The sequence below is a fragment of the Leptosomus discolor genome, chromosome Z (genome assembly GCF_034619465.1).
Source record: "Leptosomus discolor isolate bLepDis1 chromosome Z, bLepDis1.hap2, whole genome shotgun sequence".
In the NCBI taxonomy this organism is placed as follows: Eukaryota; Metazoa; Chordata; class Aves; order Leptosomiformes; family Leptosomidae; genus Leptosomus; species Leptosomus discolor.
In genome coordinates this window covers 78,831,111-78,903,199 of record NC_141419.1, presented here as the reverse complement: position 1 = coordinate 78,903,199, position 72,089 = coordinate 78,831,111, and the positions used below count along the sequence as shown (strand labels likewise).

Here is a 72,089-nt window from a genome sequence, read left to right as displayed (position 1 = left end):
CTTACATCCTCACCCTTGGAATTATGTTAATTATTCCCAGTGTATGATCTTCTACGCAAAATTTGTAGGCAGCATTGCTTTACTGCTGAAACTTCTGAAAAACAGGTTTTAGTTGAAATGTTAACAGCTTTTCTAGTATCTAAAGCTACATTATTACTACTTAAACAGAGCACAGAACAAAGCTGAAGATTGGCCACAAAATTATTTTGGATCACTAGAGACAAACGTACCTTTAAACTTTGAACACAGAAAGAGGAAATTGAAGGACCATCCCAAAGGACAGCTACAATGCAGATTTGAAAATTAATTACATACAGCTTTTCATAAACAAACTATTCTTTAAACGCTTTATAGTAGTACACAAACTACCGTCCTGCACGAGTTTCTTCAAAGGCCAATTACGAAAACAATATCAAAGTTAGAACTACATAAGGTACCAAGGCAAGTTGAAAGAAAACTGTTGTTCTTTAAATAACTTGTCTATTCATATTCATAGAGAACAAAGTTTGATTTAGTCCTCCATGTAAATTTACAGTTAGGCCCTCAACTCTCAGGAAGACATGATGTTAATGCCAAGAATCTCAATCATTCTTGGCATATACAGTCTTTGTATATCACATACTTATTGCCCCTCCCCACTGAAAAAACATAATGCCATCTCTCTACAATATTAGATACACAACCATAACTACTGCACACTATGATGACTGAAACCAAGCTGAGATTATAGCCTCCTAACAAAATTTTTCTCATTACCACATCACAGTAAAACAGAAATATAAATTATTCCAGAATACACAGTTGCTCTAAAACTTTCAGAAGTTTAAAAGCAAAAGGGGAAGAAAAAAGATGACAAGAAGAACACAAACAAAGGGAGAAAATGCTGGAGCCTGGAGAACACTCCATAGCAGCACAACTACATGCTTGTTTGCCCTGTTATTCTACTCTCTCCTCTGCATCAATTACCAGCTACTGTCAAAGAGAGGACATAAGCCTGGAGTGACCGAGTACAGCTGTTCTTACGCTCCAAAGGCAGTAAGAGGCCGGAGGATAAGCCTTTCTCAGATTCACAACATTGGCTATGTTGATATACAAGTCAAATTAATACTTGCCAGAATATCAAGTATGAATTTCAGTGGTGAGTATGAGTTTATTTTAATGGCTTATAAAATTATCTTCAATTCCTCAAACTCATTTTCTTCTTTTTTTGCCACCAATTCTAGAAACAGAAATTCAGAACAGCTACAATTTTTAATTGCTTTAACAAAAGATACACTGTGACTGCTTCACATCATGCAACTATATTTTGGTGAGCGCATCAGGCAAATCTCTTTTCAAAACTACTAAAAAGAATTCTGATCATGTATTTCTCTGAATATTATCAAACTGATAAGCAAGTTAATAATAATATCACTGACATTAAAAGATCAGTGAAAGGGAGAAATATGATCATACCTAAGGATATTTTCCCAATTAACATACTGATTCTTCTCTGCATAATTTTAATTTGTTCAAGAACCCAAAAACGTAAACGTTGTCCAGTTAAATGGCCCTTACTGATAAACTCCAAGCTATCAAGACGTTGCCACTGTCCCCAGAAATACTCCGTTACACACAGCGTCATGTAAGAAGAAAATGCCTCGTAACATTAGCAGATGTAGGATCACCTGGTTTGCCAATGAAGACATGAAGGGCAATTTGGTAAGACATGGAAAGAGCAAATTAGTAAGGTCTTTAAATTCAAGCATTAATAAATGTACACAACTAGAAACTGCAAGTAATTCACAAAGAGCACTAACCGCAGCAGAAAACCTTTAAACTGTGGCAATGTGCAATGTGACAACTACCCCACTTAAAATGCTCTAACCAGGATATTTCAAAATAGCCCACAGACTGGTAATGTTTGGGAACTCCGGTCCCCTGTACTCATGACAGAACAGGTCTCATCCATCTGTGGCTGTGACTATTCAAGACTTTTACTCTTTTTCCTGAAAACATCATTTTCAGAGAAGGGACAGGAAGCATCGTATTTATAAGTTTCACAACAAGATCTAAGTACAATTCTTTAAACACAGAAGACACCTTTTCCGTTGGTCAATTTCAACTTCGAAATATCCATCCCACTGAAGTAACAGGCTAACCCAAAAAACTGAGCTCGAAACACCACATTTATGAAAACAGCAAGATTTTTTCCATTTCTTTTTTTGTATTTCATGAAAAAAACAAAAACAAAAACAAACAAACCAGTAAGTCTACCCATGAGAATCACATATGGTTTGAGTAAAGGAGGAGATGAACACATTCTAAACTCTCTAGACACAAGGTTGCTAAAGCTGAATTCTGACTTCACTGATGCTCAGAAGGTAACAAAGGAAAAAGATTACTTACAGATTTAATAGTTTTTTTTTCATGGACAGTAATTTTTAGGCAACAGCTGTTCTTGATAGTCCTATATTTTTATGCAGCAATTATTTTTAGAAATATATATTTTTATTTATAGTCTGTGTACACGTCAAGCAGGAAACCGATCTTTTATGCAACTTTGGAAAAAAAACAAAAAACAAAAACCAAAATCCCTGTATTGTTCACCATGCATCTCTACATGAAGAGATTAATGAAATTAGTCTTTCTTACTCTTATAATTATTATATTTTTCCATAACTCAAGGCCATATTATTTTACTTTAAATACCTTAACTCTATGCACAAGCACCTCCTACTAATCATTCTGTAGTCTTAAATCAACAGCTGTAGTTCATTTCTCAACAAGTAAGATTCACGCACATGGGGTCTAGAGATGTACCTCTTTCATTTTAGCCAAACAAGTGCCAACCGACAACAGCCATTTCAAATACAGGTGAGTAACTGTCCTAGCTCGCCTTTACCATTTTGCCATCCTTTTGGTCTTAGACTCACCAGGTTACTCAAAGTATCACTAATAAGCAGCATGAAATTTTGTTAACTACCCATTTTTCTAACTGAAAGGGAATTTGAACTGTTTGTGCTTTTCATTTTGGCTCAGACAATTAAGCATGTTTAATTTCTACAAAATAAATAAATAAGTATTTTTAGAAGTAGCTTTCTGAAATGTTCCAGGAGCATCTACCTGAATAAATGGTCAGACATAGCCAAAACCACAGCAGTAAATAGCACCTGGACTAAAACAAGCTTAGAGAAGTCTAGATAGTGAAGAGCAAAAGCAGTAAATTTAGAAAAAAGATCTCCCCTTTTAGGAAAACTTTCATAAAGGCTCTGTCACTCAGACTAATTTATTAATGAACAATGTTGATTCCAAGAATATTGCTGTTCAGGTAGAATTTGGGAGAAGAGACTTCCTCATAGTATTTAGTTACCCAAATCTGTTCAGGCCACCACTGAGATGCACCTTGCTACACTCTGATGAATATAACAGAAGCATAAGAACATGAGTCCTACAGAGCTTTCAGGTATGTGCTAACAGAAAAATACAGTCACATAACTAAGAAAATACAACTGTAAATAGGGTTTTTTGGGGTTTGAGGTTGGGTTTTTTTAATTGGGTTTTGTGTTGTTTTTTCAACTTCATTTTCTCACTCATGCATCTTTACCAATGTTCCTCCTCTGCACCAGATGCAAGGATTTGGTGAATACACTTCACTAATCATGCTCTGAAGTTTTGCTAACTCCTACTTTTTTCCTGATGAATTCTACCCAAGCTTTCCATTATCACAACAGACGGTTGGCAAAGGAAACAAAGTAATTTCCACAGTATACACTAATAAACTACCACTACAGATTTCTAAACTAAAGCAAATCACATTTATTGTGAAAGTTACGACTGCTCCAGTTAAAACAATTCATCAAGCATCAGCCAGCACCTGTGTAGTAGCATTATGGCACCTTCCCTTCTGTATGAGAACTCATCACAGGAGTGCTGCTCAGTGTGCAAATTCACCTACACTATGGCATAAGCATCCGCCTACCTGTATGCAGTTAAAAACACTTCCAATGAAAAGCAAACCTCTTATTTTATCTAATCTTTTGTGTAGTTATCAAAGCCTCAAGTCACATGCTTATGTCTTAGTTATAAGAAGCCACCTAGTTTTAAGGCAGATGATTCCTGTCATTTATTATTCTAAAGAAAAATTGCAGGCAGGATTCTCATCTAATATGAAAGATAAAAAGCTTATCTGATTTTTCAGTACATTTCCCCAAACTAGTCAGCCATCACTTCAACATCAATTCTCAAGCCATCCTGTAACCCTCTTGAACACAGCTCTTTCCTGTGGTGTTTGTGTTGTATCCAGTGTTTATGGCTAAAACCAGTTGGAAAAAAGCAGTTTTTCACCACAATTGACTATTTCACTTCTTCCCACTTTAAAGCAAAAAACTCTACCTGATGTTGAGCATCTCCTTTATGTAATTTAGGGGAAAACTTCCAAGATTGCTTGTAATTGGAAAAGAATGTATGAAGGTCATGAGATTGGGCAAATAATGATGCATTTCTTTCTGGGAAGGCTATCCTGGACACAGCTTCCTTATTTACTGTAATTATGATGAGGGGTGTGTTTCCTTACACAGCATCTATACTTGATAGGCTCTGACAAAAAAAAAATAATCTTGAAACTAAGTACTGCATTAATCTCAAAGATGGGTGGGGTGGAGGGGAGGGAAGGAAAAAACTGAAGAACATTTACAACAAAGACTAAAACATTCACATCAAGAAGATAGAAACTAGAGATTTTGGTAATTCAACAGTTTCTAAGATTCAAATGACTGGGGCAGGGAGGCAGGGAACAGAACACTATAATACTAAAATGTTGTGGAAACACAGCATTGGTTAAATACCTAAGAGCTAGTTATACTGATCCAAATCGCACAACAATCTCTTTCATCAAATATAAACAGAAACCACAAGATATTAGAGCAGTCATTTTATTCTCTGCTCTTCAGAAGAAGTGCAGACATTTGTTGATCAATCTGAACCACTGCAGCAAAAACATAAAGAACTCACTCACAAGAACAAATCTAGAGATGCCGTACACAAAAACTTTAAAGACAGATATGAACACAGATCTTGAAAGATATGGATGGCAGTGCCCAGCTCCTAGAGATACCTTAACAGTAGGTAAGCAAGTCATAAATTTTGTCATAAGGTTTTAAAGTTGTCTTTTGTTAAGATTTTTCCTTCATTAAAAAAGTTGTTCATGTTTTCGATAAACAAAAAGTGAAAATATTGTAAGCACACACCATTTAAGTTCTGAGAAGTCTTAAGACTGTAAAAGCTGTAATACCTTAGGAAGCAAGGCCAAAGGCACACAAGTATTATTAATCTAACCAGGCCAATGCACTATACAATTCCAAACAACGGTCAACTAAAGTACAAGTGCAGACAGGAAAGCTAAACATACGGCTTAATTTTGGACAGCATATGCTCAGCACCTCTAAATCTCTACTTTTAAACCTTCCAAAAGGTTTATGTTGCCCAAAAAGTTAGCAGGCCACCATTATTGATCACCTCCCCTTTGGTCTCCCTACATAAAAAAGCCCCATTATACAAGAAAAATGCAGTAGAAAATTTCTCAGACAGCAAGAGAAGTAAGATGCCTCTCCAGCTGTTGAAATTTCAAGTTGCCCCCTTGGTATCTCAAAAGATCTGAAAAAATATGTTCCTAATTACCTTCTTGCTCCTATTACAGCTTCTGTTACAGATTCACAAACAAGGGAGCAAAAAAACAGCTACTGCCCTATGTGATTGGCTCTAACGTAAGATCCCGCTATAGTTACCCATCACAATGATGGCATACTGCAGCGCAAGGGTGAAAGGTGCCCAAACATTCTGCGTATTTGGGTATTCTTAGAATACTGTTTCTAGAGTGCGATGGAGCCCCACTTATCTGTATTTTCAAGCCACACCTGGTACTGCAAAAGTGCACCAAGAACTTAAAGGCTTTCTGTAGCAGTCTTGCCATCACTGTAGAAGAACTGCCTTTGAGCCATCAAGAAAGTATACACCAGCTACCATCTCTGCACTGGTTCTGCATTGCCTCGCTGCAAGCACTCCAATAGGGTTTTTTTTCCCCTTCCCCCACTACTTAAACTCTCAGTATCAGACAGGTGCACAGCATCCCTCCCTGCTTCTTCCATACCAATGGAAGAAGGTGGTAACGGCATTGTCATCAAATCTCAAGCTGAATTTGAAACAAAATTCATCCAGCCTTCTTTGACTATCCCGCAAATAACCCTTAAAAATGCCCGACATTTTTGTGGGCTGTGAACTGCAAATAGCATCCTGAGATGTTTGCCCTGCATGCAATGCATTATGATTTGCCATGTGGGCACATGGAATCAAATACAACACGGTTTAAAGTGGTGCAAGTGCAGTAAGAAACAGTTCAAATCTCATGAAGTACAAGAAAGTTTTATTTTTACCTACTCGATAGAAGGCAATGATAGACAATGGAGGCAAAAAAGGAAAAGCTATTTTTTTCAGGTAATACTAGCCAATTTTGTGAAACTTGCTCTCAGTAAGAAAAAAAAGGCAGTTTTCTCAGCTACTTTATTCATATCTGTCTTGTGTTGTAGTTTGAAGACCCAGCATTTACAGAATAGAATTGTATGTACAAGAAAAGCTGCTAAATCAAAGTAGTATCTTGTAACGCGCATTTATGAATAATAAATTAAAGTACTGATGTTGGAGATAGGTACACTTTGGTTAATTAAAGAGTACAGTATCAGAAATGAAGACTGTTACCCTCAAAAAGGAGGAAATGAAGACATACAGACATGAACAGCACTTGACCATCAGCACCCTTATATCTCTCCAAAGCTTCAGTAAACAAACAAGCTCTGAAAAGTTCCTAATAGCCATGGCAGGCTCACAGCTACAGAAATCCAAGAAAACTGGGATCCCTTGAAGGAAGGATATTTAAAGAAGCCTGACTACAGACCAGGTGCGGCGAGACACAGCTCTCAACTAGGCAAGTTCTAAACTACTTAGGCCTTCACAACTCAAAGGCAACAGCTGAAACTCCAAGAAAGGAAAAGGTGTTGGTCACCCAACCGGAGAAAGCAATTCAGTTACAGAGGTGCGCAAAGAACATAGCAGCAAACGAAGCACGGATTACACAAGCCTTTTACAGTGCCCAGAGCTTTGAGAGGTATATAAGCTTCTGTAATTCAGCTTGGAATATCTGTAAACCAGTCAGAAGCGAAGATTAATTATGCTACACGCATATAATACTTGCACTGTGGTTACATACACAATCATCACTGGACTCAATGCAAGAACTCCTATCAAATGCACTAACCTGGCTGATAACTCCAATTGTCCTTCCTGGCCTTAAGAAGTTACAAGCTTGATTTCAGTAGTCTAATTAAACCAATCTGCCTCATCCCATTGCTAATTCCTTCCAGACGACTGCAATGGGAGTTGCACTGGTGGCAAGTCTGTCCTTTTCCTTTTCTGTTCTATTCTGAGCAGGTAATATAACACAAGGCCAAAACCTGAGTACTCTGAATCCTAATTATTAATTGCAATTATGTAATCAACAGATGACACTACATATGACCTTAAGTAGACAAAAGCAAGGAGCCTAACTTGTATCTGCACAGTTTTTTGTTATTATACCAACATTATGCTCAACAATATTTGTGCTGGGGACAATTTTCCCAGTTGATCACCCTTTCAGTAAACTGTTTTTCTTAAGAAAGCTACTGTGCCAAAAGCAGCTTAAGCTGAATTGTTTTAAAAGAGGGGGTACATCTAGGGCTGAGAGGCCCAGGAAGCTTAAAAAAAAAAAAAAAACAACAACCACCAACTGACCAACCCCCAGAAACAGCAAACCAGACTTTGTATTATCATCTTTAACCAGGCTAATCTTGTACATAGAGAGTTCACACACACATACGCACACAATGCACCCTCATAGAAAATGCCTTTCATAAAGATCATTATGTATCATTTCTAAAAAGTCAGAGCACCAAGAAGCTCTGAAGAGCAAAACCCTATGATACCAGTCATGGCAAAAATACATAACAGAAAAACATGGTATGTTCTGGGAAAACACAGACAACTCTCAAACTACAGCAGCAGAGAAAAAGAGCAAACAAAAAGCACGTAGAGAAAGGTAGCTCAGCTTTACGAGCAGCAAAGCACTCCTCGAGCTCTACTGCACAAAGAGTCAGGAAGAAGTAGGACCCAAAGCAGCACAAACAGGGCTAACACCCTCCTCACTTCTATTATTAGTTCTGAAATACTTAATAACAGCACTGGCCTCTTGCACGGAAAGAGTGTAATTAGGATACAGTCCACAGGTATGGACTAGTGAAGGTCTGACTTGTATGCCAAGTCATGTCTGTCAAGCCATCACTCATAGGAACCTGTTTAAAACAAGGTAATACCAACAGAATTCCACGTCTGTAATAGAGGCCGCTGTAACCAGAAGCATACGGCTGAGGCATTGTTTATGGTGATTCGCTGCTTTGTCCAAATCAGACATTTCACACTAATCAACACAAAGTTCAGTTGTCCAGGGAAACAAAAAACATTTGAATATTCTTTTAAGTCACTGAAAACGTGAGCCCTGTGGAAAACTATGTGATCCGCTCACTACAGTGAATCAAAACAGTGTATTATTAGTACAGAGTCAGAGTATCAATTTAAAATACTTAAGCAATTAGTTTATATGACTACTGTAACAGCTGGAAAAACAAACATTCATTGTGTTCAGTGTGGAAATCAAGTTATCATCTAGCTTTGTTAACATCTTGCTGAGATTTCTTAACTTTTCTCTTTAAAATGAAGTTAATACCTACCATGGATAGCTATACAATTACTGATCAGTCAGCTGTAGTTTCTCCGACAAAAACACGAAACCCTCGCTCTTTTTGGTGAGGGGTTCACAACTAAATTTAAAGCAGCTTCATATTCAACTGCAATCACCACCACAATAGTTTGGTGGTTTTTGTTGGGTTTTTTTGTTTGTTTTTTTTTTAAAAAAAAACAGGGGCTATATTCAGTCACAGTGCAAAACATCTTTCTTTCATTGTATCAAAAGGTTTTTTGCATCTTACTCAAGAGCCTCTTTTACAATACATGTGAAGTAGTTATATTGCTGCTACTACAAGTCTCATGGGATCACTAGGTGGCTAAAAACACCTCATAGCAAAAATCAATATCATAATGATAGTTGCCTATCAAATTCCAAGTGAAAGATTTCAAACAGACCACATCTAAAAATTACCACTCCAGCATTTAAATTTCGTGTATTGCTCTTTCACATCAAGACACTTCAGTACGCTACACAGCACAAAAATTTATTAAACTCATTCACTAAAACCCTGATTCAGTAAATTACACAAACAGATAACACTGCTTAGAGTAACAACTGTGTCACGTGTTTGAACTGTTAAGGTCTTTTTAAGGTCCCACATTTTGTTGCCTAGTTTTAATTTAAAGACAGTGTCTCACCAACACAACCATGTCCACTTGGGGATAGGGTGGCAGGAGACTAAGAATCTGTTTCTTTAAACTGAAAAAACCTCAATGCTTTTCCTGGGAACTAAAATACACTTATAAATATGACATGTATACACAGAGATAACTTCCAGCCCATGGTAAAACTGCTTAAAAAAAACCCCTGCACACAGACCTTACCGGGGGAAAAAAATAATTAAGAGGTGGAATTGTTCAGACAGCCTCTTACTAAGCTGAAGAGTTTATTGATGCTGCTAATATTTATACTTCCTTTACATTTCATAGTCCACTTTCATCTCACTGATTCTGTCACTTCCCTGCCTACTTCCGCATGAAACAGATTTATCAGGATAGCAGCAGTCCTGGATCTCCTGAAGCAGAACTGTTACCCTACAAGCATGAACTTTATCCCCTCGTCCACACCAATATCTTCTGCCTTAGGGAAGATCATTGCTTCTAGTGGGCCAGTTTGTTTTCTGCATTTTAATGGGCTCTTTGGGGAAGTCCAACTCTCACCTTAGCCCTCAGCAAGGCAAGATGAACTACACATTCAGGTAGCGAACGAGTTTGAATTTGTCTGAGACGAAATTAGTTAGTGTGCAGCAGATGTTATTGTTACTTCCTTCCTCTTATCCCGCCCCATACATCTGAGAGCAGTGGAGGATGTTTGGAGCAATTTAACAAGTAAACTGGAGATGAGTGCCTTCTGGTCTCACAAGAAGCTCACGGCAAGCACCGCGGCCAGCCAGCCTAGGACAGGCAAGGATACAGGACAAGGGATGGAGGCAGGACCGGCCGCCGCCGCCGAGGTGCTCCCCAGAGGCGTACGGTCCCGCAGCGACGGCCGGAGGGAGGCCCGGCGGTGAGGCCGAGGGGCGCGGCGCGGGCAGCCCCACTGCGGGACGGACACTGTCAACAGCCCCGTCTACAAGCAACAAGCTCCTCTGAAAACAATCCCAGAAGGGCCCGAGGAGCCTCAGCCCACACGCAGGGGCGCCCACCGCCCGCGGCCAGGGGGAAGCCTGTCCTATGGCCCCGGCACGGCGGTGCTCGAAGTGCCCCGCAGTCGGCTGGGGCTGAGGAGAGGCTTCCACCTACGGGCAGCTCCGCTCACTACAGGTCGCCGGGCAGCCCACCGGCGGCGAGCACCGGCGCCCCGTTTCCTCTCCGCCTGCCCCCCGCCCCCCACCCCCCTCCGCCGCCCACCGAGCCCCCGCGGCCGCCCCGCAGCACCAGGCCGCCGGCGGCTTCCCCCCACCCCGCCGCGGGTGCGCAGCGAGCGGCAGGCGGCGACCCCGCCCCGCCGGCCCCCGGCCCGTACCTCGGCTGAGATCGAGGGGAACGTTCTCTTCGCCGCTGTCGTTCCGACCTGCGGGGACAGGGGGAAGAAAAGCGTTAAGCTGGCGGGGAGGAAAAAGCCGGAGGAGAAGAAGGGTAGGAAAGGAACGGAGGGGGCGGCTGGGCCCCGGGGTGGTGCGAGAGCCGGCGGGGGGACTGCCTGCGGCCGCGGCCTGCCCGGGGCCCCTTACCTCGGATGCGGAGGTGCCTCAACGAGCGGGCGCGGAGACTCACCGCCATGTTTACGGCCCCGCAGTCACAACACCGGAAACCTCGCCCGCTCTCGCGAGGAGAAGACCGCGGAGCCGCCGCCGCGGCCGGCACCCCTCCCCTCCTCTTCCCTTCCCTCTCTCCGCCCTGTTGCCGCGGCGCCGGCGGGAGGAGCGCGGGGGCGGGTGAGGCGGGGCGCGAGAGGCTGAGCGGCTGTGGCTTGGCTGCGGCGTCTCTGCCTCGTCGGAGGGGTGCTCTATGGCTCCGAGGAGGGGGCTTAAGTATTAGAGGGCAGGTGAGGGCTGCCGCTCCCTCAGCCTACCCGGCGCGGTGGCAGAGGGTTCCGCCTGCCTGGGCGGACGACGCCTGGGTTCAGTTTCCCGCCGTTCGGGGCGGCGGGGTGGGCGCCCGGGTGTCTTCCAGCCCGCCGCGCCGCCCCGAGCCGCGGGAAGCGCGACGGAGGGGAAAGCACCGGTCTCCCGGGAGCCGCGTCCGCCGCCGGCGCTCGCCGCGGGCTGCGTCCTCAGGCGCCTCAGCCCCGAGAGGCCAAAGCCGAGGGGAAAGGAGGGTGGCGGGTGCGAGGGGCGTCTGAGGGGGCCTCCCGCTGCGCCAGACAACGCGGCGAAGTGCCTCCTTCTCCTGAGGGGCTTGCCCTGCTGGGAAGTGGCTTCCTACGTAACTGCTCCGTCACCACATCTGAAGGGTTTGGTCTGTGAAGCGAAATTACCTTTTTTTTTCTTTTTTCTTTCTTTTTTTTTTTTTTTCTTTTTCTTTTTCTCTTTTGGTTTTGTTTTTGTGCGGTTTGGCTGCCTGGTATCCCTGCTCGAGCGGCCCGTGCCCGGCGGCGGTGATCAAGCCGCGGCGCTCGCGCGGAGGCAGCATGGCCGCGGGGTTTGCGCGCCGGGAGCTGGGGCGCGCGCCGCCTTCTCGTCTGTTCGGTAACCCACGGAAAGAACTGTTTTCGTTGCTCTCGTCGTTTACGCGCAGTGGGTCTCTCTGCAGTCTCAAGCGTTGATCCATTTCTTACCCAGATATTTGTAAGACTTGTCTAATAAAACAAGTGTGTGTACGTACACGTATACGTGTGTATTAAATACCCTTGGTGTCCCGCTGCAGGAAACGGTGTGCTTGCGTGCGCTTGCTGATGTCCTTCTTATGCAAAAGTTAAAGTAAGCAGGTAACACCTTACATCATGCCCTGACACTTCAGGCAGCTGTAGACAAGGCAAGTTCTTGCACCCACCGAATTCTCAGGAACAAAACCAGCAAATAATAATGGAATTGCAGTGTAGAAGTAGCCAGCAGTATAAAAATAGCTTTGCGAGCTCAGGTAATTTTTTTCCTATTTTGTAGTCAATCTTTCCTCCACTCTGATTTTTCCCTCCTCTCTTGAGGTACTTCAGTTCAGATGCTGCATCACTCATAAAAGTCTGGTTTAATTAAGTATTCATGAGCTTTGTTTCGTCTAAAATATAGTAAAATAGCTTTTACACTGATTGGTGCATTCCTAAAACATTGATACTGATTTAGGAGATTAAAAATTATTATTTATAAAGCCAGAGTAGAAAAACTTGCTGGCATATCAGTTCATGATGCACTACAAGAATCTTGTTTTAGTAAGATTCTGTCAGGTATATTTAATTTAAAATACCATTTTCGACAACTTTCTTGTTTTGATTTTCACTTATTAAATACAAAGCTAATACTCTTTAGGAACACCAGGTTCTCAAAAGTTCTAAACAATAAAATCTCATCCCTGACACAGAATCCTGTGTATCGAACTTCCTTAAATAGTTTCCTCAATATGCCTCTGGGCTGTCCTTTAAAAATTCATATCCAGGGAACCTTGACATCCTGAAAACGCCAAATGAACTGCTGCTTGTGTTAGAAGTGTTGTGTCCTGTTTACTACTTATTCTGCTGAGACACAAGCTTTGAAGCACCACTAAGCACTGGCCCACTATTAAACTTCTGGATTGGATCTGAACTGGTTGTAATCTGCATGTGAAGTGCTTTGGACCCTCATGCTAAATGTTAGTGCTATACAGCACTTACTTCTTCCCTTACAGATGCAAAATCAGAGAGACACGATATATCTTAAAAGAACCACAATGTCTTCTTCCAACAAGGGAGAAAAAGAAAGGAGTAATTTTTGAACTCCAGAGCGTTCTTTTGCAGCTTTGTTCCTGCAAACACCCTTTGATAATCAAAATATTTCACTTAAGTCATGGGACTCCAGTTTTCTCTTTTTTTTCCCCCCCTTGGTTATATTCAAGTTATGCAGACAAAATTGAGGTTGTCTCTGATAATGACACACAAAATAATACCATAATATCAGTTATAAATGGCAACCCACAAGGCTGCGATGAAGATACTTTGAGCTATAATTAGTATTTGCCGAAACTGGACAGGTGGGATATTAGATTTTTAAGTTTTTGTTATGGTGAAATGGAAAATAGTGAGTATGCATTAGTCTTAACTAGCAGTGCCATTTGGATATGTGGGAGCTCCCCACAGAAAAAAAAAAAAAAAAAAGCATGTTGCAGGGTGTGTCTGACCCTTAAAGTGTCATGGTCATTGCTAGTATGAGAAGTCCTCTCCCTGTGATGGTAGAGAACATTTTGGGATCTGTTTTTGGAGCTTTTTCCTGTTAAACGTGGGGAAAGAATCACAAAAGCTTAATTAAAAAATGAAAGAAGTTCCTTACCTATCAAATTTTCTACACATTTGCATCAGCCACTGTTGCTCCTGAGTATGCAGGAGGGGAGAACCGTGGAAGGGAAAAACAAAAAAGCTATTTTGTCCATTTGGAGGGGGAAATTAATACCAAAGAGAAAACGAACTTTTTCACTGGTCTGATGGCTTATCTGTGTCACGAATTACAGTTGATCCAGTGTAAAGCAGCCTCTGCAATTTATTATTTTTGCCCTTCAGTCTCTAAATTACAATAAATCAAATCTCTATAAACCAAATTAAAGATGTTTGGATGGCCAAATGGAGAATCAGACTAGTTCAAATTTACTTCTTAGTTTATAATTTTATGTGACTATAACTTTTCTGCATAGACAGGTAAATCACCTAAAGCTGGGGACACAGTGTGAAAGCAGAGTTTCCTGTCAGCTGCTGCCGTACTTCCTCTCCCACCTGCGAAGTGTGATATACAAGAACGTAACCACAAACCTCCAGTGTCACCTGGAGGTTTGCAGAGGCAGGTTAATCTTGAAACTGCTTTAAAATATCTCTACACGTTTGGTGGTGGATAAAGGTGTCTAAAGCTAGAGCTATGTTTTTGCACATACATGCAAAGGACTCATGAAGAAACTGCTTTGTTCCATCCTTTTCCAATCAGAAGGTTGTCCCTTTTGCCACCTCACTTGTGGGTTTTTGCCAGTGACAGCCTTTTTATACACCAAATAGGGATTTGTAATATGCTGTAGAGGATACTACTATGTGAATTATAAATCTTCAAGATTTAAAATGTAGTATGAAGATAGAAGAGAAGAGCTTTCCACTTGTTTGGGGTCAAATGAAGAAATATGGGTATGAGGGACAAGCTAGGACCACAGTCTTAACTGGCTTAAATTGTTTAAACTCCACGGAAGTGAGTAAGGATGTGCAATTTACACGTCCTGCAGCCTGCTGTTCATATACATGTAGAAGGAGAAAAAACAAAAGTCAAGCTGTGTGGGTAAGTTACCCTACTGAATTCAGCTGACCCACAGTGATTTGTAGTTGTTGAGCATTTTATCTTATCCAGATGTATTTGTAACACTTCCTTAACCTGCAATATCATAAAATTGGCTGTAAATAGATGATAAGTCCTGAATGACGGTGGGACAAACAGGAAGGGGAGAAATTCTAGTGAGAGATCAAAAGGTTAAAAAACCACTTTACTTCTTGTGCTATCTCTGTATTGTTAACAAGAATTTTTGTAATCAGTCTATTTGTTCTATCTTTTTCTTTACATGAAGTCCATCAAACTGCTTTGGAGAGGATAAGACATGAGCTCTGTTTTCTGCAGCCAAGAAATATTGGCAACAGAGGTATGAAAAACAGAAGGTATAAAGAAACTATTGCTGATTGAATGAAGTCTCTCAGAAGTTGATCAGTGGCCAAATATGATAGGTGAACAGGTCTGCACCAAAGATGACCAGCTATTGCTTTGCCCCTTTGATATTGCAAGAATCGCTTGACCTGGTTTTTCTGTGTAAAAAAATCTGACTGTAAAAGTGTCTGGCTCAGTAGCAGCTCAGAGTCTGGTCAAGAACAGGTGCTGGTGGGTGGTTAGTTTGGAAGTTCTGCAGTTTGAGACAATCAAATCCAGCTCATCAGCACATTTTTAACAGGTGGACAAATGCATAATACCAAGTTAAGTTATTGGCGGCTGTGCCCCACCAGTGGTCCCTCTGAAGTGACACACAGGTACTAGAGCAGAGCTGCATAATGCCTGGCCCGTTGGCAGCCACGCACTTGTACTCTCAGACCTGCGAGTGCTACACAGTGGGTGTGAAGCGGTAACAGTCTGCATGCCGCATCTCCGTCCAGTGATACAGAGCAGTCTGTGGGAGGATGCAGCTGCAGCTCAGGGCTTGTCTGCCTGTTGTGCAATGGAAGGTGCTAGGATCTGCTAGGGAGAGGGTTGTGCTGCAAGACTTAACAGGCTGAGCCTTGCGAGGATGAAGGAAAGGAAACGAGGGGACAAAGGTGACCCTACTAGCTGCATCTTAATCTACATAAATCAAAGTCCTTTAATGAGTTGTTCTTGAGATTTGTGTTCTGGGTCTCTAGTACAGCAATGAGAAGAAATAGGAAAGGTCCTTCTTCCTGCGTGTAAAATCAACTGCCTCCTGGGAACAGAGTCTCTTTGCCCTGGACCCTGCCAGAGGATCTGAGAAAATGTGAATGTGGTCAGAGCTTGTTTGAAAACCTGGCAAAGTCTGGGATATCGGGAAGGACGAAGGACTTGAAACACAAGTACAATGTGAAAGCATGGGTATTGCGTTTTACACACATCTGTTCCATTGGAAATCCATCTGGCTGAAGGGGATGCTTGGGGAGGGCTCTGGTGACATGGAGATCCTTTAATACAGGCTGGGCCATCTTTGGACAGCCTTGCACTGGTCCTGAGCCAAAATGTCTGGTTGGGCCAATGTGAAAGCAAAGACCATCAAGGTCCAGTGCCCAGGGATGTTCCCTGTCACTGTTTTAAGTGGCTAGTGTGGATGCAACTATATCCTATCCTATCCTATCCTATCCTATCCTATCCTATCCTATCCTATCCTATCCTATCCTATCCTATCCTAGAATGGTTTGGGTTGGAAGGGACATCAAAGATCATCTAGTTCCAACCCCTGTGCCATGTCAGGGACACCTTCCACTAGACCAGGTTGCTCACGGCTCCATCCAACCTGGTCTCGAACACTTCCAGGGATGGAGCATCAACAACTTTCTTAGGCAACCTGTTCCAATGTCTCACCACCCTCAGGGTGAAGACCTTCTTCCTCATATCTAGTCTAAACCTCCCCTCTCCCAGCTTCCAACCATTACCCCTCGTCCAATCACTGCAGGCCCTTGTAAAAAAGTCCCTGTCCTGCCTTCTTGTAGGGCCCCTTCAGGTGCTGGAAGGCCGCTAGAAGGTCTCCCCGGAGCCTTCTCTTTTCCAGGCTGAACAAGCCCAACTCTCTCAGCCTGTCCTCATAGGAAAGGTGTTCCAACCCTCTGACCATCTTGGTAGCCCTCCTGCACTCGCTCCAGCAGCTCCATGTCTTTCTTGTGTTGGGGACTTCAGAGCTGGACACACTATTCCAGGTGGGATCTTACCAGAGCAGAGTAGAAGGGCAGAATCACCTCCCTTGACCTGCTGGCCACACTTCTCTTGATGCAGCCGAGGATACGGTTGGCTTTCTGCGCTGCAAGCACACATTGCTGCCTCGTGTCCAGCTTTTCATCCACCAGCACGCCCAAGTCCTTCTCCGCAGGGCTGCTCTCGATCCACTCATCACCCAGCCAGTGTCTGTGCTTGGGATTGCCTCGACCCAGGTGCAGGACCTTGTACTTGGCCTTGTTGAACTTCATGAGGTTGGCCTGGGCCCACCTCTCCAGCCTGCCAAGGTCCCTCTGGATGGCATCCCTGCTCTCCAATGTGTCGACCTCACCACACAACTTGGTGTCCTCAGCAAACTTGCTGAGGGTGCACTTGATCCCACTGTGCATGTTGCTGACAAAGATGATAAATAGCACCAGTCCCAGTACCGATCCCTGAGGAACACCGCTTGTCACTGGTCTCCGCTCAGACACCGAGCCATTGATCGCAACTCTTTGAGTGCCACCTTCCAGCCAATTTCTTATCCACCGAGTGATCCATCCATCAAATCCGTGTCTTTCCAATTTGGAGACCAGGATGTTGTGCAAGACAGCATTGAAGGCTTTGCACCAGTCCAGATAGATGACATCAGCTGCTCTTCCCTTGTCAATTGATGCTGTAACTCCATCATAAAAGACCACCAGATTTGTCAGGCAGGTTTTTTCCCTTGGTGAAGCCATGTTGGTTGCCACCAATCACCTCCACATTTTCCATGTGCCATAGCAGAGCCTTCAGGAGAATCTGCTCCATGATCTTGCCAGGTGCAGGGCTGAGACTGACTGGCCTGTAGTTGCCTGGGTCTTCCTTTTTTCCCCTTTTTGAAAATGGGGGTTATGTTTCCCCTTTACCGGTCAGTGGGCACTTCACCAGACTTAGTTTTTTGATTTGTCCCTTGTGGTCTCATGTTCACCAAACAGCTTGGAGAAAAAGCGAGGCGTAATTTGCAGTTTGCTCCCCAGGGAGGCTGTTTCCACTGGATTTGCTTTTTTGGGTGTGATTGCTCTCCTGGCTGATGTTGTATATTCCCAGTATATGGGAAAGGCTATACTAGCCTTTTCAAATACAACCCAATGGGTGTATTTCTACGTATCTGGTTATGGAAAAGGAGTTCTATAGATAGTAGTTTAAGTATCAGAAATACAGTTTGCAAAAGCAACATGTTTTGGCTAAAGAAAAAGAAATTCCTAACAAAATTTTCAGCCTTTTTTTTTTTTTTTTTATTCCCCCGGAATTGCGCTGATTTTGGAAAACAGCATAATCTAAGTTAATTTGTGCATGTGCATATAGTACCCTTAAATCCAGCTAGAAAGAAAGGCTATTAATAAAAATCTGAATTTATTGCAGCTGGGTAAAATGTTAATATTTCTTCAGTACCCAGTAATGGAAGAAATTAAAAAATGAACATATAGTGCATAGCAGAAAATTATGCCAGAGTAGCAGTAAGTATCGTAGTAAAGCAACAACAACCAGCTGCAAAATAACAGAATGCTGAGTGATGCAACAGGTCTTCCTGGTTAAGTGAGCAAGTTGCTAACTAGATTGTTAATTAGTGCCACCTCGCATTTAGGCATCCATTCATGTAAGATTTTTCACAGCGTTCTGCACTGCATAATCCTATTGAAGCTGTGAAAAGCAACAGGTGTTGAGTTTGGGTATGGTTGGCATATTAATTAGACCTGAGGAAAAAAACTTTAAAAAAACACAGCTGTTAAATGTTTCAGTCTAAATAAACCCCAAGCTGTATGTAAGGGTAATTTATCATCATCTGATTCAAAATATGCATGGCAGCAGAAACTATTTTTTGTAACTCTTTTTGATCTTTTTTTAAAAACTGAAGAAGCCCATTAACATTTTCTTTGGGCACTGGCGAACAAAGGCTGACTAACATTTTAATAGCAGTGCTGTTTTACATCATGATATCCATACTGAAATATTTGGATATCTGAGATCTCAGCAGTCAGTGGATATCATTAGAACAGGCTTCAGTCTATTACATGGCCGGTAGCAAGTTACTTGCTGGGAATATAGGAGCAGAAAAAGGGATGGGATAGAAAATATATATATTTTTTTTAACTTAAACTGGCAGTAGTAAGTTATATATATATATAATAATACAGCATCCCAACTTAAGTACTGAAAAAAACCACCCCAAATACTGAGAGCAGAAGGAAGGTATGTTTGGCCTGATTTTAAATGCTATGGGATAAACAGCATAGAATGCAAAATAGAAGAATTGTAAGTCTTCTCAGTGGTTGGTGAGTCATAAAACCTCTGCTGGTGTCACCCACAGAGTTAGGAATCTTGCACAAAAAATGAGCATTTAAACAGAGCAGCTTTTAAAAATGGGATAGAAATGAAAGTGCCAGGGGCAGGAATGCAGAAATAGGGGAACAGTTAAAAAGGATGAAAAGAGAAAGAACAAGAAAACAGAAAAGCAAATGACAGAACTCCATGGTCAGAGGATCAGGGAAAAGAGGAATAATTATAGGGAATAGGAAGTAATTGAGAAAGAAAGTAGAAGTGTACAGAGAACATGTCAAGCAGTGAAAGGAGGCAATGAGAACAGAAAAATAAGTATGTCTCTTTAGATCAATACAGAAGAAGAGATTGGGCTTACCTGTGTGAGCTGGGAGGTGTGTGATGGCATCATCCAGGGCAGGAGAACATGAAAGAACCTGAGATGCAGGAGAAGGGAAGGGAGCTTGGCAGAGTGTCCCTTGGGAGCTCCAGATTCTGTGTCTGTGTGTTGTGTACATTTTCCACCTGAAGTGCACCCACACACAAGTGAAGCATCAAGCAGCTTTTCCTGCTAAGAACTTGAAAATCAGGAATCAGGCCAAAAAAAAGAATTAAAAGGCAGGGAAAAAAAGCCAATGCTGATTTTTTTTTTTTCTTTGTCTGTCTCATGATGCTTGAGCTGTAGGATTTGGTGATATTACTGAAGTAATGCAAATCATATAATGTTTCTTAAAACCCTTGGAATCCATCTAATTCACATTTCATTCATGTTCGTGTTGACATTTTACATACTTCCTTTCTGCCTAACAGTGAACATTTTAAGTTTAAGCAATATTTATGTGTCTGTGTGTTAAGAAAGAAAATAAACATAGTTTTCCATATTCTTTTCAACAAGGGCCACAATATAAAAAGCCTCAAGCAAGGAACTCTATACATTTAATAACAGCTTAATCTTCTCTCTCCAATTGCTTTAGAAGGAGGTGAATGGAGATAATTTAACAAATTCTGCATGTGTTCAGGTGCCAACTAGCTACAATGAAACACAGAGAAAAAAGCCTTTGTGAGGTCATAGTAATTTTGGTCCACCCAGGCAAAGAAGGGGACCAGGGACTACCACACTGCTGCTCTGCACAAGGCTATGAGATGTTGTGGCGGCATTCTGCAGTACCGTGGCTAGCCTGAGTGGCACAGGGATAGCTTCCAGCTGGCTAGGATGCTGGAAACTGCTGAGGATGACCCTTCAGCTGCACTACTACCTTGTTTCTTAGCCAGGCTGAGTGGTTGAGGGGGAGGGCTTGGAGAGCTATGCATGCTGGGTGAATGGCTCCTGATAAATAAGCTAATTCTTTCAGAATTGGTTTGGGTGTCTCAACCTAGCATATCCCTAGACCATGTACACCTAAGTGTTTGATTCTGACAAAAGCTGTAGACCTGACACAAAACCATGCCAACAAACTTGCTGTTGACATGGGAGTTGGGAAACAGCAAATGATGTGAGTGGAAGTAATAATGTAGAATATTCAATTCTAGAATTTGTCCCCAGTATTCATTAAGTTGCTGAATATAATCTGAACTATTATTTAAATAAAATTTAAATTAGTATCCCCTATCTGCACCCCTTTTATTACTGTAAATGTGTTCTATTTAAAATAGGCATTTTGGATGCTAATACGTTTTAAACAAAAAGTATTTTCTTTCTTTGAGTTTAACCACAAGTAGAGGCAAAAAAGAAGAAGGCAAAATAGTGAGAGCCCTAATCTAGGAAAGCATTACAAATACAATCAATTTAGCTTTAGCAGTTCGGTTTTATATCAAGGATGAATGGATATGTGCCACAAATTGTTCTCTGCTTATGCCTTCCTTTCATACATTAAAAATGGGGATAAAATGTTTTCCTGTCTCACAAGATAAGTCCATTACTATTCATGGAAATCTGAGATACCATTGTGATGAATGCTATGAGAAACTAATAATTCTGGGTGCAGCATAGGCTTCGAGAGATTTACACTAAATAAAGGAGTGGCCAGAAACTGAATGAGCAGGGCTGAACAACTGCCTTTTCTATTAACTGTTGTCCAGCCCATGCACTAAATGGGGCAGTGATCCTGTGGGAAAAAAACACTGAGCCGTCATGTAATTATAGACAGAGCACTGAGTTGAAGATGCATGGAGGCAGAACTGAGGCTGAGCAAATAGAAACTCCTTCCCTGTACCTCCTAGCATTTGAGTGCTTCACTCTGTAGTGAAGTTACATGCAAAAGCCTTTCCATGTAGGATGGTCTGGGACTGCTGTACAGAAGTCATAAGGGTATTGTTTTACAGGTCCATTAGTTTCCTCAGAAGTTGTCTTATCTGACATAAAATACACATGCACAAGACGCACACATGCACACACGCACACACATGCTTGCACCTGTATCTGTCACAAAAGTAGTCAGAGGTAACATAATTCACGCGGTGAATCTAGGTTCCTCCACTGAATTTCCTTCCCCTTCCTAAAGCACCGTTCTTCACAGTTGAGGTGGATTATGAAACAAGATCACACATAGAGGAGGGTTTTGTTACCACCGTGGGAGGAGTAGCCAAGCGATCTGCAATTATGTGGATCGAGAATATAAACCTCTTACTCAGGAATGCACAGGAGATCAGCTGCATTCCTGCAGCCCAGAGCCTGCGGTAAAGGCAGAGAAATGCTCTAAAGCTTCCAAATTAGAGAAGTCTTTTTGGCCTCCCAGTTTTGATTTTGCTTAGCCTGTTTACTGGGACAGTGTAGAGGTACAACACAGATGGAAACCATCTCTATTTACCTTAACTGGGGTGTTCATGCTGAAGGGTAATTTTTATGCCAATATTTTGATGTCATTGCTGAACGTTTTAGCAGGCACAGCCAAATACTCCAGGATTATAGACTGAATTTGGAGACGGGAAAATATCGAGAGAGAGAACAGCTTTCCTTTTCTTTCTTTAGGACTTTCAAAATAGATAAATTATAAATAATAGGCTAAATTACAGGTGAGAAACCCTTAAAATACAGACTTTACTGCCTAAGTGTGGATTTTCCTGCCTGGAAGATTTTCTGCTTACATTTCACTTTCTGGATAGTGATTACTGACAAACAAATTCTACATTGTAGTTTTTCTGCCTTTGCAGCAAAACTAAAGTTGATTTTCACTGTCAGCTGCTCAATGATAATATTCAGAAGTTATTGTTCAGCAACTGTTGTTCTACTTTGGCAGAAGACAGTGCACCCACATTTCTTGTCTAGAAAGCACACTTTTATTCAGAAGAAATGAAAAAAAAATGCATCCAGTGAACAGCATTGGTAAAATAACAAAAAGAAAAAACACACAATACCAGTAACTTTTCAGTGTGTAGTACCTTATAATACATTTCACCACCCTGTAATAATCACATTATATTTGATCTGTGCAAACAATGCACAGACTTTTAGCTTAAAATATCTTATGATTATTTCTTTTGATGATTTAATGTATCACATGACCAATTCAGTCAGTATAATCAGTAAGGAAACACAGTACCTACAACATATCAAGGCTAAGAATGTGAAAAAGCTATTCAAAATATATAACTGAAAAATCTTAGAAAACTTCTCTTTCAGGGGAACAAAAGAGGTTTGTGTTCTACTGAAGTCTTTTAATACAAAGTAAATTATACTCAAAAGGCAATTTCCTTTGTTGGTCTTACTGCAACACTTGAATTCTACTATGAGCTAAAACTAGAACAAGACTGGCCATATATGTTAGAATGTAACACAAACTCTTTTTGAGATAGTTGTGTAAAGCATGAAACTACTTATCCTATTGTTAACTGACAAGTGGTTGTGTATTTTTAAATGTCTGTGTTCCATCCCAGTTCTTTGCCATATCACTAATTTGATGCACATACCCTCTTGAATGCCCCTGAAAAATAAAAAAACCACCAGCAGCGACATAGCCAAATAGCCAGACACATTCATTCTACTTAATATACAAGGTCATGTTTTAAATTTGGGTGCTGATGCTGATGTTTACATGTAAAATTGGTATTTGTGTGCCTGGCTGCTGGTTGAACAGCAAATATAGAACAGGAAACTCAAGTTTGAATATAGCTTTTCAGTGTATTATCAGTGATTTTAAATACAGTATAAAATAACTTACAGGCTATTATCTCTTCAGTTAATTTTATGTTTGTTATCCCCATACCTCCTTAGAGATTTATTGTATTTTGAACCATCAATAAAAGGCACTTGTATAAGATGAAATCTCAGTTCCACTGAAGGTAAGACCAAAACTCACTGACTTCCACAGAGCCAAATTTGTTTTATGTTTATAAGCTTGCTGGCTTGCTGCAATGCGCTGGTTTGCACAGTGTACCTTGCTTCCCTTCAGTGTTATAGAAGATGTGATTATCAAGAGGAGTTGCTTGCTCTGATCCAGCCACCTTGGTTGTTACAGGTTTTTGACTATCTTGCACTGCAGCAAAAGCATCACAGATTACAAATACATGTTCCATTTTCTGCTCACGCTCTCCCTCTTTACTGGGAGTTCACTGTAAACATCTTTAGATTTCCAGTGAGTTCTGATACATAAGTGCAAAGTGATATTTATTATCATGATTCATCTGTTCATTTTACTTCAATTTGCTACTTGCTCATTCAGAGAACAGCATCACCAGTGATCTTTAGGAATAGATGTTGTTTCTACAGTGGATAAGCATGGAAACGTTTAATTTCTGTACTCTCATTTAGCGAAGTCCAGTGTAAAATATAGTACTTAGACTAAAGAGGTGTTATTAAAATGGTGTGATAAATATACGTATAAATTTAGCCTAGAAGTTATTTCCAACTAGTTTATCATCAGTTTATAGGTCCATTTTAATGCCTAAATTACTATAGTGACAACAAAAACATATCTTCAAACTAAACAGAAATTAAATCTCAAACTAAATGTTCTGAATATATTTTGAGCAATACTACACTATAAAGTAGACCCTTCTATTGTCTATATCTCAGATTGCTGTATGTAACACATATAACATTGGTACTATTTTACTGTTACTATTAGTCAAAAAGTACTTACAAAATGGTCAAATAAATTTTAGAAAATGGTATTCTATTATTAGTATGATATAGGAAAGAAACTTCAGCAATCATGGTACATGGCTGTATGTGTCAGTGTGGCTAACGCTATTGCAGTTGGAGTGGCAAGGCGGCAATGTGTTGTCTTCTCTGATGCCCACTTTTGATTTCCTGTTTTCACAACAGGATGTTATCACCAAAGGAAGAATTTCTTTTCAGGATACTGTCCTGCCCTGAGTGGCAGTCTCTGGTGTTTAATAGACCAGAGCCAGAGCAAAACCTGTTCCCAGGGTTTATTGTCCTCTGTATCCTTCATAGACCTGAAGTGGCCTCTTTGGGTATAGCTAATTGAAGAATTGTTTTTACAAGGACTGTCACAAATGTGGAAGGGAAGTGGAAAATTATAACCTTTACTTTAGCTCATATTCCCTGAATTTTAATTGCTCCAATAAATGGCAATATGGATGTCATACAAAGCAAGGGATAACAAAACCCTGAAATCCTAGAAAAGGTTAATTGTACATTTAGAAGAGTGTAACCAATTAACTTGTGATCAGCTTTAGTGACTTCTTTTGATTTTACAATTAGGAAGTCCAAAATAGATGTTGATCTCCAATGAAGCTCTTACTCGCGTAGAATGCTGCATCAGTCATTATCATAGATGCAATCTGAAATAGAAATGAAATGCAAAAATATTAGCATTGTGTAGTACTTCAACTCAAGGATAAAGTTATTTGGTGTAATTGAATATAGCTATTGTATTATTTGAAAAGTTCAACGTACCATCACCAATATCATCGTAAATCTCTCCATCACTGTAAGTTAAGAAAATAAAAATAGCGTATTTAAGAATTGAGACATCGTATGTTACTATTTGCATGTAGATACAAAGTAGTGCAGCAGTGTGGTACAGACATGCTGTCAAGTAATTCATTTGATAATTAGGAAAGTGCAACCTTTGTGGTAATAGAACAGTGTCGAGCAAGATGATCAGGCCAAAGGATTTTCAGTGAAGGGCAGAGCTGGATACATTTCTTTCTAATGTGAAAGGCTTGCTTTATTAAAAGGTTGGGTTTTTTTAATTAAGTTTTTAAGTAGCTATTCTAACAAACTCATAGAGATATTTCCATTAAAAATGACTACACTTACTGATTTTTTTAAATGAAAATTGGAAAAGATGAGTAAAAAAAAAATCAGTATGCCCTTGAAATTCTGACTTGTTTCTGTACTTGGCAATGCCATAATGATTTTGGAGGACCAGCTTGTTACATGATGAATTTAGGTAATGTCTACAAATGATACATGCTCCATGAATAGGAATTGTCAAAATATGTCACTGAGATACATGAACAGGCCCACGGAAGCCAGTAAGGCTATTTTTATATATAAGTTAAATGTGAGTGTAAGTGTTTGCAGGCCTCAATTCTAAAAGTGACATCTGATGTGATATTTAAGAGTCTGACATAAAGGTCATTGAAGGAAATGGAAAGGCTCTGTCTGACGGGAGTTTTGGATTGGAACCTAAATGTTGAACTCCATGCAATTAATGGGAGCAACACTGAGCCAAATCTGATCAATCCCAGTAAGACTGAAATAAAAATAAATCCAAAGAAAAAATTAGTCCATTTTAATTAAACATTTGAAAATGGCATCAATACACTTAATCACATTAATGTGCAGTTCAGTAACAGATTCTAGTACCAATAATGCTTTATTTACGTAATTTTTCACGGTTTACAACAGTGTTTATGGTTAAGCAATGAGGAGTTGGGCCCTACAAAATTTCCAGCATGGATGTATATGACTAATTCTTGAGAAATCTAAATTCCATAAGAATGACTTAATTTACAGGACTAGAATAACATACTAAAATAATTACATTTCACTTTTATTTAACAAACAGTTTAGAACAAAATTCAGTAGTATAACAAATTTTTCAAGAAGATCACTTTGTACTTACTTCTGAACTAAATTGCTTCTCAGAACATAGCCATCTGTAAAATTGAAATATATATGTATTTAAGTTAAATTTAAATATTCATGTTATTTCTTCTGTTGCTAGCACTAGTGAAACGCAGTTTTTCTCTTTTATATATTTCAGATGGAAAGACATAATAGATGGATAACAAAGTACCATGGATATGTACTTGAGGAAAATTTTACTATGTCAAATTTTAACTTTAATTATTTGCTTGTTTAGTGTAACATGGTGCCTTGGATAGGGAATCAGAATACTACAGTGGCTCCAAGACTGGTTAGGTGTCTACTGTGCCAGGTGCTTTACATATTCATAAAATGTCATTTCTCTTGTTTCGTTGCACAAGTTTCCATTGTGTACAAAACTAGTGCTGAAAGGAGACAACAATAATAGAAGTTATGCAAGATTAGGTTTTCATCTTATATTTTACTTTCCTGATTGCATGAGAGGAGTGTGAAACAATAAATACTAACACAAAATACAGTTCAGTGCACAAACTATAACACAAAAATAAGGTAAAATAATAACCATGTAATAATATTTATAATAATAAATAACGTAAATATGTATGATTTCCTACAGGGACTAAAGTGCATGTACCAATACAAGATGTATATACCAATTAATTATAATTAACTGTAATTTTAAAAAAAATTGAATGTATCGTATTGGTAAGAACTGTTTATAAAGATACTGGAAATACCTTAGAAAAGCTACTCATTGGTAAATTATTCTATTACTCCGTTGCATTTCTAATGAAATCAGCTAAGACTACACATATTCTTCTTCAATGTATTTAATCTCTTGAAAAAATTTCTCACTGTCTTTGGTAGAAGATACCTACTAAAAATACTTGCCCAAGCAAAAAGAAAACTGTAACATTTCATATTTGTAGGTAAACGTTAGTATGTTGGTACAAAATTGACCAACCTAGTGGCTGCCTATGGTGCAGTGACTACCTCAGTGGACAAGGGAAGAGCTACGGATGTCCTCTCTCTGGATTTCTGTAAGGCCTTTGGCACAGTCTCCCACAACATCCTTCTTGCTAAATCGGAGAGAGATGGATTTGATGGGTGGACTGTTCCGCGGGTGAGGAACTGGTTGAATGGCTGCATCCAGAGGGTAGTGGTCAATGGCTCAAAGTCCAGATGGAGACTGGTGACAAGCGGCGTCCCTCAGGGGTCCGTGCTGGGACCAGTGCTGTTTAGTATCTTCATCAGTGACATAGATGGTGGGATTGGGTGCACCCTCAGCAAGTTTGCAGATGACACCAAGCTGAATGGTGCAGCTGACATGCCTGAGGGACGGGATGCCATCCAGAGGGACCTGGACAAGCTTGAGAAGTGGATCCATGTGAATCTCATGAGGTTCAACAAAGGCAAGTGCAAGGTGCTGCACCTGGGTCAGGGCAACCCCTGGTATCAACACAGGCTGGGGGATGAAGGGATTGAGAGCAGCCCTGCCGAGAAGGACTTGGGGGTGCTGATGGATGGAAAGCTGGACATGAGCTGGCAACGTGAGCTCACAACCCAGAAAGCCAACTGTATCCTGGGCTGCATCAAGAGAAGTGTGGCCAGCAGGTGGAGGGAGGTGATCTCCCCCTCTACTCTGCTCTGGTGAGACCCCACCTGCAGTCCTGTGTTCAGCTCTGAGGCCCCCAGCATGAGAAAGACGTGGACCTGCTCAACTGGGTCCAGAGGGGGGCCACAAAAATGATCAGGGGGCTGGAGCACCTCCCCTGTGAGGACAGGCTGAGAGAGTTGGGGTTGTTCAGCCTGGAGAAGAGAAGGCTCCGGGGAGACCTTATAGGGGCTTCACAGTACTTAAAGGGGGCCTAGAAGAAAGACGGGGGCAATCTTTTAGCAGGGCCTGCAGCGACAGGACAAGGGGTAAGCAATGGTTTTAAATTAAAGAAGGGCAGATTTAGGCTAGATGTAAGGAAGAAATTGTTTATGGTGAGGTTAATGAAACACTGGAACAGGTTTCCCAGACAGGTGCTAGAAGCCCCATCCCTGGAAACAGTCAAAGTCAGGTTGGATGGGGCTCTGAGCAACCTGATCCAGCTAAAGATGTCCTTGCTCACTGCAGATTGGACTAGATGACCTTTAAAGGTCACTTCCAGCCCAAACTATTCTATAATTCTATGAAAATTAGGACAGTTCTAAAGGAGAAAAGTGATCATGTGTTATAGTTGATATTACTATTAAGTTTCATTCTTTTATTCATTAGGAGGCCCACATTGTCACACTAAAATGACAGTTTTTAGAAATTCATACACAGTTCATAGGTTTTAGAATAAATTTGTTAGCTTGACTTGTAAAGGTCCTTGAATTCTTGGGGCTGCTACTGCTTTATGTACTTAGAGTAACCATAATGTAATACAGAAATGATCAGTTTTCTGCTAGTATTTCTGGTGGCAATCCTTCAGGTCAGTCTAGCAGAATCCCCAGATCCTACTGTTTTACCTTAAGGAATCGTTCTTCCTTCACATGAATTTTTCTCTTCTGGTATATGAAAGTATCTCTTCGTTTTTTAAATGCACGGTAATGTCCAGCTAAAGAATCTCATCTTTTTTGTTAAGCCTTTTTTACATCCAGGCCCTAATTTTATTCTAACTGAAATGGCCCTTTCAAGGTCTGTAACTTGCCCTTGTAAATTGGCATCAGACACAATGGGCTAGTACAATTCACAAAAGCTGCTGCATTATCGCAGTCTTCAGCTGGCCGATGTTTTGATATATAAAAATTCTATTATAACTTTTGCCTGCTGAAAATGTTAAACTGCAGGTAATCTTCAATAGTCAAAGAACCCAGTGCTGCAGATTTTCAGTCATCTACATATTCTCTCAGGCTGATTGCAAGTCGATACACGTAGGGAAAGCTCTGTCTATTCAGAATATTCTTAGCCTGATTGTCTTTCCTCAGATTTTATTATCTGGGATAAATTCATGGAAATCAATTTTTTTTAAAAAAAGATGTAATCTTTTAAAAATTCTCTTAAAGTAGAGTCCAATAATTTCCAGGACTCCTGAAGTCTCCTGGGAATTATTTAAAATCATTTGGCTAATCTAATCTTTTCTGTTTCTTCTTTTAATTTTCTCACATGAAATATAAGAATACAAAATTTCTTTGCTTACATGGTGTGTAAACACAGTGTGCTTGCAAGCCAGACATGCATGTGACAGTCCTTCTACCACTGTAAAACATAATCTAGGTTCTTCTGACGGTCCCTGCTCTCTAGATATGTAGAATATACAGCCCCTGCTGATCTCACACTCTTTCAAATTTACTAATCCAAAATTACACATCCAAAGTTTCAGTTTCTAACAAATTTATTCATATTTATGTGGCTTCCATAATAGGGAATAAGGCAGCAGGTCAGCACACCGCATCTTTGTTACTTAGCACCACTGAAAGCTAGGACACATCAGGCCAGATGCTCTCTGACAGCATAAAGGGAGCTTGGAGAGGACACAACTTAATTTTTCAGTCACTGAAGTCCATTTATATCCAAAAGTTTAAGCAAAATCTCTGAAAGTGAATTGAAGGGTTTTGTCTATTTCAAAAGGTAGGTAGGTCAGACCAAGACAACAGTAAGAAATATTTGAGAAGGTAAATCAGAATCAGTTCCTTGTTTCACTTTTGACATTTCAAATAATTTCATAACAATTAAAAATAAGTGTTAGCAGAATACGTCCCTGAGATTGTCAGCCCTTGCTTAAAAAAGGTGAAAAGACATTTTAATATAACCTGTAATTTTAAGTGCTGATAGAGGCATGAAGCTATGGAAGTGCTTCATGAGTTAACAACCAAATGGAAGAATTCATGTGCAAGACAGTAACAAAAACTTCTTTAATTGTTGATTTTCAGTCTATTTGTCCTTCGAAAAGTTAAACCATACCTTTAAACATGAGGAACTAGGGCAACTAGAGCAAATAACCAAAACTGTCATAGACTTAACTAAAGTAGGATGCAAACTTCACTAATTAATGTGAAAACTGAGAGATCTATTCAGAGGTTTTCAGGAAGGATATTTTTATTTGTTTTTCTCTTTTATGCATAGCAAAGCAGTAACTCCTGTCACTGTTTGAAAGGCTTTGAAGACTATGTGTGGAAAACAGCCAACATGAACTACTTTCTGCTTTGTTATTCGCTTGATTCAAAAAATGTGGCATTGAAAGCTGCTTTTTGGGAAGTGGCTAGAGTAGTGCAACCCATATTTTGAAAAACATGTTGTTAGGCACAAGAAATTTCTCTTCACCCTGCAGGCCTGCCAGGAAGAAGGCTGTGCTCCAGACTGTAACAGTTGAGTGTAGAGGGAAAGAAAATCGAAGGAAAGTGACTGAATCCCCTTCAGAGGTTTATGGCATTGGACTGTCTTCTGCATAGGTCAGAAGTAAAAAATAAATAAAGGTGAGCAGAACGATGCTGCTACTTTGAATGTAGTCTGTTCCTGTACAAAGTGAATTTTCATAAGGAGACATGAAAAGTATTGAACAGAAGCACATTAAGAAATCTAAACCAACAGCAGATGGTCCAGACTTCTCCAAAAACCCAAAATCTTCTGCCAATGCACACCCTGGCCAAGGGTTTCGAAGAAATACTGAAAGGCCTCACACAGCTCCCAAAACAAGCAGGCATGCCAGCGAGGACATAAGTCTCCTAAGCAGTTTCCCTCCCAGCCTGCTGAAAGGTTTAAACTCCATCTGTGGCAATCCAAAGTAAGAATATTGTTATTGATTTTCCCTTGGCTGCAATCAATGGGCGAGTGCTTCCCAGAGGTGCAGCAAGGGTTTTACTTTTATTAGATTCTGTGGGGTACCATAGTTATACTCTTTTTGGCAAATAGAGGGCGACAGAAGCAAGAAAAACGTCTGCTAATCTTAGTTGATGCAAAGCAAGATTTACATAACTAAGTTGTCCTTTTTCTCACATTTGCTATCGGAGTTTTGTTTTGTTTTGTTTTGTTTTGTTTTAAGGCAAGCTATTCTTAAAACATAATAATAAATTAACAATAATCTATCTCTTGTCAACCACCAGCCAAGGAAAAAGTAGCCTCTGCTTTAATATGACCGGGAAGAGGGTTTTTTACACATCCTGCCTTAACCATTCTCTGACAATTTGATTTGTATGAGAGCTTTTTAATAAAACTTACATTTTCCTTCTTCGTTCCTGCACAGGACCTTGGTATCATCTGTACTTTCTATAATTTCAAGAGACTCCCCTGGTTTAACTTGTAAGTCTTTAGATCCCCATCTTCTCTGGGGCAAATCCTTGACTGCAGTGGTAGAGTAAAGAACTTTAATTTCACCTTCAAACTGCAAAAATAAAATGAAGAGATGTTGGTTAAAAACCATCGACGTAAAGCTTATGATCACTTTTTAGTCCAATATATTCCCATTTATTACCAAATATTTGAAAATTAGGCAAATAATTGTTTATGCTGTGCAGTATGTGCCCATGCTTGCCATTTGGACTTGACGAGTGCTAAGATCACTATTTTTACAAGTAGCTATACTTTATCTTTCAGAGGCAAAATAATGGATCATTTAGAAATTGGGGGATACAAATTAGAGGACACCATACAAATATTGTAGTCTTTGTATTTCATGTGAACAAAACTTACTTTGAACTTTTTTCTGAACTCTATCTCTTCTTTTTCCATCTTTTTAAGCTTTTGTGCATCCTTTTCATCTGCTTTATGTTTTCCACGGCTTGCTGATTTTGATGAACTAACATAAGAGGTTACAGATAAAAGCAAAATTAGCAACACATCTGAGATATTGACAACCTTCCTCATAATTTTAGTGAAAGGGGTTTTGCCTTCATGTGTCTTTAGTATGTTTTTGTTGCTCTACAAAACCAATATGGATAATACAACACAGATTTGATTCCAAAAGAAATAAAAAGTTGGGGTTGTCTTTCCTGCTTTTATCTTTTAATGACTTCTGATGTTAATATATCTGTCATGTAGGTGAATATAAAAATTTTTTTGAAGTTTCTGTCTGCTACAGAAATAAGAAATTTACATCTACCAAAAATAGTTTAGGTAAACAATACCCATCACTTTAGAACCTCTAGGTAAGGCACAATTTTTGTGAAGTCTATATATCTTTGGGCTATAGGCTGTATAACATATGTCCTGCTGTGGAGGCAGCTGAAATATCTTAGCCTTTTGTAGAGTAGCTGTGTTAGTCCTTTGTGCCTATAGAAGACCTTGCTACACCAGAGAATATTAAAAGACATGTTTCGAGTTCTGTTGTTTCTTCTACATCCCTGAAACTGTTGACCCATGCCAATGAGTAAGGAAGGGTTTCATGCTCTAATTCCCCTCTGATGCTCTACCTGGGATTTCAAAGGCTAAATCTACTTTTTGATCCTTTGACCTAGACAGGCTGGAGAGCTGGACAGGGAGAAGTTTAATGAAATACAGCAAGGGCAAGTGTAGAGTCTTGCCTCTGGGAAAGAACAACCCCGTGTACCAGTATAGGCTGGGGACTGAGCTGTTAGAGAGTAGCGTAGGGGAAAGGGTCCTGGGGGTCCTGGTGGACAGCAGGGTGGCCATGAGCCAGCAATGTGCCCTCGTTGCCAAGAAGGCCAGTGGTGTCCTGGGGTGTATTAGAAGGGGTGTGGTCAGTAGGTCGAGAGAGGTTCTCCTCCCCCTCTACTCTGCCCTGGTGAGACCCCATCGGGAATAGTGCGGCAGTTCTGGGCCCCTCAGGTCAAGAAGGACAAGGAACTGCCTGAAAGAGTCCAGCGCAGAGCCACAGAGATGATGAAGGGGGTGGAACATCTCCCTTCTGATGAAAGGCTGAGGGGGCTGGGGCTCTTCAGCTTGAGGGAGAGGAGACTGAGGGGTGACGTCATTCATGTTTAGAAATACGTAAAGGGTGAGTGTCAGGAGGATGGAGCCAGGCTGTCCTCGGTGATGTCCAATGATATGACAAGGGGCAACGGGTGCAAGCTGGAGCACAGGAGGTTCCACATTAACATAAGGAAAAACTTTTTCACTGTGAGGGTGATAGAGCCCTGGAACAGTCTGCCCAGGGAGGTTGTGGAGTTTCCTTCTCTGGAGACATTCAAAACCCGCCTGGGCATGTTCCTGTGTGATCTTCTCTAGGTGGTCCTGCTCTGGCATGGGGGGTTGGACTAGATGGTCTTTGAGGTCCCTTCCAACCCCTAACGTTCTGTGATTCTTTGATTCCTGGTCCCTGTAGGAGTTGTAGATGACAGTTTCACTGATGATGAATGTATGTATGTTGTGAACTAACCTAGATTTAGGTTAGGAGGGTCATGTCTTTTCCTTTGGACACAGAGTTCAAAGAGCTCTCTTTGTTTTAATGCCTCCAGCCTAGATTATTGCAGTGCATGCTGTAGCTCCACCTGAGTGGAGTTAGTGACAGCAGAATGTGACATACTGCAGTCATCTTCACAGATGCATCTGTGCATGTAACACATCTGTGCTCCAGAGATGGCCGTAACTTCCTCATCCAGGGAGAAAAGTTTTCCAAGTTGAACTTTACACCTCCAGATGTGTTTCATACTTATAACATAGGACACTATCTCCTTTTCTTTTGAAATACTGCAGCAGCTGAGGTCAAGTACTTATCCAAACAGTCCCCAAATTTTGGTAGGAAGAGGACTGCATACGGAGAATGTACACAGAAGTAATTTTAGACCATGCATTCATTTCTACCTCTTGTCCATAAGGGACAGAATTTGTTGAATTTCAAAGCATACTTATTTACTCTATAGTCTAATTATTATTTCAATCTTAAATGGAGGCAGGGAGCATTCAGTTGCCATTGCCAACAGTAGGGTTACGAGAAATACAAAATCTGACAACACCAATTAAAGCATACATAGTAGCAATCTGCCTCTAGTAAATACTTTGGAAATGTTTTACAGTGTATTACATATTTCTAATCAGGGGAGTAATTCCCATTTTCACTTGCTTGAGTTCAGGTGGTGGAGGAGGGAAGTCTGAAGAGTCTACGTCGTCATAAACATCATTGTCTCCGCAATCTGAAACAACAGTGTTTAAAGGAATGGAAAATTATTATGCAATCCTTTGAGCAGTGAATACATTGTCTTACAATCTATGGTAGTGTAGCTAAGTTGACAAGAAATTGTGGCAAGTACTGTAGTCTTTTACCGTCTATAGTAACTGTGGGTTCTCTGTTTTGCACAATCTACTGTTCAAAACAAACACCAGCCAACCCTTTCAGAATGAGACTCTTATTAATAATAATAGGTATTCACTGATACTTTAATCTTCTTAAGCTGAAGCAAGTTTTAGCACATGTTGGCTAATGCAATAGCCTTTAATCTTCATTTTAATTAGTCCATTTCCCACTGTGTTGCATCAAAGTATATTTTTGGAGTTTGATTTTAGTGTACACTTAGGCACTTCTATAGCACTCTCGTCAATGCAACGTTGCTTAGAAGTGGATATTAGTTTTTAAGCCATCATGCAATGCCGAAGCAGTGAAAAGTATTCTTACCCCAATAATATACTTTGAATCACGTTCAGCGTATTTGTAGAGAGGAAGCTATTGTTCAACTCATCAAATCAATGGCTAGAAAAATCACAGTGGGGAGAAAAGGCTTAGAACTTAGTTCAGGCAACAGCCTCAAAAATTGTAAGAACTTGCTTTTTATTCCATGTCTGAGCTGATATTTATGAATATATGTTATCTTACAAAGACACTGCAAGTGATAAAAATAACCACAAGCCTGTCTTTTTACTTTTGAAGTCTTGCGTTAAATGCTTCTTTCCAAGTGTATCTGCTCATACTTAATGTCAAATAAAATGAACTAGCGGAAACCTCACACAGAAAAATCGTAACTTCTTAAAAAATACATTAAATTGTTTTCTAGAGCTCTTGAAATGTGTGTGTATCTCCTTGTCTGTGGCCAAATCAGTCATAATATTTGAAATTTATTTGCTGGAACTGGGTAAGCAATGGGAAATCCTGTTTCCTTCCTTGGATGTATTTTTGTGACTAGCGTGATACAGAGTAATGCATACAGAAAAAAGGATCAGGAATCAATATGGAGACTGAACAATAGGCTATTAATTACCTTTTCCAAACTGCTTTGTTGAAGGATACATGCTGGAAAAAAAAGATGCGTATTAAGTATTTATTTCACATTAATATGCATTTGTGTCATTTAAATAATTTAAAAACCTTGTAACAGAAGGGCTCCAAGTAATTTCCAGACATTTTGAAGCCTCACTGACACCAGCAATACTCATGGACTAAATGTCTTTTTACCCCTAAATCAAAGTTAACTGGTTCAGAACTGAATGAGAGAACATGGTGGTAAAAACACCAATTGCTCATCTAACCTCTGGGCAAGATGGGTAGAAGACAATCTTTGCATTTTTCTGTTTGGCATCCTATTCCTAAAATTTGGATTAATGGGACTGGATTTGTCTCAGCTACAGTTTATCTCAGCCACATTGCACTGGTGAGCAAGGTACACTCCAGCTGAGGATACAGCAAACTTACATCACAAGGGTGGCACAAAGATGATGCATTATTTTCATGCTCTTCACAAAAAAAAAAAAAAAATTGGTATATTTTAATTATCAGAGTTATGCAACAAATACAGCTTGGTAAGAGAATAATTATATTATGCAGGTGAAAAGAAAGGAGGTCAGTGGTTTTGCAGGAAAGTATCATCCTGAGCTGCAATTTGATGCAGGATTCATTAGGCTGCTGTGAGAACACGTTAGTAGCATGTGATCAATGCTTTATTAGAATTAGTTAATGTACACTGTGATTTCCTGGCAGACTCTTACAACAAATCTCCATTATCTTCTGCCCCATTGACTTTGGTTGTTTTTTCTCGTACACTTTTCTTTTTGTCACCTTTGACCTTTAGCCTCTTCAAGATTCCCCAGGACCAGATAGTCTTATCTTCATCCTGCGATACAGACCTTTGGAGCATGCATGCAATTATCACAATGTAAAATGTAACATTCTTTATAAAAGGTCCAGTTTAAATTCCCCATTGATGCACATGATTCTTATGAATACCAACAATGTATATACCACAGGGTGAGCATAGTTACCTAAATGCTAAACACTAAAATGCTCAACTAGAAATATGTATGCTAGGTCATTTGTAGATACTGAGATATATTTGTAGGTATAGATACTAATCTAGTAGCTTACTGTTTTCATGTTGTTACTCAGCAAGCTAGCATTTTAGTGTGTTATTTTGATTTCAGAGCTATTCTGTTTAGTTGGGGCTTTGGGGATTTTCATGATTGCAGCTGCTTTTGCTGACGTACCAAAATTAATTACAGAACGAAACGTCTCCAACGGACCAAAGAATCCTTTTTTTTTTAGCTTCATGAATTCATCCTGATGTATACCCACTTGTTGATCATCCTAATACTTGCTAATTATTATGCCTAACTCAAAAATACTAAAAACATAAATGAAAACACTCTGTTAAAGAGAAAATTATTTAAATTATATAAAAACATACCTAGGTACATCTTCATCATCAATCCCATCATATATTTCTTGATCAGAAGGAGGAGGTGGGAACATCTCTTTAACAGATCAAACAGTGAATTAATGCATTTATATTTAATGCTGTTGAATAGGGTATTCATTACTGGCCTCAAGTATGTCAGATGTGTGTGCGGTTTAAGCAATATCCTTGCAGATAGAATCTTTCTGTAAATCACTACAGCTTATTTATCAAAACAGTGATTTAGACTTATCCCAGTTGGGTATGCCGTCCAAAGCATTTAAATGTGGCACTGCCAATCACAAGAGCATGAATACTGAAAACAAATGCATTTACAGTATATTTGATGAAATTATAAATGGCAGATTTTGGACCAGTTGTTATGATGACTGATGACTTTTAAATTCTTGTGTGTGACTCAAGTGATGATTGAAGATATCCAACCAACACTCTCAGCAAGTGACATCTTGTGTTCGTCCACAGAAGCCAGAAGCTAGTGTAACGTAAGCTTCCCAATTTGGTCTCAGTTCTGACCTTTGAGCCCCACCTCCTTCAGTGTGGGGTTGGTTCGGTTTCCACGCCCAGTTCTAGCCCCTGGTGAGAGTAATCACTGAAATCTGTACTTAGCTGGCAGCAGCTTCATTCAGCATTGCCAAAGGATGCTTCTGCCATGACTAGTATCTAAACTGTAAGCTGAGAAGATAAGCTCTTGTGATCAACAGAGAACGCTACATAAATATATGTGCTACCAAAGGGGAAACTGGGTTTGAATATGCGTTCTTGACTGTGAAACTGCTGCAGTCATACCAGTTAGAACTCAAGAGTTTTGCTGAAACTGAAGTTCCTCTTAACTCTGTTAGCAAAATGCAGCTTTAATTGGTGATATTGCTGGTTGTTTCAGAACTGGATTTCTCCTGCACAAAACCTCTTGCTCGTGTTAATATTTTGCCAATCACATCTGTGCTCTTTTGTGGGGTGATTTACCTTCACACTAAAAAAGATAAAGTTTTGTCATCTTCTGGCATGCTTCTGATTCACAGTATCTGAAGATAAAACTTCTGTCGTGCCCAAGAACCCATAGGTTGAAAGAAAGTTAATTTGGTCACTATACTTCCTTGTTAGCTAACATTTAGCATGCTTAGGGGTAATTATTGCATTATTTGGAAGCTGCGGATGTCTGGATTTGAAGGTAAGCAGTACACAGAAACAACTACCCCCAAAAAGTGTACGTGAAACTTACTTCCAGCTCCACTTTGACCACCACTCTGACTGGAAAAGCAAACAAGAGACTTGTTAGAGAAAAACACTCATCCTTTTGAACAAGAAAACACCATGATCACCCATCACTTCAGTAGTTATTAGTTCTAAAGCTTTTGGCTTTGGCACTCATCCACATTGCCAGCTGACCACTACAAATTCTGCACTGGAAGCTGAGGCACATGCTTGTGTGTTCTATACAGGCAACAACTAAAAATGCCAGTTCTTTTTTCCTCTCTGTTTTCAGCACACACACACTGATTTCTTACGGACAAATAGCAGTTGCATTCTCACTAATGCTAAAGAAAACATGTCATCTAATTAATAAGTGAACTAGCTCTCAAGATGGGTTTAACTTTTAGTAGACTCAGGTAAAGCAGGAAAAAATGCCCTTTTTTTTTTTTTTTTTCCCTTGGAAATACTACATTACAAATCAGAAAAGCGTATTTTAAAATATCATTTACAGTAATTGAAAGGGGAATAACAGAGAGAGTTATCAATACCATCTTTGGTTAATGTAAAAAAAAAAAAAGGGCAGTATTTCGTAAGTAAAGCTGTGAAGCAAATTCTCTATTTCCATAAATCATTGCAGATATTTCGAGCCAATGAAGGTGCAGATTTTCATATGAGCAGAACATTCAGTCCTAATTGTTAGTAATTGTTAGCAACTGTTAGCAATTTCCAATAACATGTCATTTTCAAGGAAATGCAAATTGATATCTACAGCTATAATGATTTACTGTATTTAGAATATATTTTATATTCCTGTTGAGATCTTTAAACTAAAGTACAAAATATGATTTAGGATGATCAGATAATTCATATTGGGACAGATCTCAGGAGATCATGTAGTCAAACTTGATGGGAATAGAAATATAATCTGACTGGACACTAGAGAGTGCATCCGCACCCTTTAGATTCATCCCTTATGAAGGGATTTTCTTGAGGTTAAATGATAAACAACTAACTTATTGCTCAGCTAGCTTTCATTGGGTGATGCTTTAAGCCTCTAACTGCATGTTTCTAACATTTCAAGGATTCCATATTAGCCCACTGGTCTAACAACAGTTGAAAAAAACCAAAACATAGGTTCACAGTAGCTGAGATTATTTCCAGGTTAGAGCCTTACTTAAACTTATACATCAAAACAAAATATTTGTTAAACTCTTGTGTCAAGAAATCCTGAAATACAACAGCCCTAGTCACTTTTTAATTTTGGAATATTAATGATGCTATAGATAATGAGATAATTCTATTTGATCAAGGGCTTTTTTTTTAGTATGGCATTCTTACAGTGGTTTCAAAACATGTTGATGTATATCAGACCTTCCAAAAATTCATGCTCATGAACTGAACAGAATTCTGTTAATCACTACACAAGATGAAAATGCCAAAATACAGCTTAAAGAATTTAACAAATCTGAGCCATTCATTCATCCTTCCAAGTTCCTTACATAGCTGTTTTAGTATGCAACAGTGTAAGTATTCTTATTTGCTTTTGAATTCAATAAATTTTCTGAATTCCTTGCATTGAGGTGGTTAACTGTAATGCTTGCCATGATGAAATGGATTGGGCAAGGTTACTTCTGCAACAAAGTACCTAATGCTCAGATTACCTAAAACCTGGGACAACTAAAGCAACCCTTCTGGCTAGTTACAATGCTATGAGACCAATGTGCAGGGAAGAAAACCGCTAGTGAGCAACCTGGAAAAATATCAGATGCAGAACTATATTGGTTGCTTAAAGAATGCCAGCCTGAAGGCAGATCTTTCCAAGTGCTGTTTCTGGAGCTCATGGGGATGTTCTAGCAGCTGAGGAACAGCTGCACCCAGCAGCCAGCCAGCTGCATTCCCTTTATTCCACCCAGGCCTCTAAGTTAAGGTGCTGGGAAGCAGTAAAAGCAGGTGTAATGGCCAAGTGTTTCAAGATGGTTTTCCTACACATTGAAATCCTCTCCACCCATATGCAGATCTCCTAGCTGAATCTCGAGGTATGTGTTTCTGTACATCAGGATATGTAGTGGAGAATGAGCACTGGTTCGTTGCATGACATGACAGAAGCAGGCTTTTATGAGAGGTCAGGTAACAGAGGTACCACTGTCATGTTGGGTCATGTGATAGCCTTGACTCCTGTCACAAGATCACTAGGATATTTCCCTGCCAGCAAATTTGATACACCGCTGGAGATGGCACTTCTCTAGCTGAAGATCTATTTGACATGAAAAATGTGGCACACTGAAGAGGAGGGTCTGCAGTGTAGCACTGCATTGCAAATAAATGTGAGACTGCTATAGAGGAGAAGCTTCTGATGAAGTCAAAAAAGTATAGCTCATACCCATCTAACGCGATTTTAGAGGCCTTATTTTCAGAATTAAACACATTAGCCCCACTCTCTTCTGCAGGGCCATCCTAGTCATGCTTCTAGAAGTCCCTTCTCTTCAAAAGGAAGGAGATAGTAAGACTCATAGACTCATGAGAGCAATGGGGCAGTCAGGGGTTCCCCAGTGCAGTGACTGTGTCCATGGTTTTTGAAGTCTTTTATTCTTGCATGTTAGAAAAGGCAGTATGTGACTTCGAAAGACAGAACATGAAAAGAGAGGGAGGAAAGAGAATTGCACTTCCTGCAGGTGATTTGTAATCCTGCATGTTTTGCATTTTTTTCCTCTTTTGGATTAAAATGCTGTAGGTCCTCTTCCAATACTACAGATTCCTCCTGAGTATGAGTGCTTATAGATGCTGCATTCCAGAATCTATTCTTGTTCCCCTGACTACTTCAGCTTGAATTCCTCAGTTACATGTTTCTGATATAAATGGCGGTTCTTTTGTGACAGAAGTCTACTTTGTTATTGTAAAACTTCCCCTGTCTAGGCTGACTGGGGTGAATCGTTGGTTCCTTTTCATTCATTCCTTATACACACCTGCTAATACTGTCCTGCTCTCCAACATCATCATACACTTCTTGGTCACTTTCTGGATGATTCACAGCAGCTCTGGTAGGTGGTTGTTGCTTTCTTCTTAAAGAATCATAATCAATCTCCACCACGGTTGTTTTAATGTATCCATCTAAATGAATGAAATCATCTAATTAGGCAGAGATAGTTTTAAAGCTCATGGTAAAGGGATGAGTTTAACAGAAGGTTCAGAATCAGTGACTGAATTGTTTTGTATGATCTTCGAAAACTTTCAAAGAAATGTCTCATTCCAAGCAGCCTCAGCTTGAGTCTCCGTCTGCCTACACAAATACAAATCTCAGATCTGTCTCAGATCTCCCCACAAACCCTCCTCAGCTGGTGTCAAGTTAACTTCACCTTTATTTGCTTCTCAGCTACAGCAGAAGAATTTTTTGCACAGACTCCAGAAATCATGGGGCAAGCTTGCTTTCTCAGCTGACCTTGGGACCACTACAGTCTCATGGCATATTTTAGGGCAGGCCATGACATAAATGTTCTGATAGGTCATTAGGAGGGAGAGACACTTTATTCATGTCGATTTTGCTTCAGAGTTGGTAGACACACTTCAGCTACGCTACTGTCCTCTTGTCCCTGGATCTTCACTAAACAGATCTGGTTATACCCCTGGGTGCAATGGCTCAATAAAAATTTTCAGCAGAGCAGCTCGCCTGAGGTTGGGAACTCTGTCTTTGTTGAGGGGAATTTTAGACAGGTGTCCTGCCTGTACAGAAGAAAGCATGAATAGATTCTCTCAAAGGTGAAAAAATGCTCATGCATTTTTTGAAAACGAAAAATGCCTCACTCTGCTGCTTCTGAGTAAACCCAGGTTTTAGTGTGCTTCCCCTCAAATCTGTAACACATTGATATTTTCTTTTATTTAAATGATCAGCACTGATTTTCCTCTGTTGTTTGTTCTCCACCGACGATTACTGGCCTGTGAATATTGAAGGCTGAAGAACTGGTGAAATAAACTGGGCTGTACTGTTGAGATTTATCAGTGAGAAGCCTTGTACAGCTTGCAGTTTTGCTGAGGCAAGAATCGGTTTATGAAAAGTAGATTAGTTAAAGGTAAATTAATTAAAGGTAAATTAACTAATTGAACACACATGGTCAAGAAAATAACCTTCTCCCGGCTCTCACCAAGATTTGTTTTCCTATGTACAAAATGATCTACGCAAAAGACTTATTTACAAAACTTAAAGGTGTCACAGAAAAGCTGATATTGGAACTTACTCTTGAGATCACCCTAGCCAATACCCCTGCCCAAGGAGGATCTGCTTAAGCAGATTGCCCAGGGCCATCCCCCATCAGGTTTTGAAGATCTCCATGGATGAAGACTCCACTGCCTCTTTGGGAAACCTGGTCCCTTTCTTGGTCACCGTCACAGGAAAATGTTTCCTGATGTTCAGACAGAATTTAATGTGTTTCAGTCTGTGCCTGTACCTCTTGCACTGTCACTGGGCATCACTGCAAAGAGCCTAGCTCCATCTTCTTCACGTCCTCCCATCAGGTATTTATGAACAGTTATAAGATCCCTTCTGAGCCTTCCCTTCACCAGGCTGAATGGTCCCAGCTCTCTCAGCCTCTTTTTGTATGAGACATGCTCCGCTTCCTTAGTATCTTTTTACATCCAGTACTATGAAGCACTCAGCTGGTATTGTCCAGTTCTACATGTATGAACTGTCTTACTGAACTTATTGTCGTTTTAGTCTCCTTAAAAATCAAGCAACTGCTTTTAGTAATTTTCATCGGCTTCATGGATCAGTCTTTTAATGTCTTTGCTATAACTCAGGAGCCAGATCATCAACCCCTTATCATACACATAGATCCAGTAATGATATTTATAAATTAGAGAAACATCTTGGATTTCAGACAAAATAAAATCCAGAAATCAGTTAGAAACTTTCTATAGGAATAGGAATAAAACAAACACTTAAAACAGGACTTAGTATTCTCTGCTTCTATTTTAGGAACACCCACATTATTTTTAATACAAAGACATGAAAAAACACAATCCTTGTTCCTTGCATGGAACCAAGTTCTGATGCTGTTTGAAGGCTGACATGGAGTTATCTCTCAATAGGTCCATGAAGGACCCAACATATTGTTCCTAACTTATTCTAGTGCCTATAGATGTTACATCATGTTGTATGCCCTGATATATTCCTACTATGTCCCAGTATATTCCTACTATGCCCTGAGCCTCGCATGCCAGCTAAGGACAGGTTGTGGTAGTTGCTTAGTTTGGTGGACAGTGACTCAGCCTTGGTAAGGCCACTCCTTGGTGTAATGCTCACATGTTTGCTGTGTTACAGTGAAAACATTGAGGAACACAGTGAAGAAACAGAACTCACAACATCCTTTTATCCTGCCCAGCCACTTTCCTTCTGGGTTGTCTGTGAGGCGAATTATTTCAATCTCATCCCCCTGTTTGACAGTCAGCTCATTCCTCCCTCCCTTGTGGTCAGCACAAGCTCGTGCCTGATGAAGCACTTGGATGGGTCCTGTTAACTGCAGAGAAGAAACAACAAAAAAAATAACAGATGTGGAAAAACGGAGTTCTTTCCCAAACATTCACACAAGAGAATAACTATAATGATGATTGTTTGTTTCATTGACATTTAAAATAGTCTGTGCAAATAAGCAGAAAAGCATCACTCCTGTCCCCAACTACCCAGTTTAAATTAATCATCAGGAATGAAAAGAGAGGGCAACAGCATAGCAGTAGAAAGGCTGAAGAAGTGACTGACAAAAATCACAGGAAAATACAGAAATACAAAGACTGAAACCAACAAGCTAACCTATGGAGCCTTTCACAGGTTCACAAAACAGACACATACTTAATTCCAGTGGGAAGCTCCATGTAGTTCCAGCAGAACTGCTCGTGTGAGTAAATGTTCATTAATATAAATAAGTCTACCACATGATGTTTTGTGTTTACAATTCTACTCTATAAATGATCCTACAAGTACTCACTCGCAAGAGATGATCACACTGTTTACTGGAATTCAGGATTCTCTTTGTGACATCTTTAGTATATGTTATGGAGAAACCACTTTGGATTTTAGTATCTGGCTTTAAGATATATGAGATCTTGCAAAGGCATGTGGCTTTTGACAATTATACACTATGTCAGGAATATCTATCCTGTATAGATGGTGAAGAAATGTGAAAGAAAATATGCACTAAAATGTATTTGTTTGTATTTAAGAATAATAATATATTTTAATGGCTGCAAAAGAGCAGTCTGCTGTCTCAAAGCATTCAGTGCACTAATACCTACACTTCACAGAGGTGGTCTGAAAAATAGACTTGGGGCCTAACAAATGCCGTCTAACCCACTACTGTTAACTTAGTATTTTCCTTTAATATTTGCTCATTGACTCATGCCAGTCTCTCCACAGCAGACCAAGGGCCATGATGTCAGAGAATCACCACGCCTTTACTGTGCACAGAGCATAATAGGAAGAGAAACAAAGCTGCCCACTATGTACAATGACAATGACAGTGGAGAATTGTGAACAGGCATTAGTTAACAGAAAATGACTTGCAGATTCATAAAGATATAAACCAGAAAGAACTATTTCATCATTTAACCCCTAGACTTTGACAGTGACTGTAGCCCCCCTCCATGTGCTCTATTCCATTCCTGCCCATTTAGGCTGCAAGTCCCTTTAGCTCCCTTTAGACCAAGGCAAAGGCAATGTATTGCAATATAATGTTGACATCTGTTCAGGGCTGGATGCTGTTGTATCTGACTCGAGTGAAACAAAATCCACTAAGTATATCGGGTCCAATTCCATCTTCTAGTAACGACTTTTGGTGTTATTCTAGTGATGTAAATGTTTTTTAAACAGAAAAGTGAAAGGAAATTTTTTAAACTCTTTTTTACATAGTAAGAACGTGAGAAGGGAATTTAATGAAAACTATATAAGCACTGAAAAAATTTCTTTGCCCTCAGTACAGAGCCTAAAGTCAAGCATATGCCAAACATGAAAGGATAGCTTAAACTTTTATTCAAAATTTATGCAGGTGCTTGAACTATCTACCATAACAACTAGTTTCGTAGCCAGCTGAAAAGTGTATTTTGAACTCAACAATGCTAAACAATGCTTCTTACATGTCTTTGGCCAGATTACAAACCAAAAAGCTTACTTTGAACTTCTTCCTTATTTCCTGCTCTTTCTTTTCTTTTTCCTTTTGTTCTTTCTTCTCTTGGTCCATTCTTCTCTTTTCTTCTTTATCCCGCTTCTTCTCTTTCTCCCTTGATGATCTGAAAGTACATTGCCAGGACTGAATATAGCAATGAAGCAAATCTCACTAGAGCTTTCTTACCCAAGGTTAACAAAGAACTACATGAGATGGAAAAAGACCTCTCCCAGTGCAATCAAACCTACAGATTCTAAACCCTAGTGTGGCTGCAACAGGTAGAGTATGCAGCCCTTTGTCTTATACTACATATATAATTCAAAGTGGCTGTCCTCAACAGGATATGGATGTTGGAAAAGGTTATCTGAAGGTAAGAGACTGGCTTTACATATGCATGTCCAAACACCTCTGAGCTAATTTGGCAAGCAAGGCTGGAAACTGGTAGCAGTTTAAGTGTTGTGGCACTGGCTGCAGCTGTTAAATATTCACCCAGGCCACCAGTGGTTGATACAGCCTGAACCAAAGCCTGAGCTACCACTGGACCACGGTTTTAAACCTAATTGCCATCTGTTGCAGCAGTCTACACAAATGGCAGTCTATCTTCTGCATGGCATCATAAATGTGCCTGTCATGCCAGGGTACATTGCCTGCTGTGCCTCATGTACTGGATGGTACTGAGATCTGGGCCCTGGATGTAATTGGGACTACAGCTACAGCTCTGCCATTTGCTGACAATGGTTTGGCTGGAAGAGCTATGATTTACAAATCCTATGGAACTGACTGAGTGAGGCTCCATCCTCTTCCCTTTTTGGTACTTTTGCTAAATTGGTATGCTCAAATTATATTAGAAAAAAGACTGAATAAGGATCACTTGTTTCAGTTATATAGTTTTAAAATTATCTATTTTCAAAAGGAATTCAACAATGAATTTTTGCTGAAAGACATTCTCCCTCTGAAACAAGGTAATTTTGTGTAGGAATGTTAGACTGTTACTATTCCAAGGGAATTAGAGCTTTTCTTTGGCTATTGTCAGACAACGAATGCCATACATTTAGACATTAGCCAGGAAAGAAACTCCTCAAAGTAAAGGGCTAAATGGCAGAAGAATGAGCAGAGCTAATACTCTGGCTCTGTAGCTATGCTAGCAGACTCAGGCCATGAGAACTGTGAATCCAGCTCTACATAGGAGTTCTAAGCACATTTATCTAGAGAGCAAGAAAACCACAACAAATGATATATCTGGGACCATAGTACCTAGGGGCTGACCCTATTTTTCCTCCTAGACTGTAATTCCAAAGAGTGATTCAGACGTTTCTTAGATCAGAAATCAGATTTCTGTTATCTCCATCACAGTAACCACATGATTTTATTGCAGGAGTTTTTCCAGACCAGGGCATAATAGATCTAAGTAGGAACGAACCTGTGAACAACCTGACTTTCTCTGGGTGAAATGAATGAACACAATAATGCCTGGCAGGGATTACAGTGGAATCACACTTATGTGCCAGATGAGGTATCTTTGTTAGCAAGCTTTTAGTAATAAAGATACAATGGGTTATAGAGTTTAAAATGACTACCTGATGTCATTTATGTCTTCATACATCTCCCCATCACTTTCTTGGCCCTATAAGAAAAATTCAGTTTTCAATGGCCTGGATACATTTGGAAAGACATGAAGAAACTGGACCTGATATGTAAGTTTCATACAAACTATATAAAAACATTTACAGCAAAATGTAAATAGAAATTAATTTAATCTTCCCAAACCAAGTTACTGCATTATTCAAACCCACCAGTCTTTTTTTCTGACTTCGTTTTTACAATACCACAACTATAAAGTCCTGAATTGTTAACAGTCATACTAGCACATCGCTTAATCCAAACTGGATGTTTTGATTTCAATGTTAGTCCTAGAAAGTCTTTATCTGTGTTGATGATTACACTGCCATAAAAAAAGTGTCAAGGTTAGCAGTAGTTAAACTGGAATACTAGGGACCTAAATGGGACTCCAGTTAGGGTCCCAAGGACTCTTTTAGTCCTAATACAGCCAGGTACTTAAAGACACCAATACAAACCTGTGCTTAATTGAAACAAGTGGTTTATTACTAGAATAGAACAGGGCCCTTATTTCTGGAAAATTTAAGTGAAATAAAATGGCAGTGGAAGTAGAAAGGGTGGTTTAGGGTTTTTTTTAAATCCATTTTTGGTGTCTAGCCAGATTTGATAATTAGTTCAGGTTTGCTCTGTTTACCCAGTTTAACTTCTGTCCTTCACGATAAGTGCTTCTACAATTTACTGCCAATATAATAGATTCATTCTGCAATTAATTTTAATGCGGTGAAGGGTTTTTACTGAATTTGTAAGTTTGTGCTAAAAAGAATAGATTTGTCGTGGAGGATAACACTTACCCCCTCTGTATTTCCATGACCTATATGACAAAAAATATAAACAGGATATTTATTTTTTGCTGTACAGAAAATAATTCATTCTAGCATTAACTATTTACAAACTGCTATTAATACCAGTGATATTAACTAGAGATGTGCTTTTAATGAAGGTATGAACGCAAAAATCAGAGTTTTTACAAGTTGCTTTTGTAGTGCACTGTAAACTAGAAATATCTACAAAACAGCATATTTCACCATGTATTTTTAGAAGTGGAAAATGTGTTTTAAAGATTCTTTAGTGACATTGATGAACTTATCTATCCTATTTATATGCAAAAATGCCTATTTATACAAGAAAGCTATTGTTAAAAACCTAATAAGTCCAAAGACCTCAAACACCTGGCTTGCACCAGCTGAACAGCCGAATAAGGAGGCCAAAGGCTCTTTTGCTAAACCAGCTTCCACCCTGGGCCGCAGGAGAAGAAACTCTGGGAATGTCTTTCTTCCTCCTTACTCTGCAGGTAGCTAGGTAAGAAAAGAGCTTGGTCTCAGTTTCAGCTCCACAGCCCACACTGCTGTATGGCAGCGATGGCTAGCACACTAAATGATGCATACTGTGCCTGGCACAGACCAAGTCCTTGTGAGAAAAGATCAGAAGGAAGACTGAAATTCTTTGTGTCACAAGCTGCTTCTCTGGCTGCTCCTGGTACAGCATAGCAACTCATGGCCTCTTATTGAAAGCAGACAACGAAGTGACACTAAGAGCACAGTTCACTTTTTTTTTTAATCAAGTATAAAACAATGCCTGCTTCACCAGAGCACACAGCTTCAACTCTGAAAGAACAGCATTCATTCTGGTTAAGATTTGAAAATCTGGTAATTTATGGTCCCAGCATATTTCTAACAAAAAAAAAAAAAAAAAGGGCGGGGAGCTTGGGAAGATATTTAAAGCAGTTCCTAAGATAATATCCTGTTATACTATTATAGAACAGTTACTGTTATGAGACAACTGTCTTCACCCATAAAACTGCAGAACCAGCATAATTAGTCACACAAGCCAGTCATGAATACAATATGCTTTTGCTTAACTTAGAAATACAATATGCTTACAGCTTCTTATAGTTGCTATTAATTAAAATGTATGCATCTTACCCGGTGAAACAAATTCAACATCGTCATAATTTTCTTCATTGTCTGGCCTTCTGTAAGTATGAAAAAGTGGACATGTCAAAACTATGAAGATGGTTTTATGATTTCATTTTCATTCACCGTTGTTCTGATGATTTTTTTCAGCTATTTTATACAATGGCTGGACTGTCTGTTGAGCCCTGTATGCTACTTAAGTACCTTAAATTCCCTAGATTGTTTTTCTTGACTGTGACTTGGGTTTTTCACATGGGGGCACCTTGATCCTAAGTATAAAAGGAGAAAACGAGCCAAAGGTGCTCAGATACCAAAGACATGAGTGTGGTATGAAAAATCTGATAGGCAGAGGGGTTGACTGAATGGAAATAATCTCTTGGGCTTTTTAACCATCTTCACAGGTGCAGGCTTCTTACACAATGGACAAGCAGAACGTCAGACTTTTGCTCAATGTTAAATATAGCTCCAAGACTTACTCCTTGACTTGTAGGGCTTAAAGTCTAAACAAGGGACAAGAGAAACAGTGGTATAAGGTTAGGCCAGGTAAAAAGTCTCTGATGTCATTAGATTTAAAAGTGCTGTCAAACTGAGAGAAGCAAGAAATTGAGAATGTAGCTAATAATAACATCAGGGACTCTTAACTTTGTAATACCTTACAGTAGTTGAAAGAAAACTAGGGCTGACCATCATCATAGAATCATAGAATGGTTTGGGTTGGAAAGGACTCTGAAGATCATCCAGTTCCAACCCCCCCTGCCACGGGCAGGGACACCTTCTACTAGACCAGGTTGCTCAAAGCCCCATCCAACCTGGCCTTGAACACTGCCAGGGAGGGGGCAGCCAGAGCTTCTCTGGGCAACCTGTTCCAGTGCCTCACCACCTTCACAATGAAGAACTTCTTTCTAATATCTACTCTAAATGTACCTTCTTTCAGTTTAAATCCATTACCCCTCATTCTATCCCTACACTGCCTGATCAAGAGTCCCTCCCCACCTTTTCTGTAGGCCCCCTTTAAGTACTGGAAGGTCTCTATAAGGTGTCCCCGGAGCCTTCTCTTCTCCAGGCTGAAAAACAACTCTCTCAGCCTATCCTAGTCAAAGAAGTGTAACCAAAGGAAGGACTTGAAAGCGGAATGTGATGATTTAAAATTGGCTTGGTGGAGAAAACCCTGAGACAGTGTGACAGAAAAGGTGTCAGCGCCCAGGCAGATATTTTCAGCGGAGGGGTGAGTCCAGAGGGTATGCAGGAACGGGAGAGCAGGACAATCTGGACATAAATGTCCCTGAAGGCAAAGAGGACACACTTGGCCCCCAAGCCTTTGGCAAGAAGGAGATCCAGGTAAGCCTCTGCAGGGGTTGCTGCAATGCCTGGTGCTCCAGCCACTTGCTGAGTTGGGCAATGATGGTGGCTCCCCGGGGTGGCCCCAGCGGGGCTGGACGGATGTTCCCCATAGCCCCCAGTGCAACAGCAGCAGCACTAGACTGATGCTGTGGCACTATCTGTTCCAAAATACAGCATGCATGCCGACAGACACCTTGCTAATGCCTGACACATTCTCCCTGTCTGCCGTTTGCTGCTATTTACAGTAACTGCTGGCCAGAGAGACCCTTGTTATTCAGGCCCAACTTGTTTCCGGACAGTTTTGACACTAGATCAAAGTTTTTTTAGCTCTTTGTCACCGGGACAAAGAGTTAAAACTCTTTGTTGCAGCTTTTCGAAGAAGGGTAAAGAAAGGAGCCCGACATGCGACAGAGGCTTCTCAGTGCTATCACGACAGGCCATGGTAGCTCCTGGTGCAGTTTCAGAACTAGCACTGGGCTCAACATCTCTGGCTTGCAAAGCTGCTTCCTGGGGTATCAACTGATAGACCTGAGCATCCTGGCCCTCTGCCCCCAGAAAAATACAGGGGAAAGCTTCAGTTACTGATAGAACAGATTTTCTACCAGTGTATGGAGTCTTTGAACCCTTCTGGAGTGAAAACCCCCACAGGGTGTCTCTTCCCTCCCCCTCCCCGTACCAACAGAGCAGAAAGAAGTGTTGTTATAGATAAGACATTTTAGGGAAAGAACTGAATAAATGGAGGGTTTGAGGGTTCAAGTTCAAGTTCAAACTAATTCCAAACAGGCCAGGGCTGCACAGGGTAGGACAAGAAAAGTGGTATGGGACCCTACTCCCCCAGAAACCTGGGATGCATGCAGCCTTAATTTGCAGCTGTGTGAGCACAGTAGTAGGCAGCAAAAGGTGAGAAAATAAAAACCTTGGGATTTATGTTCACTTACATTGTTTCAGAGCTTGGCTTGATGTTCCTGGGAGGCAGGCTGGGAGCTGCTGTGGCCTGCAGGGATGGGTGAGAGGCTGGTGGAGGAGGTGGCAACTGTGTAGCAGAGTGTGGTGGAGGTACAGGTGGGGAGAGTGCTGCTGCGGAAGGTGCTATCTGTTTCAAACCTTCATTTTTAGGACCTGAAAAAAAAAAAGGAGAATGGACTGAATTTATCAAGCAAACAGATGAGGAAGGAACCTCGCTGTTTACACAAAGCATTAGGATAAAATATCGGTACTGCACACAGACCAGAGCAAATGTATTTTGTTGAGCCTGCTTCTTCGATATATTTGGTGCCTTATTTTACCAGAGTAGAGAGGCTCTGTCTAGAAGAACGTACTGCCTATAGAAGGCCTTGAAAATGTCTCTGCCAAGACCTGAAGAAGACATAAAAACATCAGTTCATCCAGTATATAAGCTCCTGTGCTTTAAAACTAACTTATTTAATTCTATGATTTGCTCGGAAAGACCAGCTGCCGAATTTTGCATGAGCACTGATACAGTCTTACTGGAGTTTTCCTCGCTCAGAGGCAGAGTTTCAAGGGAGGTGATGAGGGATGAAAAGACATTTTAGTGTTGATTAAGAGGTGTAGACCTCTCTGTACATCTTCAAATACATTTGTGATGTAAATTGTAAAATTCTGGACTTAATTTTTTAGCAAGCCCACACTAGAAAAATGGCTGTTTGAGAAGCTGCGTGTAAGCTACACCCTCAACAGACAGGTGCAGCCTTTAAAACAAGGTGATGCAGTACACCAGGCACAGAAGCCGTAATTACGTGAGTGGGCTGGTGTGCATGTGTGCTGGGCTGATTTCATGCTCCATGTACAAGCCTCAACTGAACCATAGTAACCATTGCTTTGAGAGTTCATATTGAATGAAGTTATTCAACACAACCAAATTAAATTGCTGCTTGGATGCCATGATGTTAAACCTAGAATTTTGTTTCAAGTATCAAGAGTGGACTAAAAACTACCCAGAAAGAGTTGTCCCCAGCTGTATGGAATGAAGTTCAACAAGGAAGAAGAAAGCAAAAGGAAAAAGCAATTTCACAGATCAGTTAAAACCAATACAATTGAAAAGAACCCCTTTGTCTTCTGGAGATTTTCTTCAAGTTCACCCCTGTATAGTGCAGATTAAAATTTTGTCAAGAAAAAGTAATTTTCACTGCATTGGAAAAAGTGGCTTAAACACAGAACAATGACAAATATTTAGTAATGCTTAATATCAAGAATGAATGTTACAAAAACTACTGAAAGAGCTGTCTTTAGCTGCTTGGGATTCTGAAATTCTGTCCTTGAGACAGATAGGAGAAGGAGAGTCAATAACTAGTAGAAGGACCTCTCATGTGTCCACATGGAAGTCAAAGCTGAATTACCAAACCTTGACAGATTTTCTGCTTACTAACAAGTAACTCAAAAATTTCTGGATATGTTTGGCTTCATGGCTCCTTGGAGCGACTTGTCAACAGATGTGTCAACAACAGTGCATTTTAAACCTGTTAAGTTCCTCCATTACTTAAACAGCAAAGTACTAAAAGTCCCAATAATGCTGATTACACAGATGAATTCTATGGTGTTTTTATTAAGGAACGTTCCTCTTGCAAAACCAGACCCTTTCAATTTAAGATATACCAAGATTAAAGTTGTATGGCATCACATATCTTTTTATTCACATGTCTTTTTATCATTTTATTCAAAAGTATAGCCTGAAAGTCAAGTGAAATAATCCTTTTGCTTTATACTGAGGAGGCTATAGTAGAGTTAATATGTGTCAGCTGGTGAGAACCCAAAGGAGAAGAGTGAGAATGATTAGAAGTCTAGGAAACATGAATTCCTGGAGGTACTGAACAAATGGTGGCTGTTTAGGGAAGTATGATAAGACTGAGGGAGAACAAAATGAATACCTAAGTTTCTGACAAAGAAGAAAGGGATAATTTTTTTTCTCCTTCATTTGCATGGTGAAGAAGGCAAGAAGTAATGTGTTTAAAGGCCAGCAACGTTTTGTTAAGAGGCACTTTCTAATAGTGAAGGTGGAAATTCCATTGCTTGAGGTCCATGTTGAGGAAGTAGGAGAAACTTATGGCACAGATAAGTTCTAGTATAGTTTTCTTACTATACACATACAGATGAACCAAACAACTTTTTTACATCTCTTCCGATTCCTTAATGACATTCTCTGTTTGTTGTCCTATATTTTACAAGACATCACGTTTAAAATACTTGACTCTATATTAAGCCCAACAGCTAAAATACAATTTTGGCTAAAACTTGTCTTCCCAAAAGATGTCCCACTTGTTTGAAGATGAGAGGAAAAATGTAACACTACAGAGTTTGTTTAGTTAAGTTTGCTTATTGTTAAAATCTGCATCTTACTGTTTTCTAAGTTCATCAGGCTTCAGGTTCTATGACTTTTATTTCTACCTTTGCTTACTAGATCAAAAGCCTTTTAGAACCATTATCTCCTACCCATAAGGTATTGATACCACTGAACTTAACCAGTGTCTCAGATTTCTTTTTGATAACTCTGAAGAGCCAACCTTTTTAATCTCATCTCGAGGCATTTTTTTTTCCAACTAGAAACTAATTTGTAGCTATTTCTGTAATCTCTCCAACTTTCCAGCATTGTAAAAAAACCTCGCACTGGAATTCTACACAGCATGCACTTGTCTGCCACATGCAGTGATGAAAGTTACAAGTCATTCTTCACCTGCAAATTACAAGTCATACATCATCTGACCATATCTGTACTAATTGCATCCAGAGGGTTTCAGTATTTTCTGCAATCGTTATTCCTCCTCCTGTTTTGAAAATGCAGACACTTGAATATCAAACTAAGTTCCGTTAGCAAAAAGCTTATATTCAAAAACTTTTTGACTATATGAAGATTCTTTAAGGGTGGAACTGCAAATATTTAGGGCTACAGGCTGACGACCATTATGCATTAGACTTTTCTGTCACTTCGTTGTCCTTACTCAACTGTAGAGTTGTTAAGATATGTCTCAATTTTTTCCCATGGGATTACACTACTTTGTTTACAGGTATGACTTACATTTCTTCTTTCTACCTGTGTATTTATATTTGAGTAAAAACAAATATTTAAATGAGCCAAGATTACACAAGATTGTGCTTTTATTGTATTTGAGTATCTAAAGACTCTATGTTTGCATTCAACTCTTCACAGTCTTTATTCATCCACAGACTTTTTCAGCTATAATCTGTTATTGTTCTAAAATCCCTGGTAAAGATGAATAGCACTGACAATTTAAGCATGGATCTGTGGTTGGATTCTTTTAAGTGGATTCCAATGAAAGAAAGAAGCCAGAAAGGCTTTTTTTTTTATAAAAGCCGTGTTAATTCCCATTAATTATACTCTCAAATTTTTGTGTTTTACCAAGGAATCCTATATCAGTTTTTCCATGGTTATATTTATGTTGCCCTAGTACAGTGTTGTCTATATGCCTTACATCATTGTACAGTGTTGCTTCTTTGTGATTAGTTTATAGGACTAAGGTGAAAATACTGCCCAAGTCTCTGTGCAAAGTATGTTCATCCTATGTCTCTTGAGAGCTTAATCCAGGCAGTAGGAAACTGAGCCAGGGAAGGATACCTCGTGCATTTTAGATTAAATGTTTACTTTTAAAAATAAGGGCTGAACAACCTGTCCCTTCTAATTTATGTACATTGCTGGAATCTAACTATAACTAAATGATCATCCTGTTAATTAAAATACTGCCTTTTCCCCCTAACTAGTAGAACTGACTCTTCACTGCTTTTAGAGTTGTAATTACCTACACTTATGACTGAGACTGATGTGGGTATAAAAGGCTTTAATTCTAATACTGAAAATAATGGGATGAGTTAGGTAGGAAGTGACAGTATGAAAACGTTGTTATAATCAGGCCTGCAGTGCCAAAGCTATCATAATATTTCAGTAGTGTTTTGTTTCCTGTTTTAATGGAGCATTTGATTTTGACTCCAGTTCCATCATTTTGTGTCTGTGAGACACTTGGTGCTTTAAGAACACGGAAAGGCTCTGTGCAGTTAGTGGAACTGGAGTTAACTCCAGACACTGAGAACAAGAAATCAAATTGATACTACATACTGGTTTCACATGCACCCAAGGCACTCTTGTCACAGGAAACAGTGTTAAGGACCATCACTGTGTAGTAACTTTGACCACTAACACCACAGTTTCCAAATAGCCTCTTCTCTGTTCTTGGGACTCAGCTTTTTCACACACTGTGCTGCACTGAAGAAACAGATGCTCAAGCTCTTCACAAAGAAATGAAAGAATGGATGAAAAGGAACAAGTTCCTCAAAACCTGTGCAGCTGTATAGCAGCTAAGGGAAGCTTGCCATACAAACTGTCTGTAGAAAGTACCAAATATCCCATTACACTGCTGATTGTGGTATTGAACTTCTTTAATCACTCTCAGAGCTTCAGCACTTAAGCAGAACTGCACACAGAACACTGCAAACACTTCTCTTTGTCTTCTTGTGGAACCTTTTCAAATGACTTCCACACATGCAGTGACCAAAACGTCACCTACGTTCTTGGAGAATGTTTATTTATCAGGAAGTTCAGGACATGGAAGTTGTCTTGATGTAAAACTTGTAACTTTGACCCTTAACATTCCTGGCTTGTGAAAGGGAAATACTGATACCTCTTTGGTAACTAACATAACATCTAGAGAAAGATCCCATCTTCCCTTCATGTCCAGATATTCTGTCTTCAAAAACCTCAGGAGAAATCAACCTGCGTATAACAGTACTCTATAGTTTTCGTGCCTCTCCTGTGTGAACTCAAAGAGAGACTAGTAAAAAACTCAAAATAAGTCCAGCTTTTGGAACCCATGTACTCTATGTAGACAAAAACAAGTTTCAGGGCAGGATGAGAAAAAGAAATCCATTCTCACCTTGCTAAAATCTTCAGTGCTGTCCTGAGATGCTAATAACAGAAATATGGGGCAAACCGAAGGATCGTCCCAGCAGTGCCTAGAGTCTTTACTGGAGTAATACATGCAACAAGCAGTACTTGGTGGGATAGAAATCTTACAGGAATCAGTACTTTATCCAGGGCCAGTCCTCCCCGGTCGTTTTCAAAATTGTAAAATAAATTGGACTCATATGCAAGGGTGATATGTGCTCCAGTACTGACAAAGCTGAAATGACAGGTCTCTATTTATCCCCCCCCTAAATACCAGGATACCTCACTGCTTGGATGAGAGATTGGCACATAGATGAAGAACAGTATGTAATTATCAACCTAAGCAGAATAGAAGCAGTGAAAGAAAAAAAACCAAAACACCACTTTTTTAGCACTCACACCTACAGTCCAACATCCGTTGGCTGAAGATACAAACCCTGATGATTCAGCCTGTATTGCAATGGAATGTACTTACTTGGCACAAAGCTTTTAGCTGGCAACAGTGAAAAATGATAATTTTGATAATCTCCCTTGATAGGAAACTATCCTATCCTGGCAGAGGGTCTTCTGGCTTCAGCTGTTCAAATTTTTCTCACACCTTGGCTGGACTACAGCAAAAATGTACACCGGCTCTCAAAGTCAACAGTGCTTAAAAAGTTCCAGCTAGCTGAGAACAGCTGTATCGCATCTCATCAGCAACACACTCTCTTGCAAATGCATTAGCCTGGCTTCCAGTCTCTACACAGTCCAGACTTAAATGTAAAGACTTATCTCTTAATTGTGTTTAAGGTATCAGGCTGCAGCATCTAAGGTACCCGTTGCCTTGACCCAGACATTTCTAGTCCAAGACTGCATACAAACAAAACTGGAACTGAATAACAATCCATATCACACTACCTTCTGTTTCAAGTTCACTTGGATCACGCCTGCTTCACCATAAATACATAGCAATAGACATATGTAAGAAAATCCCTTCTATAACAAAGCAGTCTTTTGCACATACAGGGGAATAAGTATTTTTTCACTTCACATTCTAAAAGGCAGACCATCCCCCTCTTTGTTTGGCCTAAAGTATGGCCTTTGGCAAGACCTTATTTGCTTTGACCCCCTGATGCAGTGAGCAACTGATGAGGTGTTGACCGCTTTTGCTTTTATCAATGCAAAGAAAATCTGACAATGACCAGCTACTGCAAGGAGACTCCGAAAGTTCTGCAAGAAAAATGCCTGGAATTTTAGATTTCTTAATTAATTTCTTTAGATTTTATAAAAAGAGACTTCAGGATTTTTCAAGCAGTTACACAGTCAGAAGTTTTGCATTTTGAAAGAAGCATCCTTTTACAAAACAAAATGCTTTTGAGCTACCCTCCAAATGCAACATCAGTTTTCAGTTTTACTGTGCAACACTTCACCTTTTCTACATGTAAGATCTGTGAAGGGTTCTGGGTTTTACAGAGGGTTTGCTAAGAACTTGCAGCAACATCTGCAGCAGCTGATCACCCACTTCCTACTTTATTCATAGTGTGCGCAGAGCTGTTTTCTGCTCCACTTCCCTAACCTGCATATTCATTTAGGTACAAGCCATGGTTTCAGGTTTCACAATTATGCGGCTTTGGAGCTGCTCAAAGTAAGCAGGTAAACTTACAACATTACTGAAGCTCAGCGCTTTTGATTATGCTGCTGTCAGACATACCATAACAGGAGAGACACAAAGATATTTGAGACACTGCTTACACCTTGAAAGCAAAGACCACAGAAAGTTTTGGATTATTGCTCTCCCTGAGTCGAGACCCCAATTTAAGAAATGCCTAGGTACAAACTTCTTTTCATTTTCTTTTATTTTATTCTCTTCATCTCTCCTGATTCTTCTTCCAGTTGGATGGTAAAGCTGCTTTTTCAGATTTGTACAAAGGAAATCACTTCCAAAAAAGCGGGAATTTTGGAGGAAGGGAAAAGGGGGAAACAGTACAGGACTCCATGCATTTTAAGACTGCTTTACTGATCATTGCTCATACATCATGAAAAACACGATCAGAGCAGATGGTGAATTTGTGCTTTTTTAAATTGATCTCAATCGGGAAATTTTGTTTCCAGAGCAGATGCACAGACTGCCTCAAGGGTATTTCACGTAACACTTAACACCTATTCAATACTTTCTCTTCTCAAAATGGCATAGACATGGCATATTAAGTCCTAGACCACATACCTGTTATAGAAGGTTTTTCCCATTCTATGTGAGAATGTAGAGACAAACAGATGAAGGATAAACAACACCCGAAAGTGAGCGTCTAAATCTACATCTAAGGTTGACAGCTGAAAAATATCAAGCATGCACGTAACCTTACTCCCAAAAGAAAGCCCACAGGTTTCGTCCAAAGTACTTCAGTATGTCAAAGCTCACAGGACTGAGCCTTATGGTGACTAAATATGAGGTTAGATATTCAGAATGCTTCATCTGGGCAGTCCTGACTGGCATAAGGAAAGTGATTTTGAATTACAGATGGGTAATCGCACACAGAAGCCTGTCCTTATCTAAAGGGGAACACAAAATTAATTCCTGGTTGAACTATAGGTGAAATTTTTAATTGTCTGATAAAAAGCCGTAACGATTACTTCTTTTTTTTTAAAAGAAATATTTATAAACCTGAGCCAGTTAATTTTGTATTACATGCTATCATTTCATACGCAAGAAAAAAGAACAACAATTGGAAGCATTCAGAGATGAACAAGTAAGATAACAATAGTTTAAAAATAATCTTTGGTAAACCATTTATATTTGAAAGAGAAGGCAAAAGAAAATTTGTACAATGGTGCAAAGGCAAGCAAAAGAAAATGTACTGGAAGAAATTTACTTAAAATGTGACTACTTATTTCCCAAACCAACAAACTGATGAAGGGATTGATATTTTCATAAACATGTACAATCTGAAAAGTAATTACATCATACATAGCATGCAATTCTAGTTAAAAATTAATCATAGGAGTGTAAACACTGATATAAAAAATATCAGTTGCATAAAAAACAACAACAAAGTCTTGCATTCAAATATTGGGGTTTTGCACATTTTCTCCTCAGGATCTGCAGTCAAGAAAAATCATTGTTCCAAATGCACATATTTTAGGAGGGTTCAGTTATGAGTGGAAACAAATGATATCAGAAATGTTCATGAATAAAATGAATCTTTTAGGATGAAATTAATTGTTAGTATGCTGTTTCAAAGCTTCTTAACATTTTTGCTGTGAAATTCTTACTATTTTGTTTTTCTCTATTAGTATTGAATATTTACTTTAGTATTTATTAATTAAGGTCAAAGCTTTCAGGAATGACTGGCTGTTTCCTATAGTGAACTATTGGGATAACTGACTTAATAAGTCAACTTACTAGCTTGTGTGTTGTTACCCATGTAATGCAACTAAATGACGAAGATTCATTAAAAGTGTTTCTTGCTGTGAACCAAAGTATGTCTAGGAAATAAAAAGATGGAAATACTTGTTCCAATATTGTATAAGTTGTCTCAAATTCAAACATTAGACATACTTCTTAGGTTTTACATCTGTGAGCCACTAGGGAAATATTATTTAAACAGTACAGAGAAATTAAGACTTTCCAGCTCAAAGAAATTTCAGTACATACTAGACTTCAAATATATGAGAAGAATATGGCAAACAGTCTTGTAATTATGAGTAAACAGCCTACAAAGCATTTTTTTGAAGACAGCTAAAGACGAGACCTTTAGAGTTCAAGATGCATTTTCCAATAACGGTACCAGCAAATCACCACAATATTTTTGCATATCTGGGAAAAAAGTGGAGGGGGTTTCATCTTTACGACAAAGCTGTCTATAAAGAAACGTGATATGCCGGTTACCCTTCATTGCTACACTTAGTGGCAAAGTAGATTTTCAGCAAAATATGTATCAACTTAAAAAATGTGAAACTTTCAGGCAATCCATATTGCTCTTATCAAGCTTTAAATTAACATTATTAATATAATTTGTGTTCACATTATTTTCTAGGATATGGACAGGTTTCAGAATACTTGCAGCTTTGGTGCAGCAGAGCTGCTTGTATACTGTGACTCATGTAATGCAACGAAATGATGAAGGTTCATTAGAAGTGTTTTTTCATGTGAATCAAAATAGGTGTAGGAAATAACGTGATTTAAAAAACTAAAATAAGGAAACATAATTAAGCAGAGAGAATTATTCAGTTTCATCAGTTTCACTGGTTTTCTCTCCAGCAGTTTCCTTTCTGTCACCTTCCATGACAGTCATAGCTGTCTTTTTTTTTTTTTCCTCTGTATAAATTCTCCTTTCTAACTAGCGTTCTCAACACCTCTTCACAAAGACTCCTTTCGTATGTGGTGTAATCCCAAAGACATTGTGTTAAACCCGTCCAGCACTGACCCTGCTGGTGGGTGAACGTGGGTTTCTGATACCGCGTAACACGTCGTGTGTTTCATTTAGTCCTTTGCGGAAGTCCAGACCTATTGAGAGAGCATGTCAGGCATATACTTTGATTCAGAAGAGAACTGGCCTCAAAACAGTTCAAACTGCATGTCAACGTGTATTTGGAATTGCTTGTAAGTGATTGTTTAGGCTTACTCAACAGAATTAACAGGTAAATTCACATGGTTTATCATCAGAGTCCTAAGTTCTGCATCTTAGATTCTGAAGTTTGCTCAGGAATAACTATAGCTGGCTCATGGGATTTGGCTTAGTCACTGCAGGAATTACTCTAGAATTCATACATAGGCTATAAGAAATTAAACATGAGAAAAATGTATTTCTGTGACTCCATAGTATGATATAAACAACCCACATCTTACTGTTGATTTTTCTAGAATCCCATCATCTGGAAGGGAACAAATTGCCACATAAGGCCTGACAAACAAAAATGGAGATATTTAGGGGAAGATATGTGAATATGCCAATTGCAGGAGCTATGGCAATTCACAACTGAGTGCTTTCCTCTGGTGGTTTTTTGATGGATACATTTTATTTCTTTTTAACTAAAAATATACATTAAGTTATTTGAAAAGTACTGCAGACTGCTGTAGCTAAGGAAATAATCAAGGGCAATGAGTTTAAACACTAACTGGCAATGTTTTTTTGTGTACTTTTTCTTCCTACAGCAAGTTGTTCCCAGAACAATCTTCTGCAGGAAAATACTAAATGTTGGTTTCTCTCAAGACTTATTTTATCTATAACATGGATTAAGTTTATCTGTTTCCTTAGGCAGGTAAATAACTTGTCTCAGCCATGTTTCTATCAAGATGGTTGCATTCATTTTTAAATTGCAGTGATTTGTCTTTTTCAGTGCTGTAAGCCATACTAGCAGTTTTATTTGTAGCCTTGTCCACATATTTTAGCAGAATTATATGGTGAATCTTTGACCAATTGAATGTCATGCTTCAAAAACTTAAGTGTGGCAGAGTTTCTTCCATAGAATGAATATCCTTTGCTGTGGAGGCTCTTTAAAATGTGAAATATTTTCTTTCTGACTGAAGCAGACTGAATGCAAGTGTCTCCTCTTTGCTTATTGAATAATTTAGTCTTACATGCGTATCCTATAATTATGGTGCATGTAATTATAGCTGGAGAATGAAGATATGAGCAAAAAGACTGAGGGAAATTTAATTCAACTGGTCTTTTGGAACTTACAGGTTGAACTATTAAAAGATGGCCAAAGAAATAATAGCGAATTTAGAAAGGAATTCAAACCTCATTTTTGAAACTGACATTATACCTGTCCCATCAGTGAGACAATTCCTTTGGGGTCAGACCCACACAGGTGATGTCACTGCACTTGTACCAAATGATGTACGTTGTGTGGGATTTCATATGCTGTGGTCTAATTTTTCATGGTGAATGCACAACTTTGATTATATTTCAGCTGAGCATCATTCTTCAGTTCTAGGAACTTCAAAAATTGATTTTCCTGTTTCCCAGAGGTGTAAAATATTTCAGTACAATGCTGCTAAAAGAAGAATCATTTGGGTTCTCTCACTGTCGGAGAAGGAGAGAGAGTAATGTGCAACATTTTAGCTATGTATATCGAAGGCCAGGCATTATATTGCACATAATTGTCATGCTATTCTGAAATTATCATTTTGACACTTTCGTGAGCTGTACAAGGTTTTATGGTGTGCTATTGTTCACCTGTGCAGAGGTACCCCCACCCCACCCTGAACAGTGTTGTTTGCTATCATCACCTACTTTTAGTTTCCTCTGTCTTAGAAACAGATGATTTGGTTCAAGTTACAGTTCTTTTTTATCCTCTTACACCTGAATACTAAGCTGTTGCATAACTTTATCCAATCTAGTGCTGAGGTGAAAAAAGAAAGACCTACATTGACCTTTTAAGTCCTGATTCTGCAGTAAAAAGCCATGACATCCTGTGATAAAAAATCCTCTGTTCTTTGTAACTTTGGAAGCTGCTCTTTCATCTTGCCAGCAAGTAAGAGCAACAACTGACTAGTTCTAAGGGGATTTGCAAAGACATTTAAGACATTTGCTGTGCTCAGGAGTGGTATTTGATAATTACTTTGCCAACAAACTGTTGTGATAACTTTGGCAATGCGATTCAAATTTTAATTCCTCCTTTCTGGTTGTCTTACTCCCTCGAATAGCTGTGCCACTGTGTGAATTGCCATAATCAAAATTATAAATGGTGAGAATTTTCTTACATATCTTTTTTTTTCCCCCTAGATTCAGTACATTGTCCTTTTGTTTCTCCTGGTACAGCTCAAAATATTCTCTCTACCTGAAGCGCCAGTGCTTATCATTCACGATGTGTTCAGAGGTGTTTATAGCACTAGGGACTCTGAGCCTTCAACTGACTTTATGTGGGTGGCCATCTGTACGTGCACGATTCTACTGCGGTCAACCCAGGTGCAGTTCTTCTCCAAAAGCAACAGTACAGTTGTGGCCTCACATGGAAAGCTGTCAGCAAAATGCCTTTGCTTCTCTTCTTTTTTCTAAGAAAGCCTTGTTTGCACTTTGAGTGTTTATTATAAAACAGAGTTGTTATTGTTTTCTGAGTCTAAAATCGTTGATTCTGAGGTGATGTAAATATGATTTGCTCTCAGGGAAAATTGCTGTAATGGGACATAACACAGGAATTTACCAGAATGCCATGTGTTCATGGGCCCAAACAGGAATTTCTTAAAGCCTGCCTTCACTGGAAAATAGTAATGCATCAATAGTCAAACTTTCCTTAGCAAGACACTTTTATCTACAGAAGCTTTATCAAGAAATGTTTTTCAAGACCAAGGGAAAATTTCTAATCCAAGCAAGGCCAACACCAAACTAGCATCCCTCACTGTTCATGCAGGCATGATGGACAGTTTAAATCCTTCTCCCACACATGACTAAGACTGCTGCATCTAAGGTAAATCCTTCAGCCTCTAATGTTTAAAGTTATTTCATGCCCAGTAGATACCGGATTACCAAAAAAAGCAGTAAAGTGGCTTTCATGGGAAAAGATAACAACCAAAGGAAAAAGGGGTGAGTTGATACTTCTGAGAAAGCCAAGTTCAAACTGCTGGTTTAAATTGGGCAATACAAAGTTTTCTGCACTCCAGGCACATGCCGCTATCACAAGTATAACAACAGCCATGTGTGGAGCTTTCCTCTTCTCAAAGGACAGCAGAAAGCCTAACTTTTGCCCTAGTGCAGATCAAAACCCCCAAAGGTTAGATCTCAGAAAGCTTTGTTGAATGGGAAACCCATTTCCAGTTGTTTGTTCTTCTTTTTACTCAGCACCTGAATCACAGCAGCAAATTAAGCAACTATGGCAAGCTGCTGTTTATCAAGACAAAGTAATGAGCAGGAAGTATTTGTGCTGTGGGGGTGGCATCTTCCTGACATGACTTTGATTCTTGAAATGGCAGTTAAAAATATATAAAAAAAAGAAAGCAATTCAGTTTAACTGCCTTTCCAAAGCAGGTAGGTTTTTCATTCAAGTTCAAGTTTTAAGAAACCCGGCAGCAGTGAATAACTTTGTTCAGCTGAAAACAAGTTTCTTCAGGATTCACTCTAGAACATCTGGTCTCACCACCAGAACAGTTCTATGGAGACTTCTGGCCATAAAGAGATGAGCTGCCTCAACTAAAGCCAAACAGAACATCAAGGTCTACATGCCTACTCTGCAGGGGAAGGATGAAGTTCAGGGCCGCTGTGAACAACTTCATATTGATGTTGTTTTTAAATCATTCTGTCTTGCCCTGGCCCAAAGTCTGTGAAGTAGAGAAGATCATATCTGACCCTTCAGTGCTACTTAGTTGGGTGTGTATTTTGCAACATGTTTGGAGAACAACCTAAGCCATGGCACTGGGCAGCTCCATCCTTAGCCCACGTTCCCAGTGTGACTCATCCAGGCTGGTGACTGCACGAGTGCTGGTTAGTGACAACTGCAGATCCTCCTTCTAGCAAAATTTCTGTTATTATTCTTACAGCCCTGTTCACAGTATTAGTTTTAAATGCATAGAATAAATATTTCTAACACTCAGTTTTAAAAAGAGCATGAAAAAATGCTTTGTGTCTATAATCGCGTGGGAACGAGAAAAAAAATATGAATGAACAACAAACAAACAAATAAAATAATTAATTAAACATAAACTAAAAAAATGTATTTTTAAAAAAATCATTGCAGTTTTGAGTGTTTCCAGCCTTTGTCAGGACTTCTCAAAGTTGTAGTAGCAAGGCTCTTACTGTTTTTGTTTAATCAAAACTTTTGCTGGTGTTATTTGCTGAAAATGATGCCTTTCCATTTTGAGACTGCTCTGGGCACTTGAGCAAAGCCAGTCTAGCTGAACAGTGCTCTATGGAGAAAGGGCAGATTCTCAGACTGTTGTATATTGGCATATTTCTTTCAAAAAGATACATGAATTTACATAATTTGAGGATCTGGCCCTGATCACAGATTTATGAGAACATTTCCATGACTGTAGGGTAGCAGGAAAATCAGAAGGTAACAGCTGACAAGAAAGTACATTTTGTGTTACTGATACACTCCTAATTTTTGAGTGGAATTAATAATGACAGAATGTGTAGTTGCATGCACTCTGGTTTTAGTGTCACTTTTTGTTTTTAGAGGAAGTCAGCTCTGAGCTGTTTCATCTGGTCACAACACCTTTGAATGTCATCTGTCTCAGGAAGACCAGTCTTATATGCATTCAAAACTGAAGAACACTCCACACTGTATTCAAATACTGAAGGCACAAGGACAAATTTTGCATCAATTAAATTACATGAATGTCCCTGATGTACTTCATATGCACAACGTGGAGTTATTCAGAGCATCTATCATCAGCTGTGTTGAGCATTTAACTTTAATGCTCTGAATCACAGAACTGGACGTCTCCCTTTCCCACTGACTACACTGAAAAGAGTCTAAGTTTGATCCGTTTAAAACAGAGATGGTTAAGACAGACTAACATAGGGGAAATGCCCCTCATTATCAGAAATTACATAGCTGTGTGTATCACCTGACACAATTAGTTGCAGAACATAAGTGGTTAAAATTCCTTGAGCTAAAAAATATGTGTGTGAGGATTGAATATCTTCCTGAGCTCGATGCAGACAGCAGTGCATTAAGAAAGAAAAAAAGAAAAAAAAAATTAAACCAATAATAATTTTTTATTTCTGTCCTTGTTTTTGTCGCCTGCACCAAGATGGAGGTGCTTTCCTCTGGACCCATACAATTTAAAACTTTTAATTTAAAATGTCATAAGAATTTCTTATGCAATCATAGTTTCTAGTACTTGGTGCTATAAGAAAAAAGAGAAAGCCTCCTTCAGCTACTATAAAACTTTTAACAGAAATGTGTTGATTGGCATCATCTGTTCCAACTGCAGTGGCTGATTTTAACTACTTAGTATTGTCAAAGAGTGCCTAAAATCTTTGGAGGAAAACGTTAACCCGAAAGTTTGAAATACAGGTGATTTAAGGGAGAATTAAGGACGTGTGAAGAACCTCCGCAAAACTGATCTCTCCTTCAAGGAGGTGACAGTGGATATGTGGGTCTAACTTCAGGAAACTACATTTTTACAGGAGGTTATCAAGGGCATATTTTGAGTGCTTCAGAAACAGTTTATGTCGTTGTTGCAACTTGTCTTATGCGGGGAAAGGAATCTGTTGAAGCAGAGCTCTTTGTGGGACTGGAGCCATAGCAATTTGGTTTTTTCACAGCACTTTGTGTCCTCCCAGGTGTTTTGAATATTTACAGAAGCTCTCATCACACGCAAGACCATCTCAAATTTTACAGAAACTTGGTGACAAGCATTAATATTTGTGCCTGGATTACAACCATGAGAAAGTTCAGAGGCTTGGTTCTTCACAAAAATAGCGAGGCAGAGCCTCAGGTGCTATTAACTGCCACACTACTGAAGTCATACAAACCTAACAGAAAACATTAAGTCCAGGAGATGCTTTTGCAGTCTGAATTCTGATCTGGGTGTAAAATTGATGCAGCTCAATGTGGGAGCAATTGATGCTGTAGTTTTGCGTAGTGTTGAACTTTCTAAACAAAGTTTAAAATACAGCACCATAAGGGTCATGCTGTGATTGGTAGTTGTGAAAAGCAAAAATGAAAAAAAAAAAAAAAAGAAAAAAGTGGTTACTACAAGTTGTATATCATTTTGGTGGCCCTCGAGCTATGCCCAGGAAGTTACTGTCAAGACCAGGATGCACAACAACATCTCATTTATAGGAAGTCAGGACTTAAATGTCTGTTGAAAAAAATACTTAAACTCCCTGTCACAAGCTATAGCTATCTCTAAGTAGTTTTGAAAAGCAAATAAACCCAATACAGAAAGCATTCATCCTACACTTTATTACTGAGGGAGGAAGAACATAATTTTAATTTCTGTCCTGTATGGAAGCGACACAAGCATAGGTTAAAGCTTTAAGGGGCTGTCTGATGCACAATTCTTACATTATTTCTGAAGGGAAGAGGGGATTCCACCTGAAACGAATAGGGTAGTAAACGCATAAAAAAGCCAGTACCCAAGAAAGCAAGAACAAAGAACACTCACTGTCTTTGGCGCTGCTCTTCCGGAACCTTTCCAGGTCCACACTGGGGGGTCTACTGGGCTTCTGTGGGGGCTGGCCCAGCTTGAACAGTGGGGGCAAGGCTTTCCGCTTGGGGGTTCCTGAGCTCCTGTCCCCATCCTCTTTCTCTGGTGATCCACCTGATGGCCTTCCTCCAGCAAGTGCTGTGTTCATCTTATGGAACTTGGGAGAAGAAGAATCTGATTCTTCCTGGACGATTTTGTTGAGAAAGATGTTCTTGGCAGCACTCATTCCCTTCTCTTCAGTCTTTTCCTCCACGTTTTTGGGGGTGCCTTGAGATGAGCTGGACCAGTGGCCAGTAGGCTTCAGAGCCATGTTAGAAAAATGACTGCCTGCAGCTTCTGCAGCACAGTTACTATTTTCATCCATTTCCTTTGCTGCTTTAAATGAGTGTATATTTTGTCTAGGGCCTGATAGTCCTTTTTGCAGAAAAACATTTTTATTAGAAGTGTCTTCGTTGTGGGATACATCATGGTTTAGAGAAGGTTTCTGTGCAAGAGGTGGTTTACAGAAAGGAGACTTTGACTCATTTTCTTGTGTTGCAGATGTGAACTTTTCTTTAACTCCAGGTGCTTTTGAAAATGCTGGTTTTGCCTCACTCTCCTGTGGTGCAGAATTTGAATTTGGTTTTGTTCCTGGAGGATTTTTTTCTTTCTCATAAGGAGCAGAGGTAAGGAACCTGTTCCCTGCAGGTTTTGGATACAGAGGCTTTGGCTCTTCTTTTGCCATGTCACTGGTTTTGGTAGGGGATTTAGTGCATCCGGCTTTTCCATCATTTTCTCTGTTAGTTGCCTGAAGCTGAGCCCCAAACCTTTGTGCAACTGGTTTCAAATATGGGGGCTTTGGATCCTTTTCTGTTTTATCATCAGTTGAAGGCTTAACCCCCAGAGGAGGCTTAGGATGAACAGGTTTGTGAAAGGTACTGGGTCCTGAAAGAGAAGTTGCATTTCCTTGACTTGCAAATTTCTCAAGTGCTGCTTTCCTTGTCTGTAATCCTGTATGGATAGGTTGTCCTGGGACTTTGAAGGGTCGACTGTTACCAGAAACATCTTCCGTGGGGCTGTTACCTGTGCTAAATTTCGCCATGAGTGACTTCACATCTGCCTTGCCATCCTATAAGCATAAAGAAGAGAAAAAGAAAGAGTAGCAATGAGAAAGTCCCCGTTGCAATGTTCACACATGCTGTACTTTAAAGAGTTTCCTGGTCTGAGGCTTGCAGTACTGCTGATTGGCTGTGGAGATATTGTAGCACATCTTCCTGTAGGGTTAGAGAAGCTGAGCATTTTGTTATATCCTGGTGGTTATACGATCTTCTAAAATTTTCAGTGCAGGTACTGCCTTTAGAGAGTGGCCATGCTGCTCCTTTCAAGCATATTATAATTTCTGTTTATTTTTGGAATCGGGAACTGAAAACTTAATAAATAAAAGAAAATACATACTACTTTAAAATTAATGTATCCCTAACAATACGAGTGTCCTGTGGTGAGAAGCATACACTATACTAGAACCTGGGTTATATACCAGACTAGAGTTATTCCTGCCAGCTCTTTGGAGAACTGCAAGTTCTTTCATGAAAACAGAAGTTCTTCTGGTTTGGGGTGTGTGGTTCAGTTTTTCTTTCCCTTCTCAGCACGTTTTTTCCCTGCTGCTCCCCCTGCCCTTGCTTTGTCCTTGTTTCTCTTCTCCATTTTGCAGCTGAACAAACCTGTGCATGTGTGGATGAAAAACAAAAATATGTGGAGTAAAATAAAAAGAAATGAAAGTCAATACAGCCAGATACTGTCAAAGATACTTAATTTGTTGAGGGGGAAAAAAGGTTGAACTATTCCAAGTGGATAAAACCCAGCTTCACTGGAAAAATCTTTTAATTGGTCAAGCCTATTCAATACCTTTCAGAACTAGTCTTTAATATGAACTGAGAGCAAAAGCTCAATACATTTGTATTCAGTACAATTAAAATATAATGCCATGAAGGATGGGGGTAAAGGGGAGTGACCTGGTCCCACTGCACTGGGCTGGGGCAACCTTTGGTTTCCAGAAGCCCTCTGCAGCAGGGAGTTCTTTCGCAGCCAACAGTGGCAGCAGGGGTGCAGCTATGGCAGATACACTGGCGTGTCTGATTCACAACTCACTTAAGTCGGATCTGTTTTGTTGGTGGATGTTAAAATGTAAGCTAATGGTATAGAGCAGGGATGTTATAACTAGGAAGAGATCTGAATCATTTGCTTGGAAAAAAAGTAGTATCACTGCAATGCACAATAAACAGAAGTCTGAAAAAAAATTTTAGAAAGAGGTTGAAGAATGAACTGTGTCTTCACTCAGTACAGTTCCGCAGGTATTCAGTAATTTTTTTTACTTCATTAACCAAAGCTTTTAAATTGGAGTTTTGTTCCTTTTACCTTCCGTTTGATTGTATCACATTGCATGAATTGTCTCTTATGTTAGTATCGTTTTACCTGTGACTCCTGCAACTTAACTTTCCCTGTCTTTCAGTATCACCAAGAAATTCAGTCTTTCCAAACTGTTTGTATTGTACTGCAGTTACTTACAATAAATACAGCCCAAACAAGACAGATATATATGAAATATCCCCAGAGCACCATATTATTTTCTCTTATGTGTATAGAGGGAAGCGAGGAAGTACATTTTACTATGGAGATTATCAGGTTTAAGCGATCTACTGCTGGTTGACGCATATGCACTCATACACACACAACGGCAGATATATGTATACATATCACTAATCATTCAAGATTTCTCCCACAATACCTCACAAAGCACTGATTTTACCCAGTTAAACAGAAAGTTTTGCGATGCCAAAGAGAATAACGAAGCCTTTTGTCTCTGATTTCTTTTGACTTGTACTAACACATGCTTTCTTTTTTAACTTCTGTAACAAACTCTAAACTATCAGAGATGCTGTAACTTTATGTCAATGTCTGAAGTCTTCAGAACTTATGAATTACATTCTGATCAGCTGCTTGGCCAACTCAGCAGCTCATTTCATTTGGAAGTAGTAGCAATAAATTGATTCCGCAGTGGCCTCTTCCATTTGAAATTTCAGAAAACCTACTGTGTCAAACTACAATAATGTGAATATTCTGGACAAGAGGCATTCAGCATGCAGACCTTTTGAAAGCTGGAAATGTGGCTTTGAAGAAACTTTTCTTATTATGATATATGGTTTCTGACAAGTTTCCCGCATCTTTGCAATAGCAAGATCAATTACATTCATACATGCTTTCAAATGCACTAAACCATTCACTACTGCCATGGATTTCTTTTAATAAATTTCTTTGCAGCACTGTGAACAAACCTTGCCCTAGTCATGCAGATTTACAAGCTCTTCAAGAGTAAAATGCTCCTGGGCATGTGGAAGGGTTTACAATCAGCAAAGTAGCCTCTCTCATTTACTTACAGTAAGTAGTAAGTGGTAAAGATAATACTAAGAATCAGAAGAGAGTAAGAAACTCTGTGAAATCTTTCTGCTTCTCTTTAATGTACGTCATCAGTTCCTGCTTTCATAAACTATGTTATACTAGAAGCCATATCGTGGATTCTAATGCACAACTGACTGGCCAGGTAGACAGATGGGGAAGTGGGAAAAAGAGAGAATCTTTTATTTAGGACCCTGCTTATAGAGTAAGCCCCACAGTTTCTGTGTTTCCCTTCCCAGAAGTGACAGCAGTTACCTATTCCATTAGCACATATAATAGATTGTAAATCATGAAATGGGAACTTGAAAATATTCTGAAGTGAGATTAGGTTCACCCTACCCTTCCCTTCTAAAATGCAAAGTGCCTGTGGGACAGAGGAGTCTCATCCAAGAAGTACTTGGGTTATTTTCTGAACTTTCTCTTTGCACTCCATTGGGAAACTCAGTGCAAAATATTTTGGCTTTTAGGCTTCTGTTCTGAACTGGAAGATTGTCAAGAGGATTTGTATATGCAATGCTTTCCAAGTGCAATTCTCCATTATTTACAATATAATTGCACATTTCTGTACAGGAGAACAGTGTAATGAGAACACAAGAAATACAAAGATTCCAACTATGTTATTCCTGAATTTACTGTGAATATCCCAGTCTTAAATAACAGCCTGATCAAAAAACACTTGTTTTGTTTTGGCATAAATACGCTCTCATTATTAACTTTCCAGTCTTGGTGAAACCAAAAAATAATTTCACTTCAACTTTCCCATGTGGTTGCTCTTTCTTCAAACAGGAACACTGTATCAGTGAAAGTAATAGCAGATGTGTGTGCATATCATCCTTAATTAAGCTAATGAAATATATGTAACTGTCATGTGTTGAGGCTAGGCCAGACACTAACAAATGACAGACGCTCTCTACTAACCCCTCTCCCCTCCCAAAAGGGAAAAGGAGAGAGAACAAGGGAGAGAGACTTTACGGTTTGGAAAAGAAAACTAAAACAGTTTTAATGAAACAGTGACAATAAAAGAAGAGATAATAAGAAGAAAATAATGAAATATATACAATATGTACAAATATATACAAATAGATACAAACCTAATACCGAACTCAACTCCCCCCACCCTGATGACGATACGTCACCACCACGCTGCAGGGCTGGCACTGGGGCAGTCCCAGGCTGGACTGGGCAGCACACAGGGACGGGATGCAGCAGCTGGACTCAGGCACTGGATTCAGGGATGCACGGATCGTGATCGACGACAGAAGAACAGAGAGTCCTCCTCAGGTGTCGGCCATCGAAGAAGAGAGCGAGACCCTCGTGATCCCTCAGCTTTACACTGAATATGACGTGTATGGGATGGAACACTCTGTGGGTCAGGTTTGGGTCCCCTGTCCGCTTCATTCCTCCCTGCAGGTGCGACCTTTTACGTGCTTGTGACCCTTTTCACTCCCGGCTCCCCAACATGGAGTACAAGATTTAGCAGTGACCTCGGTCGCTGTAAGAACAAGTACAAGCAAAGGCCTCTCTGCACACCCTGCCTTGGTACGAACTGTAAACATCAGGCCTGATCACTGCTGGAAGCCGTCACTGTCTGGAAATACGTGCTGCTGTTTCAGAAAGTGCCATTAGTTAGAAGAGACTTAACTGAAAAGTTAAAGCATTAAAATAGAATTAGTTCTGCTTTAGCCCAAACCAGGTCATTAACTGTTGACTGTACAATGAATTGTGCAGTTCTTCAAAATACATGCAGATCTGATTTATGAAGGAAAAAGCCTCATCTTTTCACTTCTCATCTGTAA

The 72,089-nt window shown here is 39.6% G+C and overlaps 1 protein-coding gene across 1 annotated transcript; it reads right to left on the bottom strand.

Annotated features, from left to right (window-relative positions):
- Positions 1–24,224: 24,224 nt before the first annotated feature.
- Positions 24,225–67,963, bottom strand: FYB1 (FYN binding protein 1). Its single transcript, XM_086479290.1, has 18 exons — positions 66,820–67,963; positions 50,815–50,995; positions 48,545–48,594; positions 47,414–47,433; positions 46,583–46,629; positions 45,012–45,129; positions 43,211–43,367; positions 40,824–40,968; positions 37,889–37,917; positions 36,661–36,727; positions 35,966–36,103; positions 35,242–35,273; positions 34,074–34,182; positions 31,784–31,889; positions 31,313–31,475; positions 26,141–26,174; positions 24,964–24,995; positions 24,225–24,848 (listed from the first exon to the last, which is right to left on the bottom strand). Exons 1-18 carry the CDS (start codon positions 67,940–67,942, stop codon positions 24,826–24,828), a joined length of 2,574 nt encoding a protein of 857 aa, XP_086335416.1. The 5' UTR covers positions 67,943–67,963; the 3' UTR covers positions 24,225–24,825.
- Positions 67,964–72,089: the final 4,126 nt, after the last annotated feature.

Bases quoted from the DNA above. Each gene is read 5' to 3' on its own strand.
- FYB1 (XM_086479290.1), bottom strand. From the start codon at position 67,942: ATGGCGAAATTTAGCACAGGTAACAGCCCCACGGAAGATGTTTCTGGT. The intron at 35,274-35,965 runs GTAAGAGTCTGC...TTTTTTTTCCAG, and splicing joins GAAGATAATGGAGATTTGTT to CATGTATCCTTCAACAAAGC. The intron at 26,175-31,312 runs GTAAGTTTTATT...TCAATTTTACAG, and splicing joins CAGGAACGAAGAAGGAAAAT to ATGGCTATGTTCTGAGAAGC.